Source organism: Limanda limanda, chromosome 1 (assembly GCF_963576545.1).
Source record: "Limanda limanda chromosome 1, fLimLim1.1, whole genome shotgun sequence".
Classification (NCBI taxonomy): Eukaryota; Metazoa; Chordata; class Actinopteri; order Pleuronectiformes; family Pleuronectidae; genus Limanda; species Limanda limanda.
In genome coordinates this window covers 6305391-6377479 of record NC_083636.1, presented here as the reverse complement: position 1 = coordinate 6377479, position 72089 = coordinate 6305391, and the positions used below count along the sequence as shown (strand labels likewise).

Here is a 72089-nt window from a genome sequence, read left to right as displayed (position 1 = left end):
AGCAGATAATTTGAAGACAGAGACGTGAACATGTGGTGAAACGAAGAAGCAAATATAGATGAGGAAGGAAGGCTGAGCGGATGAAAGAGAGTTCACACACTTTCATCCACATGTGTTTTTGCGAGGACCAAAAAATAAAATAAAATGTATGTGTGTGTTCTGGGATTTAATCACTCTCTGGAGAGAAGTTAATTTTAAATCCGCCATTATGGCTTTGACACAAACATCTATTTATCGCGCTGCTGGGAGTAAACAAGTTGCTTTCACACACATTCAAACAACTCAACATTGTTCTGAACAGTAAAACAAAGCAGAAACACAGTCACACATCAACAATAAAATGTTTAAAAAAAACAACACTTATTTTGGTATTTAGAGGATTTAAAAAAACAAAGAAGAGAAGATTTAAGAGCACAAATGGAAATGACAGCAAGAATAAAAGATGACATCTGGTTCGCAGAAGACGAGCTTAAACAAATGTTCAGCTTGTTACTCCACTGCCCAAACTGTGTGTGTGTTTGTCTCCTGCTATACACTGTGTGTGTGTGTGTTAAACAGTGTGTCCTGCAAGTGTCTTCACCACATGTTTGTGAGCTGCTATGTACTTAACATTTCACCCAGGGCACTCACTGTAAAAAAACACTTATACACCCTGCAGGCACAGTTTACTGCAATTAGATGCAATTTGGTGATGAAGCCACTGTACAATCTGACCAGAATAACAGTAAATAACGTCTTCCTGGAGATTTTTGCTGCATTAACGGCTGATATGCTTCTTTCTGCCAAAAATAATGAGGGGACAAAACATACTTCTGCTGCTGTTCAATTAAATATAATTCACGTGATTCAACTTATCACGCTAAAACCTTCTCTAAAGAGATAAATGTATATATATATATATATATATATATATATATATAAATAAATATGTGTTGGGATTGTTTGTTCTAGCAGGACATCAGCTCCTGAATAAAATCACAGTCCACAACTATCATCTGAAGAAACAGAAGGAATCTCACTGTGTGTTTTTGCAGTCGAGGTCTCAGGCTTCGTGTTGAAGGGAACATCATTGTCTGAGGTTTCCTCTGAGTCCTCGGTGGGGTCAGTCGAGGTGGTGTAGGCTGTAGTTCAAACAGACAAGCAAACACACACACAAACACACAAACACACAGACATAGAAACACACACACAAATACACACACAGAGATCTGATTAGACACATATCTTTTTTTTTGATTTCATGATGAATCCTCCTCTCCATCTACAATCCAGCTATCTCTCTTGAATCAACTTAGATTGACTCGATCTGAATAACAATTCTGAAATCAGCGTATTTGTGAATTTTCTTTCTGACCTTCCCAGGGCTGGATGAGAAGCAGCGAACTCCATTCACTCCACTGGCTCTCTGCGTCCAGCTCGTCGCGGGTTCGAATCTGCACCTGGTGCAGGTGACCAGCCAGAGCGTCTAACACCACGACCGGACTCACCTCCGAGTAGATCTGACAGAGGAAAGCAGCGGTTAAAGGAAAGAAAGGCCGAGGTTGTGACAGTGCTACAACATGATTGAGATCTGTATAGTCAGCATTTGTGTTTTTTATTTCCATCACTAAATTAATTTTTTTAAATTATGGTTTACCCCTTTATTGTAAAACAAAAACAGCCATTTTATATGATAATATTAATTAAAAATATGTTAAGCCAATACTGGATTTGTTGAAATTTGAATTCTGATTGACAAGAATTTAACAAAATCCTTTTTCAATCATAAATACGTCATGATGATCACTTCTCCTTTTAATATGAGATTTCCACTTTAATACCCTATTTTGAAGTTAGGTTTATATTTGATACTTTCCCATAATCCATCTCCAGCTTGATGCAACGCTCAGCTTTAACCCAGACTGCCCTCGCTTCAGCACTGAGATGAAACCTTCTGGCTGACTCACCTCGGACCAGTACACGGAGCCCTGCGGCCTGTATCTGATGTGGAACACCAGGGGAAATGCATCCTCCACCGGCCAGGAGGAGGGAACCTTCCAGGAGACGTTCAGCCTCTTTGGATAACCTTCTTGTGCCTTCACCACCACGGCCTCTGGAGGGTCTGGCTTCACTGAGAGGAGAGAGGAATAGAAAGAAAACTCATTTCTACTGGGTTGGCTTGGTATTCAAAAGACGAGGGGAGAACCAGAGGGTAGAAAGTTGCAGACTTCATTCAAAAAGACCTACTCATTAATTAACCATCTCATTAATCTTGTTCCACACACTGTTGTATCTTTATTTATTCATGCATATTCACACAGCTATTTCAATAAGGAAGCAGAGGCGGAGAACAGTGGTGAGAAGGAACACCAGCCTCTGTGGAGACGGTCTCACAGTGAGAGCAATAAGAACGTGTAGACAGAGAGGCAGCAAAACAAGATAATTGAGCTCATTATATTAGAACAGACAGGGCACCGTCGCACAAGCAATCAGGAAGAATTATGTGCAGCATTAGACGCCTGACATGTTATGTGTATGTGTTTTGTATTTGTGTACAGGAGAACCTTTCAGTGGTGTAAAGTGACCAAGTACATGTAAATATGTTATGTACTGAAGTAAAAGATTGGAGGTACTTTTCCTTGAGCAATACATTTTGTGCTAAGTTCTATTTTTATTAAAATTCAGGGAAATAAGATATTTTTACGCTCAGTCAATGTATGATGTAATATTGTAATAGTTATAACTTACAATAAGCGTGACCTTTGCTGCAGAGTCAGATTCTGAATGCAGTTGTATGAGTCAGGAGTATTTCGATATTGCAGAATTGCTATTTTTACATTTCCACTAACTAGTATAAAACTTCAGCACTTTTTGAATTCAAAGAAAACTTGATCAAATACCCGTCCATCTGTTTTTAATAAAACACATGTGTGTATTGCTTTTAGTCTAAAGACAAAGAGGAGACAATGGAGAAGCTATTGAAGTAAAAAAGACGTCCTTCTGAAGTTGAGTTATTTTCACAAGCTATGTCAAATAAGTGTAACATTACAACTGGAAATAAAATAATACCGAGGACGGGGCCAAAAGAATTGAAAGCCAATCTCAATAGTAGGTTTTGAGTTACGCAGCAGCCAGTTCCAGTAGCGCTGAATATGAAGACAAGATAAAACTGTAACATGATCAACCTCTGGCGGAAAATCACCACAGAGACATACATCAGTTCCATCAATGTGACAGGAAGCCATTCACATGTGTGTGTGTGTGCGTGTGTGCGTGTGTTTCACATGATCTTACATAGCTTGTCTAACTTGACGGTGTGAAATGTGGTCATAGACCCCAGGGCGTTGGTCTCCATGACTCGAAGAGTGTGAAGGGTCTGCCAGAAGGCGGGGTGGTCTACATCACAACGCTTTCGGGCGACGTCCACGACACACGGCCTCCAATCATGACCTTTGCCCCTGGACAACAAGACAAAACACGTTGAAGTCTTTCAGTTATTCTGTCGTGTTAAAGTGTGTTATGCTCAGGGGAAGGAAAGCACCTTTAAGACAGGAAACAGAGAAGGTTAGACTCGCACACTCTATGGGACATGTACTATATTTAGCGTCTTCGTATCTGATTTGTGTAAGTGACCTTGGACGTCGGTGTTTCAGTTGCAAGAAGCGGCTCTTACTTGAAGGAGGCGTTGTACTGGGCTGGCAGGAAGGTCCTCACCGAGTCCGCCCAGGAGCAGCGCACGTGGGTGTGATTGGGCACTCGACAGGAAACACTCAGCAGCCCGGGGGAATCTGGGAAATGCAAGTCAGACAGCATTCACTTTCAGGACCATGGTGGGGAGTACATTTTTTAGAGCCCTTTAAGATGTTTCTCTGTGTCCTCTTGTCCCTTTTACATCAAACCAAACTATTTTAGAAGAAGCTTTGCAAGTTCCATGTAAAACAAAACCCTGTCCCCTAAAAGGAAGTCCGCTCAGGAAGCCGCTTCCCGTTTAAAACATTGACAGGATGTGGACGGCTTTGTCCATGTGGGGACATGTGACTTTCTCCTGATTATCACTGCGGCAACAAGATGTCTTCTCATAGCATCAATAAATGAATGAATTTAAATGGGCAAAAGAAAAATGCCAAGACATGAGAACGTAAGAGTTAAAGAAACAGAAACTTATTTTAAACTTTTATGCTGAACTATTAAAAGAAGGGAATTGAACTGTGAGGGACTGGGACTGAAAAGAGAGAATCCACGACACAAGACAGAATGATTGAGTATCACGTCCAATGACAACGCCCTACGTCTTCCTGTTCGGGCTTTAATCCTGCTGATATTGTGAAGTCTGACCCCCGGGCGTTAAAGAGCCACTTTGAGCCCAAACAAGTCACAACAAAACTTACGACCAAGCCGGAGTTTGGCCGAGTGAAGGAGCAGCCCGCGGGTATCGTAGCAGCTGTAGAGGCCCTGTGCCGAGTGGTCGACCTGCAGCAGGACCAAGGTGCCGTTGGATGTCACTTCGTGCCACGGCAGCGCGGAGCTGTGGTTGAGATGCCACACCACAGGCATCCTGGTCGGGAACAACAGAAGACTTCAGTTATTGCGCCTCAAATTAAAAACACCATCAAGGCCAACAGGCAGTAGTTTTCATTCCTTACCTGATTTGCGACTTCCCGCATGCCAGTGTCACATTCGACTCCAGGTGCCCGTACTGCACGCCTGACACTGCAAACACAGACACCACATAAAATATTGAAGCACAAATCGTCTGGCTTACAGTATCTGCACAATGCACAATATGACATGCCGTGTGTGCACCTGTATTCATGTGAATTAGGCACTTGTTATTTACAGCAGGCTCAGCAGCAGGCTCAGCACTATGACAATAACAAGACCATACAAGGTGAGGGAGCCACAGCCGGAGGAGACTTTGGCACCGAGTACAAAGCTGCTCCAGTGTTGGTTCTGTATAAAGTTTATTATTATTACCACTACAATAAAACGACTGTGCATCAGTAAATATCCTTTAGTGGAGCTGATCCCACTGAGGATCGACACACGTATTTGTCAGTTTGTAAAACCTTATTAATGATTTCTCCTCATTGTGTGTTTACAAAGTAAAGTTCACTTACTCCAGGAGATATAAGATAATCTCCAAACCCCGGTCCTAACTTCACCAAACTAAACTAAAGTGCATCCTGTTCACTCTTCATTGTTTAAAATTGACCGTATTAATGCTGAATTAGGACATTTCTCATCTGCATATGAAGTCAACTTAAATATGTGATGCCCTTAATCACTTATAGTGACATCTAGCAATTCAAATAGCTTCAGGTTTATTCAAATAGCTTCAGCTATTCAAATAGCTTCAGGTTTATTTTTTACTCTCTGTTACCCTGAAAACACATTCCAGACGTGTTATCTTCAAACCTAGCCAAATAAAACCAAATCTAACTCCACGGTGAAATGACCAATCGATGTTTGAGCAGAGTGATGACAAATTAAGGAATTAAAAACAAATTAGATGGGTGTTGGTTTAGTGAGTGAAACAGCAATTTGTATTAATAAAGGACGAGATAGAAGTCATGTAACTGAACTGGAAGGCAGTTCAGATTTTGAGGGAACACTAAGTGCAGTGTAAACCTTAAACAAATATTTGTGGTGATTTGCTAAGTTGATACACTATCTGCCATATGGGAATGTATGTGCGTGCATGCTTTGCTTGGCTACCACTTATATGAGAGCTGGCTTTAGCAGTAGATGCGGTGTGGAAAAAAACATCACATGCCCGTTTGCCACGAACACACCTTGATTAATTCTCAGCCTCAATCCCTCAGGCGTGCATACTCCCTGCTGGCCTCCCCTGCCCTGGTAACACACTATCTGTCCCGTGGTTGTGTTGTATCTTGCTTCATGTTTTCCACACACACAGCACCTCTTTATCTTCTCTCCTCGCTCTTTATAAATTCAAAAGGGTCAAAGCGATGACCTCAAACATTTTGCCGGGTCTTAGAAATGTCATCACCTACGACTCAAGAGGCTCAAGAGGCCCCGGTAGGTGGAGAAGAAGCATATTGAGGATGTTTTTTATTTGATTTGCTGTATCGGTATATTTATATTAGTTTTCCCATGCTGCACCACTATAACCTTGTGTGCCCTTCAGGGACCATCTGAGTTAATCCTTAAATCAATTTTACACATACATGACCTGCAGGCCTTTTTCTTGTTTACGCCGACACCTTGAGTTCAGTTTTCTGGCCTTTCTGGCCGTACTACTGCTTTTTTAGTGGCTGCACAGACGTGATCTTGTGTTTATGCACAAAGAGTCTTATGCAGAAAGAGAAGACACTGAAGGGAACTTTTTTTTAAATATAAATAATCTACGTGAAGTGTTTTTAAGACAGCTGCTATTTGTGTCACTATTAACAAAGCAGTTTGACATTAGAAAGACCCAAACGTTTATTTTTACTTCTGCCAAGGAGGATATCTTCTCATCCCTGTCTGTTTGTATGTTGGTTGGTTTGAGTGGAAGCAGGATTCGGCAGAAGCTACGTGACAACTTGCCACGGAACTTGCTGGAGGGACCCATTAGGTGTTTGTGCACATCCAGATAATAGGACAGAATCAGGAATATCTTTCCACCTTCTTGAACAAAGCTTTTTTTCAACATTTTCCTTGATTTCTGAGAGATTAATTTATGGATCTTGATAATTTAATCAGGGTTCTTGGACTGATATCTGTGAGTGAGTGACAGTTGGTGCAGCTTGATTTCATGTAAGGGGACTGTTGGGCCTTTGCAGAGGAATGCGTTCTTCCCTTAGCTATCCACGTTGAAGAGTGAAGCCAAGAGAGCGCACCAGAAACTTCTGTTATAATTTCCCCTCATTAAAGGACTGAAGAATTGTATTTGTATTAAGTCAAGTTGGGGATCCTTTTGTTTCCTGACTTAACTGGCTTTCTGTTCAACAGTGAAACTGATTAATCATAATTGTCTAAATACATTGAAAAGTGATCTTTGATGACAGATAACTCATTAACTGCTGGTGCAATGTTTTCATATAAACAGACCACATGTGAAGACTAACTGTTGACTGAAGCTTCACAAATTGAGAGAATGAGCCAAAAATCTTCAGGGGTCTCAATTTAGAGATTTAAAGGTGAAACACTGAAGAGAGTCAAACTTAAAATGGAAGCCTCTGCTAACAACGAGTTGAGTGAGACTCTCACAGGTACAAATAGACCTGAAGCCATGTTGGTTAAACAGTAATCAAAATTGTAGCTCTTGCGTTTGGAAAATAGAAATTTGGATATCAAACAGATTCATCACTAAGCCCCAAATTGCTTTAGAGAGACAGAAACCCTCAACCAGACACCTACAGTAAATCAAAGCCCCAAGATAAAAGAAATTTCCATATAAATTGAATGAATCATTATTTCATATATTCATCAAAATCAAAAAGTTCATCCTCTGTGTCAATCTTTCACTCTTTTGCAATCGTTTTTATTCATTCTCTCTTTGACCAGATTTTCTTTTTTCCCTTTAACCAAACACACACCGTACACACAGATACTCCCCCCCTCCGCCTGTTTCTGTGTGTTTGTGTGTGTGTGTCAGTGAGTGTGCGTGTGTGTTACTTGGGGCCTTGGTGCAGTGCAAAGACTTGGCTCCTCTGAATGTGTGTATTCATGTTTTATTGGCAGTGAAGTACATTATTCCCCAAACCCGCAGCGTTCCACTCATATCTGATTCTGCCTTTGGCAAGAGGGCCCCCCTGCACACGCACACACACACACACAAAAACCCACACACATATGCATTTAGGTACATATACCCGCAAACACTAATGCACACAGGAAGGCTGCAAGTTTCTCCTGACATTGAAATCAGATGGCAGGCAGCACAGAAATTGCAAGCTGGGTGAAACTCAGTACTTTCCAAACAAAGAAAAAAGAACCATGGAGCTGCTGCAGGGTAGAACTAATGGGAAGGGAAAAGTCTGACAGTCTCAGTCCGAGTGCTGAGGGTGTGTATTTTAACTGCTGGAGTGATTAATTCGTCTAAATTTAGAAAGAAGTAATAGAGAGGGTAAAAGAGACAGAGACGAGAGATAATAGAGTAGAAACAGACAGAGAGAAGATTACTTAATGTCGCACAGATCCCAGAAAGGGGTTAAAACGCAACTTCAACAATAGATGTCTTGTTTGCTGAGAGCAAAATTGCATTTCAACAAGAATTAGGATCTCTGATTGCGCTTTTGCGTGCATCCGCAAGTGCATCAGCATTTTATTCCAGTAAATACTTTGAATCCAGAGAAGTCAATAGCATCAAACATAGTACACAAAGGAATCTGTGCACTGGATTCAGTGTGTGCACACATGTGTGTGTGTGCATGGCTATGCATTTGTGCATTGGAAAAATGTCATTTTTCTTATTTGCATTTATACAGCGTGTATGTGTTTTACCTTCATCAGTCCGAATCTGAGCACAACTAGGATGCAGCGACCAGGACAGAAACCAGATGACTGTCAGACACACAGGACTGGACAAAAGGCCTGGCATCTAGAAAAGGAGAGAGAGATGAACAATAATTAGTTGTTGTTTTTAAGCCTCACTGTTTTTCATCATCATTAGCAGCAGCAGCAGTATCATCTTGACAAATGTGTATAAAACGAAAAATTTAATTTCTTCTGTCATTTTCCTCACTATAGCAATGACAAACCAAAGTAAAGGTTGCTTGGTAACAACAGGTTATCACGTCACAAATGGAGCCAGCTTTTTCGTTAGTACGACAAATAAAGTCCTAAAAATGGAAATTCAACGGTGGAGAAAATTGGTGGCTTCGCTCTCACACTAGTTAAGTTGTTGTGGTGAGTCTCTCAAAATTTAAAATACTCTCCAATGCTATTTTTGTTTCCACTGGCTTTACTTTTCCTAGATTCTCTGGGAAAAGTAAAGTCTTAGTACAACTTGGAAAACTGATCCACCTTCCAGTTTTGTGCCGTAAAACCACTGAACACATTTCCCTATTTAAACGAACCAACAGAAGACGTTGTATAAAAGTGCATTAAACTATAAACTAGTGATGGAACCATGGGGAACAAGACATGGAACATATATGGAGCTAACTTTCCCTCTCTCCCGCTAAAGTTCAATACCATAAAACAAATGAATTACTCTCCCCTGCGGTCATGACATGCGTCAGGAAGTTATGAGAGTGTGATTTGATGCCGCAGATATTTTTATCCCCAGGGAGCATTCATGACAGACAGGCGTATGCATAACTGTATGTGTGTGTGTAGTGTTTGCATCCAAGTGTTTAAACACACACAAACACACTTTGCTCTTATCCAAGTCCATCAATGTGCCCTCAGGCTGATGTAATTTAGAAAATCAAAACATACACAGATAGTGGAAACGTCTGTGTGAGAGAGGCTAAATAAGGGTCTGTGATCAGGATAAAGAGGGAAAGTGGAGGAAAGTGTATGAGAGACTGAACACCTGATGCCAAACACTCTCACGATATCTTATCTCTGGTGTCACTTCTCTTTATGGAGCTGAACGTGTGATGTCCTCAAAATACCGACAACCGGGGTCGCAGAGAGTTTGAGAGCTTTCGCTTTCGATCACATCAGAAAGTTGTCCCCACCCTCACGAAACGTGTTCTCTGAACTCAGTAGTGGAAAAACTACACAATGGTTTCTCACACACATGCAAAAGCTCTAATCTGAACCAAATTAAAACTGCTTGATGTATTTTGATGTTTCTGTAAGCTGAAAAGTGAGCAATGACTTTATACATATGAAAAAACAGACGTAGAAACGAAAATCTGAGAGTCTGCAAAAGATAGGAATAAATATAAAGGAACACACCCTCAAACAGGCAGATGGGAGCAAATGAAAGTGCAGGAAAAAGTCCAAAGTTCGTGTTGAATTAAATACGTCAATAATTTATGACTATTCAATATACATCACCCTACTTTGCATTTGAACAGTTCCATGTCCTGTTTCTACAGAAACAAAGTCAGACCTTCACTGACTAAGATTGTCTGATGGGATTGCCATGAAGCAGAAACAGCTCACTGCTCTTTTTTGTTTTATTTGTAGTTCTCATTCTCTGGATTTCTTTCAATGTCAAACACAGCTTTGCTTCAATAGGAGAAAATAGGTGATGAGTAAGGAGCTGGAGGTGGAGAGTCACTGGCTGTGACGTGGATTCTAAAAGCCAGCTAAACATAAGAACACAATGTACACAGGGAGGAGAGCAGACAAACAAATCAAAGGTTGCATGAATTTACGATATTCAAGCTTCAAATCATTTTATTAGGGACGATATTCTCACTGATTCTGATCATTTAACCTCTAAATACCACTTTCTCTCTCCAGTTCTAGTCCATGAAGGGTTCACACTGACTTCATCTAAATAAAGCAAGATTTGCAGACACATTGAACGTGTACTGACAGGATGTTCGTTCACTGTCAGCTTACTGTTATTTACTTTGTCGTAAGTGCTTTCAATGGAGCGGCAGAGGAAAAACCGAAACAAAGTTTATTTTAAAGACTGACGTGTTGAATCATGCAGCACTGACACCTTCTCCGGAGGTCAGAGACAAATCACAAAGAAAATATGGCCGAGAGTATCATGAGTTTAGACTGAAGCTAAAGAAGGTTTATGTCGTTATTAGTAACAGAGAGCAAGAAACTGAAATAATACGCTTGAGGAAATACTGTTAAAACTCAGACACAAAGACAATACGTCAACCCACGTTCAGACTAGGGAAACATGTGCACCCAAATCTGGGAAACTTTAGCTTTACCTTGTAGCAATCAAATTTGAAGAACTACCGTGGAATAACTACAATTGTGTGGTTCTCGGCCTCTATGTAAGCATGAGGTCACACAGCCAAACAGCTCATTGTGTTTGTTTAAACCACAACAATAACATAATAAACATTTCATACAAACAACGAGGTGCTATGTTTGGCCGCCGACGTCTAAACATTGGTGACAAAGCGTTTGGTAATTGGGAGACAGGGAGTATAACTACTGTAGGTCAACGTTGGTTGTGAGTCATTTAATGAGGATGATAGTGTCACAGTTGTGTGAGTCAAACAGGATAAAGACTTTTGGTTTGATATACATGAGGCTGGCAACCAAAGAAAGAGTGAGAGAGAGAAATATCGACGTACAGTGAAGGGCAACACGCACCTGCGACGTATGACGGGCATTAAGACACCCAGGACTTTTGTTCCCTTTGTAAAACCACACCCGCAACCTCAGGATACACCACCGTGCTTTTAATCAAAGTAAACACAACTCACTGGAAAAGCAGAGAATCCCTTTCTCTCACTGCTCAAACCAACAAACTGAGTCAAGACTGATCAACTAAACCTCTTTCATGGAACTAAGTCAAGTAAAGTCGCCAGGAACCAATGTCCTTTTGGTTTCACCTTAACCCATATTTGTTCTGCCTCATTGCACAGAGAGTTGGACCCCACAGGATAAAACAAACCATAAAAAACTGCACCACTGTGGGAAAAGCACAAAGGCCCACTTATCGTAACATTTCTGGTCAATCTAAATCCCCTTGGCTTGACTTTCAGAACATATTAAAGCAATTTTAGAGCAAACTACACATGCAGCACCAAACAAGATATGAAGAGTGGATTTCATTGTTTCAATTTCCCATAAAGTGCTGAATATGTATCTGCCAAAACAGAACAACAGATGAGGAAAGTAGTCCAGTTGCTATAAAGACACCAACAGCAAGTAAAATCCTCCCAAAATTGTCAAGGACTTCTTCAGATGTATCGAGGGGAAGGGACGGACTATATTTCCACTGCTGTCTTCTGATATAGCACGGCAGTGATACATTCACCACCAGGGCACTGTTCAACTTCACACAGGGAACTCAGCAAATCCAAATCTCGCCCGACTCCCCTCTCCTTCACTTGTTTACGTTCCCCTTTTCTTTGGCCGCCCCTCCCCTGAGGTTTTTCTTCCCCTTCTTTGCATTCACTGCAGTTTGTACCAGCGACCCAGTGTGTTTACAGGACTGGTGAAGACATCATTACACTTTGTGTTTAGACCCCCTGGTGGCCGGCTGCACTTTGAGTCAAATACCTCCTTCATGGCGATTGGTGGAGCGTGTGCCGCGGTGGGACTTTGACACCGCAGCTCCCCACACCACCATCCCTCCTGCACAGTCTTGCAAAAGTAAAACACGTCTGTGTCTGTTTAAGGGCTATTTCTTGAGAAAGCTACAAACTGTTGTTGGCTGCCTCGTAAATCTAATCCTGGTGAGTATTTGACTCTTATTGAGAAATAAAACAAAGGGGTGCTGCGATTTTGCCTAAAATGGCAGAAGTACAGCTATGATATCTGACTTTTATATCTCGATGGGTAGTTATATTTACTGCCAAAAGGAACAAAAGCCTACAGCAATTCCTCAAGTGACTAAGCAGACAACATTTGCCAAATCTCTTAAATAGGTTAAGTGAATATTGATTCAAATGTTTTTTAGCAAACTCTATCCTGATGATAAATCCCATGGACAGTGTCCACCACTTTCAGTCCGTGTCCCTTTCGTTTTCAGAGCTTAACCTTTTTTTTCCCCGGCCATGTTTTCCATCCCGCTAATGCCAGAATGTTCAAGGTTCAGTAAACATATTTGTGTCAGACTGTTCTAATGGATTACTCTCTCCCCTTTCCTGCTTCCCTCCGGAGAAACTAGCAACCAGAAAATGCAGGCTACATCTCCTCGCTCCCCCCCACCCCCCACCCACCCATTCTATCAATTCTCATTTGCGCTCTCTTATCTCCAAAGTCCCCTTCACCATCTTTATGGAGCTATTTTCTCCCTCCATGCCTGATTGTGTTTTCCTGCGCAGGCTCTTTACTTTCGATCTCTAATGCCAGAGAGTGCAAGGTCCAGTAAACATATTTGCACGAACCTATCTAATGATCCTGCCCTAACACTTGGAAACGGTGCTGTTCCCTGAAAGCAAAGAGCTAAGCTGCCCTCGTGCCCCTGAGCAACATGTCCCTGCTCGTACTTGTGTGTCAGATGACCTGTTGCCTCGAGTAGTTTTTTTTTCCTTCTCCTAACCCCGGCTGTGTTAGTGTGACCGTCTGCTTGGGAGGATTTTCTAAATGCAGCAGCATGTCAAGATTTACGAGCTCAGGATTGAACCCAAAAAATGCGGAGCTATTACGGCCGCATCAGCGGACCATCAAACCAGTTTGATCTCAAACCGTATTCCCTCCGCCAAAGAAAATACCAGAACCTGGGGTCTTGAGTTAGATACTGTAAACTGAGGTAAACCTGATGTAAACTTGAGAATGTGGTTTTCATTTCCCCCCCTCGCCCTTTTATGTTTGGCGGGACAATTAGCCAGTTTTGTGTGACTGCAAGTCTCCAAATAGTTTCAGCAGTTTGAAGGAGTGCAAACACTTTGATCTGATATATCGGAGGGAAACAGCTGGAGGCTTCTGAGCTGAACAACAAAACAAGAGTACGCCTGTCTTTCATCCCAGTAGTGGCAGTTTTATCTGATTCCTCGGTAGAAGCTTTTAAAAACTAATGGGCAAGATATAAATAATAAATAATATTAAAAAAGCTCTTCCAAAGGGAAACTGTGGGTTTGATCTAATTTTCCCACTTGAAATATTAATTATTTTAATCAAACAAGGTTAAATCGTTCCTGATGGTTTTTTATCAGTCACAACTTTGACTTCTTCATCGACAGTCCAACAAAAGAAATCCCTGCTCTTAGTTTTCACTATTTCGTAGTATTTTCTGTGAGCAAGCGACCAGATGCCGAGCAGTCAATCTGCTTCTCTCCTCATCTCCTCAGCAGCAGTGTAGAAGTGCTCAGTTTAGAGAAAGCCAAGTTCACAAATGTTTGTTATTTTTTCCTCTGGTGCATGAGACACAAGTCATTGACAGTTCAGTGAAAACAGTAAAAGGCCCAGCTGAGCTCACTGCTCAGTCTATCAGAGGGATAGTGAAACTCCCTGTGGAAGCCACACCGCTACTTGAAGCTCGAGCCTGATAATACCACAAACCACTTTCCCGCAGCTGCTGGAGAAGGATTTCTGAAGCTAAATGTGAAAAACCGCCCGTTCATCCAGTGTAAACACGTCCTTGATGGGCTGTGACACTCACCACCGCACCGAGGTACCTGCACAGCGGTAAGGAGCTCAATTCTTATACGCTCTTAGTTGTAAAAATAAACTACAAAATTAGTAAATCTGTAACAGATGAGAACAAAATAAAGTAAGACATTCTGAAATGATTAAAATAATCTGTAATAATCAGAGCCAGATCAAAAGGAGTAAGAGTCTAGGACTGTGGAGTGGCGAGCCAGTCAGGTTATGACCCAACAGATGTGATATCTAAAGATCCCACTACTTAGAGAACAATGATGCTTTATGCAAAATGACTGCAATGTTATTACGGCAAACAGTAGACGATCAATGTCAAGGACGCAAGCTTCTCCTGTTTCAACCCTTTCATTCCATAGATTGTGTGTGTGTGTGTGTGTACTCACAAACCTATTCTCTGACTCACCCCCACCCGACACCTCTCTACTGTAACTCTTCCAGCAAGAACCATAATAGACAGGGGGAATGTAGCCATGGATATTGTCCCCAGGATGCAGCCATAAGGCAAGTATTCCCAAAGTCTCACATCCCCTGAATACACAGCTTCCTCTTGAAAGCTGCTAAATGCACATCACTGCTGTCACTGTAGACTGAATGAAAAGGATTAATAGCATTAACAGATCCTGCAGAGATTCCTGGGTGAAGACACATTCCTTCCTAGCCAACAGTAATGAGGAGGTCAGGGGGTGGACGCTGAGACATACTGAAAACATTTAAAACAATAACTGTGCCCATCGAAGCACCAGTGAATGGGAAAATCAGACCCAGGACAGGCAGGAGGTGAACTGCCACAAATCCAGAGTAGACGATAAAAAGGCCTTCATAGTAAACTGAGGAGTGTGCTGATGATGAGTAATCCAATGCAATAGGGCTAGTTGTTTTCTTTTTTTAAAGCCAGTCCTCTCTGTGGCGGCACAATCCCACATGGTGAGTCACTCACACTCCGGCATGCCACTGCACATTTAGTCAGCTTTACGAGAGGAAAGGCAAGACAGTGAAAGGGGAGGAAGACAGAGGGAAGACAAGAGGGGGGAGGTGTCAGGGGTTTTAGCAGAAGATAAGGCGCTTAAAAAAACAAGGTAAAGCAAATACAGGAGCAGATATGTGGATATGAGGGGTTAAAAATGTACGAGAGCAAGCTAATATAAAAACACACAAACAAATTTGTTGTCATATTAACATCTATTCTGTCAGATTAGTCTGATAAACAACAGTCACACACTGTCCGGTGACAAAGCAAATTATTACAGGATGTCCTGCTCATGAAGTCACGTCATTACAGGCTATGTCACTAATTAAAGATTAACAAAGACTGATGTTTAATTTAGCGCACTGTGTACCCACACACATCCTTGTGTAGACACGCCAGTGAGATGTGTCTGCCTGCACTCAAGACTCTAAGAAAACAATGACAACTTATACAACGTCTCTCTGTGTGTGTGTGTCTGTGTGTGTGTGTGTGTATGGGGGTCTGTATGCCTGCCTGCACGTGCACATGCACTAAACCCACCAACCAGAGGAGGTCAGGCCAAGACGGCGGAGGTGAACTACAATGGCTCTCGTGTTTACTCAGGTCACTATGGCAACCACCACACACCCATCAGACCTTTCCAGGCGATAACAACACTGCTGACTGACATGTGTGTTTGTGTGTGTGCGTGCGTTCTTGTGTTGTGTCTCCATATGTGAAGCTCCCTCAGTGCAAGTGTGTTTACATACGTGTCTTTCTCCACATGTGTGTGTTACAACATCTCAGCGTGACATAGACACATATGCAGTGTTGAAATGTTTACAATATCATTTGTCTTCTTTGTGTGCTAGTGTGTGTGCTAGTTTGTGTGTGTTTGTGTGTGTGGGGGGGGGGGGGGGGGGCAGTGGAACAAGTGAGGACAGAAGATAAAGCGTATCCCTTTTTTAACTTCCTGTGCTGTGAAGATACTGTAGTGTAGAGTATACACAGACGGGGGTTGCTTGTTTTTTTAAACATATTTTTGTGCAGAAACTGGAATTTAAAATACCCCAAATAACATTGTCACAAACCCCTTTGATCTAAGTCATTACCTTCTGAAAGGCAAATCTTTGGAGATTTGGTTCAGAGGCACAAACATTGTAAATCCTTTTTGTCTCATCAATTTAATTTATTTTTCACATTTTCCTGTTCTATTTCTTTATGCCTGAGCCATTAGCTGTGTTATCACAGAATCTAAAAATGGATTTCACAGATTGAAGTGCAGAGATCTGTGCTAACTTTCAAAGTTTGTTTAGGTTGCGTTGAGCCAGCTGGGATCCCCTGTAAGCTCATAATGACCCCCCCAATATTATAAAATAAATTGATGTCGAAAGTGGAGTGAAAATTTGGAAAAAAAAACCTGGTATAAACTTAAGACAACTTTTAAAATGCTTCTCGTTTATTTTTAAGCTTAATTTGTCTGTGAAAATCTGTAAAAAGCCGAGAAAGCTTTAATCATACACCCTGGGTGGTGTGGATGATATACTGGTTCTTTCCCCCCTATGATACTGAACAACAGGGTTTGCCAGACTACAGTTGCTATTTTTATTGCGCTGCCTCTTTGTTTCTTTGCCTCTTTCTGTCTAGTCAAAATATTTAACGTTGCACAATCAAAGCCTTTGCACCTGCTTGAGACTACAGGCTTATCAACTCATCACAAGGATATTAGCACAGGCGAGACAGGAGATCACACAGCATCTGATTTTATCCAAACACTAATGTTTAATTTGTCGCTTATTTCCAGAAGAGCTCAGAGTCATATGAGGTCAAATTGTTCTGTAAAGATTTATGCTATCAAATATTTATGAATGTCAAGTAAATTCAGAGGTAAGAGTAGATAATCTTTCCTTATTCTCGTTTCCTTCCCCCACTTAACAAAGCTCCCCTGGACGAATTAAACAGGAGGTAAATCTTGTTAGGCTCCAGCGCTGTACCAGTTGTCAGGGAGGTTGACGTGTCCTGTGATGAACCTGTTCTTCTCTGCAGGATAATCTGATCAGCTGTCGAGATGAGAGGAAACACTTTGACCCATGGTTTGGTCTGACTCCAGTGTGTGGCGCTCTGACGATCAATTAAAGCCTCATCAGATTTTAGTTTAGTTGGATTTGGTTGATCAAGGCTAGGTATGTGAATCGCAGGATCCTAGCAACCGCTACTGACGCTTGAAATCAAAGAAAGGAGAAAATGACGGAAGACAGACGGCCGAGAAAAAACAGGGAAAGATAAATGCTATTAGTATCCAGTCATGTTGGGGAAAACAGGAGCAGTCAAAGGTTCGGTCGAGCTTTGAAGTCAATATCATCTAATGTTGATGGGCCTCGAAGTGCACACGAGATAAGGAAACAGATGAAGTTGAAAAATGAAAGGTTGTGATCCTGAGGGAGGATGAGAAAAGACGATAAGCGTGAAGGATATCTGTTACCGAGGAATGGAAACATCTAGCATGTGAGAGAGGAGACCGGAAGGGAGACGTATAGAACATGTTACATCAGTGTGAAAACCTCAAATGACAGAAATCAAACCAAAAATGTATTAACCAGTACTGCGAGCCACCAGGGGGCGAACAAGAGGAATTGGCTTCTCTTTTCTGCGGCCTGTCAAGCTTTCTGTTTTTTATATATAGTCTATGGTTAACGTGAAGCCAGAGAAAGAGACCCTACAATAAAATAAACCCTGCCAATCCTATCTGTCCATCAAGCAGCGAGGCTTACTTCCAACCTATGCCCAAGCCTAAACACACACCGAGTAATGGCTGCCATGTGTGTACAGAGATACTGAGATAGCACCCAGCCAATCCGCAGACCAAGGCCGCGGCGTGTGCGTGTCTGTGTGAGCGAGAAAGAGTGTGAGAGAGAGTGTGGGAATATTAAAAAGTGATTATAGGTTAAGCAATGACAAAATGCAAAACAGCTTGTGGCTCATTAGTGAAGATAGAATTTTCCATCGACTTGTTAGTCCTTTCAAGAGTAAAATATATTACTTAGTGTGTCCGAGCTTGGCACCAGTATCATAAACCTGTACTGTGTGTGTGTGTGTGTGTGTGTGTGTGTGTGTGTGTGTGTGTGTGTGTGTGTGTGTGTGTGTGTGTGTGTGTGTGTGCAGTGGCAGTATCTTGGACTCAGCTCTACAACTTTGGAATTTCCTCCAGCTCTGCCGCCAGCACAAGATGGCTACCATATGCCAGCTATTCACACATGCAACTACACACACACACACACACACACGCACACAGCGAGCATACAAGTCTGTAATACTGAAGCAAAAACCTCATATATAAACAAACGCAAACAGAAATGCATAATGGGGTAAAGGCCGAACTAAAAACACACACACACACACACCCCTTGGGCTGTAAGTTATATCCACACGGTTCTGTACGGTTGCATTTCTGTCTGTGATTATACTTGTGTGTGTTTGACAAGTTAAAGAGAAGAGAAATTTCAGAGACACTACACAGACCTACACAAACAAAAATAAGAGTAAAGCAAATTACTTATACCTTAGCATCCATGATAACTACTGAAAGTACATCAGTGATCAACATAATCACATTGAATACAGGCTTTTTTTCTTTTTTAAATTATTTTCCAGCTCTTCCTTGCTTCACCACTTCTACTCGATGGAATTGGGTCAATAATGAGTTGTGTATGATTCACCACCACATAAATGGCTTCCCTAACTTTTCAGCTAACGCCCACATATAGTGGAAAAAGTCTCTTATGTGTCATGGTATATGCTGTGGCATCGTAAATTGACCTCATCGCCTATGAGGGCATATGGGGGCAAAGAAAGTCAGACGGCTGTTTAACCACTGTAACAAATACACGTTATAAATGCTTTTAATTGTTTTTCATTTTTATTTTAAAACCCCCCAGGGGGTCACAGCCCCTAGTTTGGGAAGCACTGCTTTAGGAATATTAAGGGAAATGAGAATTTCATAAACTAGACAATTGCAGCCTTAAACTACAAATACAAATTCTTCCCTCTGCCGCTATCATCATTAAAAGAGGTCACAACTACCGCTGCTGCCTGAAACAACAGCCAAAGACAAATAACTTGCAAAGAAACAGCAAAGTATGGAAATATGAGTTGTCATTAATAACCAAACACCAACTTGAATTTAGCAGATGTCGAATGCGGTAGTTCCTCTGTATGAAAATGTGTAAACAAATCTGGTGACCTATTAAATTCTGCAGAGTTAAGATCTTTGCCAGATATGTTATGATGGATGGGGACAAGGTGTGAGCAATACTAGATGATAACTGAATATACCGGCCACGGATAGACAACCTTTCTTTGTATTTATATTACACTGCTAGGAAAGGATGGTTGAAGTAAAAAAACATTATACTGGCAGTCTGTGCCACAGTAAACACCACCGTGTTCTGATGCAAACCACAGGCGGGATTTAAATCCTCTGTGTCGTGTGTACAGAGCCATAGTGGGGCTGAGAGAGGAAGATCTGGCACTGGCAAAGTCCCATTACAAACCACAAAGGGTCTGTAGCTAAATCTCCTGAGTAAATAGTAAACTGTTCGCTGGCAGAAGAAGCACGCTGTCAAATAATCCAGCGTTGTTTTGGCCCTACGTGTGTCATGGCGACTAGGAAAAGGCCCTAAGTATAACCACCTCACACACATTTGACTACGTATTCAAATGTGCTCGAGCTGCATCATAATAGTTTGTTCATGTAGTTCTCAGCATCTGCAATAGAGGTTTGGCTCTACCTGAGTAAATAAGCAAAGTAGTGAATGGAAAAGCAAATCGAATGACAAACCAGAATTGTGAATCTTTAGGTCTTTAATACAAAGTAGCAGAGATCATTATTTTATTTTACAGATTAGAGAATAAGTCTTGATCTCCAGGACTGATGTCATTTCTGTGACCTAAAGAGAAGCTACTTATTTTTTCCAGTGAGATATCCAACTTCTCTTTGCTTGGTAACCAGCTTCATAAAGTCTGCATTTAAAACCACTTATATAAGCCACATTTTGTTCCAGCTTACTGGCTCTCACTCCGGCAGGAGAGCCAAAGGGCCGTGAATGAATTGGCCGAGCAGATGTTGTCCAGTGAAACCTCCTCGGTTACCAACATGAGCCATGGCAAAGCGTCTTTAGAGGGCGTTTAACAGTGTGCACAATTCATGGTTCAAAGACTCGTTAAGGGAGTTTTAGAGTCAAGCTTTGGGAACGAGGGACTGATTGAGCACTACTCCTATTGACTTGCACCTTAACCTCCGAGCACACAAAGGCAACATTGTGTAATACCAGGCTTTTGTTCTAAACTCTTGTGGTTATGTGAGGCAGAAAAAAATTATGTTGGGATATAAAATCACGATTGTTTTTATGTTACAATGACTGTATTATGTTCAAAATCATAGGGCTGTGTACATATTATTCGGATATTCAAATTGAAAATTCGAAATTTAAGTTATTACTACAAAAGGTTTACATGCTCTAATTTTTAGAAAACCTCTCTGTCCTCATACCGTCCACAGCTGCAACACATCTTGTAAGCCTCTGTCAGAAACACTTGGTTCTAGCTTCTGTCTCTTTAAGGCCGCCGCACCCCCGATAAAGCCCAGTCTGCTCTGATTTACCAGCTGGTCCACTATGTTGTGATTGGTTAACCTCTTTCCAGACATGTGGGAAATATCAGCCTCGGCTCTGCCTTCACCTAGCTCTGTCAGGGGGTGTGCCAGACTGGCTGCTAGACGTGTATTATGCAAGTGTTTTGTGATGTTACAAGACATCAGTGATGTGAAAGAATGAGCCGGACTTCTGACGAGGAGTTACACAAGTTCAGTAGTTTTCAGGTGCAGTGTTTTCCATGAAGTAGAGGGGCTCCCTCTTTACTCTGCAGACCTGAAACCACAACACCTCCGAAGAGACGATGTAATGATACGTGAGGCTCCGGTTTCTCACCAACTACAGAGGACTCCTGCCTTAGTAGTGGGGCTAATTGCACAACCATAGTCTGGCTGACAGTAAACAACAGCACCTCACACTATTTGAAAAAAGAAACTCGCAATAAGCAGCTTAATCAACTCAGCTGCAGGAAAAGCTCCTGGGACATTTGTTTACTAGCTCTGGTTTTCTAGATTCAAACTAAATGGACAAAGTACAAATAGGTGAAATAGGAACCTTTTCCATAAATAACATCGTTTGTAGATGTGATCTCACCTCGCAACATGTTTAACTATGCTTAAATGTCTGGGCTGTGTTCAAGTGGAGTCAGCTGGCAGTGCCAGAATATTACCGTAAACCACAGCACTTTATAACTACCGTCTGGAAAATTCCATAGCGATAGTGTCCTGGTTAAGACTCCCAGTCATCTGCACACTGACCTACGCATAAGTCAGTAAAAGTACCATTGTGCTGACGGATCCTAAAAGTCTGTGATTGCTTTAACGTGCTCTCGTACGTTGTACAGATCAAAATTTATGCTGTTTGGTTCCGAATCTGATGTGTAGCAGAACCAATTTGAGTCAGCAGTGCTAGTAACCAGAGGAAGACGATGGCCGGACAAACATCTGCTCTGTGTGAGCCAATGACAAGCTCTTTAAACACACACCACCTACCCACCCACATCTGCTCCCTGTTATCCAACAAGGCCGTACACATAGACAGACAAAGCCACAGGTACTTACAGATACACACACAAATCTTTGCTGTGTGATCCATTACCAGGCTCGCGCTGCCAGCCCATCATCAGACGCAGATAGACAAAAGAAATTAACACTGACACAAGCAGCCGGAGACCAAACAATGGAGAGAAAAATATGTTTTTTACGATTTAAATCTAAGATTCTTGACTTTTTGGGGCTAATAAAGTGCAACCATGATTATATAATCCTGTAACAGCTGCATTTACTTTCATTGCTAACCAAATAAATAATTGTATTCTTACCGCAGTGGATAGCTCATGTGGTGACGTGCTGTCAAAACGTAAGTAGAATATGAATCTAATACATGCAAACACACACACTGCTGATGATAGCTGTACCAGACCTGGTCCAAGTCAATAAGCCAGCAGGTTGGCTAACTCGCAGTCCCTGGCCGGTTATGCTTTGCCACACTCCACTAGTCATCTGCTGTATGTAGCCTTAAGTTAGTGTGTTTCTTCGTGTGTGTGTGTGTGCGTGTATGTGTGTGCATGTGCGTGCAAATGCGAGTCCACATTTGACTGGCGCCACGCTGCTGCTGGGAGCAATTATAAAGACATGAAGCAGATAGTTGAAGATTGCTGTTTTATGCAACACTGAGAAACACACATGCGCATGAATACACAAAAAAGTGATGACAAACTGGACTGTTTGTGCTTTAAGGAGAACTGTCACTTGTCCTCATTGACACCAAGTACAAAGCAGACTGGAGGCTTAGCAGCTACAGCTATCAACGATCCAGTGAAGGAAGAAATAATAAAAAACACAACATTTTTACCCTTAAGACCCATTACTCTTTCTCAGTGACATAATATGATATCACAGAAAAGAAAGATTTACTTTAAACGACTAAAAGTCCTCGTAACTCAAGATATGTCCTCATAATCACCATAATAAGTATCACTCTTTAACTCCCTTTTTTACTGCCACCCAAGAATGACGCCAATGAATCAATGAAATGAAAACACGGGGGCAAAAACTAACTCACTAAAAAAGCAATTTTCACGTTTTCCCCCCAAAAAAATTCAACATCCAATCTGTCCTTGAGCATGTGCAGTGTCATAAGAGTGAAGAATAAGTTCAAAGAGATAAATAAGTAACTGATATGTGAAGAAATACGTTTAAAGATGTTTTTTCCCCAAGACACCATATTGGATGGGAGTGTGTTTGTGTGAGTTCACGTGTGTGTTTGACTTTCACCGACTGATGACCCAGCTGGCAAAGAGCTTTCGCCACCATGTGTTCAGCAGGAAGGAAAAACATGGGAAACATATACACCCAAACTACACAAACATGCTAGAACGGACATACACACACACACACACACACACACATAAACACAACATAGAGAACCCACCCCCTACCGCCCACACACACCAACCCACGCACGTGCACACACACGCACATGCACGCACACACACACGACCCCTGTTTGGTAGAACGATGAGTCACTCTGCTGGGAACTCCATGCTTTCCCCATTACACTACTACAGACAGGCAGACTGTCCTGACACGCTGAGAAAGAGTAGGTAACAAGTTTAGTAGGTAACGGAGATTAGAGAAACAGGTAAAAGAAAATAAGTAATAGACACAATAAAGGAGGTAGAGAAGGTCGAGGGTTTGAAACTGTGACAAGAAGAGAGAACTTACAAAGTGGTTTGGCGTCAACTGTGTTTAATGAACTAGTCGTTCAGCTATACACAAGGGCAAAGTAAAACCCTTAGTTTAACTTCCAGTCAGAGCGCACTCCAAACTGGTGGGGGGGAAAACTATGAGAGCAGAAAAGCAGAGATTAGAGAAACAGGTAAAAGAAAATAAGTAATAGACACAATAAAGGAGGTAGAGAAGGTCGAGGGTTTGAAACTGTGACAAGAAGAGAGAACTTACAAAGTGGTTTGGCGTCAACTGTGTTTAATGAACTAGTCGTTCAGCTATACACAAGGGCAAAGTAAAACCCTTAGTTTAACTTCCAGTCAGAGCGCACTCCAAACTGGTGGGGGGGAAACTATGAGAGCAGAAAAATGAGAACGCCATACTTTCTTGATTACTACTGTCTGACTGTCTGCTAAGAAATGTAGCTGGAAACGAGACAAAGCAGGAAAGACATAAAGACACAGGCCGAGATATAGAATAACCCGATGTCTTTTTTAGTATAAGTAAATGCCCGTGCTGTTAGTCACGAACGTATCCAAACCCAACTTGAAGATATATACAAATCAGAAGAAGGATTTACAGCATGTTTGGACTTTCAGGGAGAATATTTAATGGCAAACAGGTGGTCGTACGTTTTACATGTTCTGAGAGACCCTTCTCTAAAGGAAAGTTTCAAAAATTACGATTTAAAAGAAGAAACCACATGATCACGAGATGAGTTTAAAACACATTGAATCCGACCAATACTATGCAGTGTTCTGTACCCAAAGCTTTAGGCATGTTTTGTTCAAAAAAAAGATATTGAGGTTTGCAAAGTAACTCAATTCCCACCACAGATTCATAAAGAAAACACAACCATCACTTACTGGCACATACGCTGCCATAAAACACCACAACACGGAGCTTTCACACCAATAATCAAGACTAAAGATAAACACAAAAACAAACCAAACTAAATGAGCACATTGTGTCAGAGGAAGCTAAATCAAAACCAAATGGCTAAAATGGAAACAAAGAAAGAGAAATCAAATAGAACGTTCACCCCCTTTGGCACGTCCCATTGTGTTATGTTTACAGTTGCAAAAATGAGTTTTAAACATTCAACTTGCATCATTTGACCACAGGGAGTAGTTATATCCAAGTGTTCTGCTTTATCTAAATACAATTCATTGTATTTGATTTAGGAAATTGATTGCAGATTTAAGAATGGAGTGAAATTGAGAGAGAGAGAGGGGAATGAAGGAGGGAGGGAACAAGGATAGTGACAGGAAAGAAGGAGATGTACGATAAATAAATAAACAGAGCAATAAAGAGGAGGCTACAGTGAATGGAAACACCGGTTATCGACAAATCATCATAAAAATAAAAGTCTTATCATTCTTTACAGCACAGACCAAAAAACCTTTGGTAAGATATTTGGAAACCTGCCCACACAATTAAATACGAAGAGAAAAATGGAGAACATTTTTTGAAAGAATGTCTGATTTCTTGTAAATTGGCAGAAACCTAAAAAGACAGACCAAGGACAAACAAACACTGTTTTCTTTAATTGTGTCACAGTCCGGTTTATTCCTACTGCCTTCCACATTTTGTGGCACAAACTCACCAAGCAACACAGATGTTTCCCTAGAAAAAATTATATAGAAGGCAGCACAGATGGGTTACCACATATCATTCTGAACATCCACTATAAACCTTGGAAAAACAAAAAATAAAAGGCAAAAGGCAAAAATACTTTAGGCGGCATAGTTTTCCTGCCAAGCGGAGGCAAAATCTCAGAGACGGGATCAGGCAAGAAGATCACACAGTAAAGCAAAAAGCCCCCATATACTGTATGCTGGGCAAACACACACACACACACAAACACACACACTGGAGCTGCAGTGTACACAGAAGGATCTACAGTAGGACTATTCAGCCAAGGCAGACAGAGGGGCAAACAGATCTTATACATGGCAGGCTAAAGCCAATACTCATAAAGCTCATCTGCACTGTTCACCTGAGATTCTAGAGACTATTCAAACAGAACCAGACCGCAGAGCAAACACACTCTATGTGAACTAAAGCAGCAGGGTAAGTGGGTTAAAGTTTGATCCATGAAAAGGCGGAAAAAATATCAACAACAACCTAATTATTGTCAATTATTTGCTGGAAGCAGAATCAAACTTCAGTCTGAATAAATCCGTTACAATTAAAGAGAAGTGTTTGCTTCCTGGCTCACAAACAACTGTCCGACCAGTTTGCTTGAGATATAACAGGAGATACGGTGTGCCGGCATGACTTGGTTTCAAAGTTTGTTGATTTTGAGTCACTGTGTGTGTTTGTGTGTGTGTCTGGAGTGATCGAGGACATAGACTCAAAAGCCTGTGTAAGATCAAAGGCAGCGCTAGGAGGGAGGAACCTTTTCAGAGTTAAAATCTGTCAAACCAGAATAATAGAAGAATAATATCTGCATGATCTCACTAGTTTTACGGCATCTGACGAACAACCTGAACCAAATTTAATGTTTATAATGTTACAAAATCAGTGACTTGATAAGAAGATTTCCATCTTTTGACAATCAATCAATAACTTTATTGGTCCCAAGTGGGCAAAAATGTATAAAAACACAGACTAGTTACAATGAAATATTTTTCATCCTTTGGTTGGTTATTTACATTTCCAAACAAGGCACGGATAGAGGAAGGAAATTAAAATAAAGACAAACAAATAGAGATGAGTGTATTTCCGACATGCCAAGGCAAACAGAGGAGCTTTTAACCAAAAGAGAGTCTGATATGAAAACTGAAATCTTAAGCACAACCAACCGATTTTACCATCAACCCTTAGAATCATGTCAAACAGGGCGGAGAGAGTCGGCAGATGAGTAAGTTGAGATCTCCAAACAAACTCCAGACTTGGACTTCTGCCCGGCCCGCTGCACATTGTCCTAAAGATGTGTTTTAGCGATAATGGCTCTCGTCTCAATTTACATCTGCAGACACATGGACAAATATACCCTTCGAGAGGTTGGAGTGTGCATCAATATCAGGTTTATGGAATAGTCCCTATCACTATATAGGATTTTGGTCGTATTCCAAAGCCCCAAATAACCCTTTTAAGGTATCACCCAATGGTTTGGTATTGAGGTATCTCAACAATCTTTCCTAGAATAACAATGTCTTCATGATATCCAGAAACTGTCCACGTCCATTTGTTCAATGTCACTAGAGAATTTTGTGTACTCCTCCCACGCCATGCTCTCCAGACCGCCTAACAGTTTCAATGTTGCTTCCTCTGTCCACATTTAAACGTTTTCTGTGGTCACTCTCCTAATCTAGAGGCACGCACAGTATGATGGAACCGAGAAAAACACCACTTCTGAGCCCAGCAAGGGAGTGGAATCGATTGATAGACGTTTCAATTATCTTGTCTTTACTGATTGGACAAAAAATACTGATATAAGCTCTATTAGGAGCATCCGGCGACATGTGGATTTTAAGTACACAAATTCACTTGCAGAATGATCAGATCAAAGTGTGACAATGCATCAACAAGGCAGGACATGGTCTCCGCTACGCTGCTGCAGCCGCCAACTGTAATGTTATCTAACACAATGTTGACTCAGGGAAAACCCTCCTTCTTAACATCATTTCACTAAACGGAGTCTTCTTGGTCATCAAGTATTCTTATCTAAGGTTACAGAGGCCATGTTTCTCCTCACCACTGTTTTGTAATGTGTCATCCGATCCAACATTTTGTCTCATGCACAGTATTTTCATCATTTAGCAGCTGAATCCAGGTCAGCGCAAGAATAGTGCATTGGCCGAAAGCTGCAGTTTGTTTCCAACCGCAAAAAGTTTGGTTCTTCAACCTCGAGAAGATGCCAGGCCGTCAGTTAACTAGAGAGCTGGTTGCTTCTCCTACTCTGCCTCGAAAAAATAGCACAAGAACAGTTCTAGTGGTTGCACATCTTCGTGCATCCATATCTCTTGACTCTCAAATATAAACAACCTGTTCAACACCATGCAATTGGAAAAATAAACCAACGGCTAAGGACAATTTCCCGTATAAATCCATTCAAGAATGAAACAGCAGATCTTCTTGCCAAACATTGTTTTCTAGCACTGGGTGAGCAGTGTTTTTGTAATGCACTGATGTCAACGCTGCCTGCTTGACTCACTGCAACCAACCCTAAACCCAGGCCATAAAACAGTCTTCAAAAGAATATTGGGTTTGGCACAAGAATTTCCACACAGTTGGTAGATGATGCCATATTCAGCCAACTCCCATCAACTGTGTTGGTACAATGTGATCTAGTGAGCATGTGTGCACAGACATGATTCAGATCAATCGTAATCAGCCGTCCTGTTCATAATGATGACAATTTACTTAGAAAAGACAAATAGTTCTTAATTACTTTTTATGCATTGATTGCAATTCCAACGCCCAAGAACATTGGAAGAAGTTCTTGAAATGTAGACACATTTTTGGGGGATCTATCAGCAGACATGGAATAAATAATTCATTATTATGTTTTAATTTGTGTTACACCACCTGAAACTACACGAATCATTCCCTTTTCATAACCCTAGAATGGGCCCTTTATTTCTACATCTACGGAGTCCAACATGTTGCACCACCAGGTTTCTTAAGGGCACCACAGGGGCTATAATTGAATCTATGCATCTACACTACATGAACTGACAGATCTAACTGCACAAAGAAAAGCTATAGTTCCACTCCTCCAGAATTGTATATCCACATTTGAAGTGTCATGACATACGATAGTCTTGACACTAGCCAACTAACAATACTTTATGAGAAATAAACTAAATCAAATCTCATCTTGTCCAAACATCCATTTTGCCACTTCACCTGCATTGTGAAGGGTCCGTACCCTTAGAGACATTGCTCGTATAATCTTGGCTTCATTCTCATTTGTTTGTGCCACCTGGCTGCCAGATCAGATACGATTACTATGCTCGATAACACACATTTGGATTCCTTTTAAGGCTGCTAACGCTCCATGAAGACAACAAACACAGCAGAAGCAGGGGTGAAAGGCAGTCGGGGGGGTAAGATTGACAAAGAGCCAGTAAAACAATAAAGAGGGAGGCAGTGAGGAGAAAGAGGATGGGTTAGGAGTGAGCAAGGGAGCGAGGGAGAAACAAAACTGAAAGGAGAGAAGAGGAGAAAGAGAAGAAAGGAGGCAATGTGTGGTAGAAGTTGGAGCAGGTTCATACTTATTCTCTGTTGACATTCCAACACTGTTATGTCATCACACACACACACACACACACACACACACACACACACACACACACACACACACACACACACTGCTAGCCCATGACAATTTTTGCTCCATCTTAACTGACTCTCACATAATTCAAACAGACAGGTGTATCAATTATGTATGATCAGTCCAGGAAAAAATAGTCGCCGGGTTGCAACGGAAACACTTGAACACAACGTGGTCCAGAGAAACGCTCCTAGCTGCTTCACATGCTTCTCTCACACTCACAGGCCCTAAAATGAAGATTCTACCCAAGTGGTGAGTCGTCACATTTTCAAAACAAAGGGTGGCCTCTAAATCTTTAAGACCACCGAACTTTGCATTTCAGCCCTTTTTTCTGCAACTCTTGTCTTGAGCTACATAAAAGAGTTAATAGGAGGAGTGCCAACCATCGGAATTCTTCGCCTTCTGGATTCTTACTCTAAGGGTCTGCACTCTATCAACACAATTGGATGCATCAGGGTTAAAAAGAAGAACAAGATAAAAAACAAGCTCCATTGTATAGAAACTTACCCAAAATCTAAAGGAGAGGAAGATTTATTTTGACCATCATGTTATATAATGATTAACACTTCTTTAAAGACAAAATTTAAGTAAAAAGGAGAAAGAAATATAGCAATTCAAAATAATTCCTATTTGATTGTTCACAAAAAAGTTATATAAACCTGTTTATAAAATTCAAAAGTACATTATCTATGAATACACCAATATGTACTAATTAATTGGATACAAGCCCGTCATTTTCCACTGACTCATTTGTTCTCGGTGTATTAGTTCTACAAGTTTCAAGTTTCCATATCACCAACACTGTGGACCATGATTGGCCTCCAGAGTGTGATGGAGCATGTTTACTCCTGATGGAAGATTCACTAGATGCCAGATGTCTTACACAGAAATCTTTATTGAAGTTCTAGTCATCAAGGGGAAAAGAGATGAGCAATACACTGGGTAATGCCATTAAATTCTTAAGTATTTTAACCCATACAGAATGTACTAGAGTTCCAAATACGGGTATTCTTCATGGGACTTCTGGACATACCAATACATGTGTTAGGATTCCCCTAGGTAACAATAAATCACGCACCTAAATCCTGCTGTGTAATTCATGCAATACTTTCCCGATGGAAATCCCAGAGTGGAAGGGCCCCTGTGTTATGACTGTTCACAGCCTTGATCCGGAGGCTCGGCATACCATATCTTTATAACCCGGCTGCTAGGGAAACTGTTATTGGGAGCCGGGCCTGACTGACTCTATCAGTGAGGTCAAAGCTATTCCTCAAGCACACAACAAACAATTGCTGTGGAAACATTGACGAATACAACCTGATGACCTAAAGAAGGAAACATTCCTTTACACAAAATAGTTTTGATGTCATAAAATTTAGTTGTTACGTCCAGATGTTAAACTTGGATTTAGGAGAGAATACCTTTCCTTACCTTGTCATAATCAACCGATTCAGCTCAGTTCTATTCTAAAGAAAATATTTTTTTTACAAAGGATACACGCATGCAAATCATGCAAATCTGAAAAGGTCCACCACATTCAAAACGGACTCTTCCCCTTTTACAACACATATGTGAAGTGTGTTATTCAGTACAACCAATTACAAAAATATCTATATTCATGTCAAATATTAACTCTACGCGGAATCAGAACCTGCATCATTCATTATAGAGCCAATAAGTCCATCCAATAAAATCAGAGTAGCTCGTAAAGATCCTACAATTGAATGATCCACAGTTCCAAAGGTATAACCATGCTGTCACCTCTTTGGCTGACTGCCAGCGCTGCAGGAGTCAAAAGCTAGAAAAAGCTGCCTACAAGCCACACTTAAGGGAATACAGATTGATGTCTTTTGTATTGCAGAATACTTATTTTGGCACTAAAGTCCATATACACCCAAAATAAATCCACTACAGGCTTTTTTTGTAATGAGACAGACATAAAACAACTGCAAGTCAAAAAATAAGAGCTCCTTGTCTCTTCTTTACCTTTACTCTGGGATCTCATCGCTGCCTCTGCAAATAAAACCCTACTGAGATGTAACAGTGAGTCTGCATTAATGAACCTCTTCAAATAACAAGATGGTGGATCAATGTGCTTAGCTGACGGGAAAAAACGCTTTACTTCACTTCAGGCATCGGGTTCAAAACGAGAGCATTTGGGGGGATGGCAGTGACGGTAAATATGAACACCTGCAGGGAGGGAGTCAACATAGAGCAGCCAAATGGCTCATGCTTTTTTTTTTTTTGCTACAGCAGCTTGTAAATCAATCCTCAGTATTCTTCACACTGGTTTGGCACCACCTGCGATTTAGAGGCAGAGTTTTGTATAAAAGCAATCAGTGTTTTTATTCCAACACAAACTAAGAGTTTAATCCAGTTAGCTGTATATCCACAGTTTACACTACAGTGAACAGGGTGGTACAGTCGCTAGAAATCAGCACCATCTGCACATTTGTTATGAAAATGGTCATTTCTGAAATAATATGAAGTTACGTTGGTCACAGTCAAACATGACACTCAAAATGAAAACAAATTCTAACTGTGTCTGCGGCCAGTTGATAAAAATGCGGTTGGTTCCTGCAGTGGAGCTCAGTGAGAGGTCCAGAGAATCATAAAGCACATTTACATGGGAAGGAAGTACAGTCTTTAACATTTTTATTTCCTGGAACTTTTGGAGAGTGCATGTGGTTATTAAGTCCACAGTTATTCATCCCGATGAGTGATAAGGATAGAGTGGAGCTGTCAACGTCAGCCAGTCCTCTGCTGCTGTCAACTAGGAGCGTGTAAACCAGCCTTCATCACCACTGACATTTACTAACCCTCCTTTATACTGTATGTAAAGTTTTCCATCTAGTAAACTGATACCGAACCTTGCAGGGTTGTAATAAAAGACCAACTTCTATAAATCAATGGACACAATGAACAACAATGAGTTCAGAAACTGATCCATCACATTAGGTGTAGGTTGAAACTTGGTACTCTCCTTCCTCTCTCACGGCTGCGACGATGACACGACAAGTACACGGGCGGGAAAGAAGATGACAGAAAATACGCCATTACCCCAAATACTGCTGTCTCCGCCTTGGAACTCCAGTAGAAAATATGCCTTGTTTGGTCTTGAAATGCAATGTTTAAAGTAATTTATGTCGCCAGAGTTGGAAAACCGCTGTTAAGAGAGTGATATACATATAGGAGGATTACTGTGAATATAAATCATGCATCCACACAGTTTGTTTCAATGTTAATGTGGCATTTCATATAACATAACTTCATTCTTAAATTTAATTTATCTGGAGTCTTTAAATTATGGTGAACCTCCATGATATGGCTTGCTCTTTAGTGCTCTTATATAGCCATACATTATGCTCTTACATCTGCTAACAGATGAAATGCAGATGATCTCAGATCATTTTGACATATTTCCATCGTAACAAATAGAGTCCGCTGGCAGAAATCAGATTTTCTATCAGAAGCAGATGCAGCAAACTTCAGATGTTTGGCATCGAGCACCGTATATCAAAGAGCGAGGAGGCTTTCTTTGCAGCGCTGCCATATCCAGCCATGATTCAACATGGATTCATACAGGGAGACGTTTATTGTGGAACGGGCAGAGTTAACAGTGACAGTGGCTTTAGCTGCTCGAGGAGCACACCACAAATGTTCTTCCATGGAAAAAAAACATATTGGCCAACAAATATCACACTTTCACTATCGCCACACTATCTCCCAACTGGTCAGCCGCCCTCAGAAGAAGCCACAGCTCCGAACCACAGGGTCAAGCCAAACTTAAGCGGCTTGACCTTGTGGCTTGGAGCTGTTGCTGGGAACTGTAGCAAAAGTGGACAATCGTGGCAGAGGTAGAAATTAAATTGAAGCCAGGTTGCACTCAAATAACTTGCAACTCAGCGACTAGTCGTGAAATAACTCCTCGAGCGCAGGGAATAGTAAAACACACAGGGACAAAGTGCATGAACAGCAGCACAGAGGAGGAGAAAAACCCCAATCTGGGCCCCTCGAATTTGGTTTAATATCAAGAGCTGGCTCCTTCTGTCTCTCTCTCCCTCTCACACACCCACACACACACCAAGAACAGTTATGGCCTCAGACCTGGCAGGCACCACTCAAGTTCTTGGAGCAGCCTTCTCTCTAATTTAAACTTGATTGCCGTGGGCCTTGTGTGTGTGTGACTAGTGAAATATGAGTGTGTGGAGAAGAGACTATGGCGGCTTGGATTGGGTTTAGCTCTATGTGCATGCATATGGGATCGTCTGGGTTTGCGCCTGTGTATGTGCACGCACGACTCTGTGTCAAGGTCTAAGTGGAGACGCTGCATACTTTGTGTGGATGTGTGTGCGCTTGTGGTTGTTGGCCCGAGCGAGTGCAGCGATCGGACTGCCAGGGGGAGCTGTCTGCAGGGAATCAGCTGAATAACAGCACCTCTCTCAGAGTAGATTGAGGTGTTTGGAGGTGACTTGAGCTTAACTGAGCTGCACTACAGAAAGTGAACAAAAGACAGTGAGTCAGCTGTGCAGCGCAATTCTACACCTCAGTTTAGTCAGTTGCTTAAAAATACATTCGGCTTTTTATGAAACAATGGGGCCAGTGTAGTTTTAATTCCTGTCTCTGATTAATAATTATTCCTCTACGCATTCATGTGATTAATCATTTCATTACCTAAAAGCTGGTCCCGACTACTTTCTCTTAATAAATGTGTTATAGGGAAGACTTTTTGAAATATAGCTCCCCAGACTCTGCTTTATATTTCTCAGAACCATAGTGTAAAACCGTCACCTTGTCAACACTGCAGTTTACATGAAGTTTCAATGTGAACACTATTTAGTTTTTTCTGAAGATTTCATGTTTGAAAACTTCTGAGAAAGAACAAAATAAAAAACTCGTATCAGTTTTGCAGAAGCTATGAAACAAGGCGTTTCTGAGCACCTTGGATTTCCCTTTCCTTTTTAGGATACGTGTGTTACCTCATTTGTTCTCTGTATGTTTTACAAATGTGTATTTGTAAATTTTTACAAGCTTTTTGGTCACAATGTTTGTGAATCATAAATACTCTCCAGTCTTCTATTTATATGGAGAGAAAGAGACTCTAATCCATGGGTACGCACGCTACCTCCCCAGTGGTAAACAGCAAGGTATCTGAAGTTTGTCCTTCGCTGTGTACTTTTAGTTTCACTGTCGTAAAGTTGTAAACCCAGTAAAAGAGCTGACAGTGCAAGACTGTGACAGACAAGAGCATAAAACTATATCAGGCCACCCAGAGTCTGAAGTGAAATCCAGGAAAATCTCTTGTAATTGAAAAGAGATGAGGCAGAGAGAGGCCAGAGGTTTGTCTTCTCTCAACACAGAGTCTGCCATGATTTAAAGTACCTGGAACTTTTATTCCCAGGAACTCTTTTAAAGGAAATAAGGTTCCTGCAGACTGTAATTCACCTGCATTTCTCCTGACGCCTATAAACCATGAGAGAAAAGTCAAATTTGCCTGCTGACGTATCAACAACTGAGGCTATAACAGTCCACCAAGTTGTAGTAATGCAGGAGACTATACAACAATTACGGAAAATAAATCAAGCAACACTACAGCAACATGGGTTTTGTTCCTGCTGTGGAAACAAAGCTTCTAATGACTCTGGCTGGGACGGACGGAACAACAAAACGCCAACTCTCTGCATATACTCAATTGATGAGGTTAAATTAGCTAAATAGTGAGTAAAAGCAGGATCACTGGAAATCTGGGATGTATAAATTCTGTAGAACTGGCTGAACAAACTGGTTGATGAGTGAGTGAGTCCTTCTTTCTTTTCAAAATAATTTTAAATGGTCACCACAGCCAACCACCAATCAACCCGATACCTGACCATGACGTCTAAGTGCTGAACAGACCAACAACACTTCAAGCAACTAAATGCAACAGATTGTAATCTGCCATGGAGTCAAATATAGATAAGAACCACAGATCCTTGAAAAATATGCTAAAACTTTTTTAAGTATGATACGCTACAAAAACAAAAATAGGGGAGAAATGCTTTTACGTTGGTGTTGACGTTTCTACATAAACGATTCCAGCTGGATACTTGAAAACACCCACAAACACAGTGCGATCCGGGGATCTCACTAACTCACTTTGGCTTTAACACAGACTCACATACAGCTCTGCAGTAATGAAGACAATCACATCCTCTCTGATCGCAGGCCCGGATTCATATCAGATTTGACATTGTCTGACCATTTGAAAAAAATAAACAATTCAAAAGTAAAGTAGGAGAACAAAACAAATTAAAATCGCCTTCAGTGACCTCAGTGCTCTGCCCAACATTACGTATCTCATCATTACATTATGTTTGTCCTTGTTTTGACGAAATCCCCTTGTGTCTTCTTGACACATGATTCTTGTGTGGGAGTACGTTCAGACCGTGACTCGAATTCCTCGTGTGCGTAAACATACTCAGCCAATAATGCTGATTTCGCCTTTCGCTAGCTCATCTTTTTAAGGCATCACAGGGTGGGCGGTGTGTTTGATAAACACGAGCGTACTTTGACATCAGGTTACCTAACACTAACCCTTATATGCAAGGTGCGACCTTATGATGCAAGTCCCAACAGTATAGTCGTTCCTCTAAATGACCTCTTTGTCTTTCCTGATGGCTTTAAGCTGTAAATTAGTGATGTTACAGCACAAGATTAACCAAAATTTAGATTTTGATGCCTGAGACATTCAAGAAAAAGCAAATATCTGATGTTCTTTTGCACAACAGAGCTTTCTGCTTCGTCCCTCTGCCTCCTTCCACCACCGTCCTCACCTCTCCTACCCCTGAGAGGCTTCATCTTTCTGCTTGGACTGTTTGCATTCCTGTTGAGCTCTATTTAAAGGCGCGATGGCTGCGCTGGCTGGAGGAATGCACATCTGTAGAGAGACCCCGTCCCACTGTCTCTGTCTGGGTATGCGCATACTGTAGTTGTTACTATTTGCAGTACGTTTAACCTTTACTGTTTCCTGAAATTGTGCACAATTATATACAATAGGAAAGAGCAAGATGAAGAGCAGTGTTGTGTATCACATCCACAAGTGCTTATCATGATTCCAGTGATTCATTTATATGCTACAGTGTGTTTTTATGCTTGGGTTCTAGAGAAGAAAAGCGTTCTACTATCTTTACTTTACTTCTTCATTATCCCCATAAACATTATTTAACATAACATTTATGTTGTGGCTGATTGTTGTGTATTGTTTCATACAGCTCAAAAAACAAGTATGCCAGAAAAAACATCAAATCACACATATTAATTGATTATAACAATAATAACAAACTGTTACTCATACCAAGTGTTTTACTAAAAACAATATTTGATTGTTTGCTTGTGTGCTGCTTCTTTCTTCCAACAAATTTCAAAATAAAAGCTCAAACAGCTACAGCAACATGTAGCATCAACAACCATCACAATCATTTGATATTACATCAAATCAAAATCACACATATTGATTGATTACAAGAAATATAACAAACTTTAAATCAAGCTTAATGTCAAAGGTAATAATACTATTTGATTTTGGCTTGTGTGCACCATCTGCTTTCACACAACTTTCAAAATAAAAGCTCTTAAATCAAAATTTTAGCCCAAAACACAGCTGCAAGCAACATGTGACACTAACAGTTTATACTCTGTGTCAAACCAACACATCCCACATATTGGTTGATTAAAACTCTCATAACAAACTTTAAATCCAGCAAAATGTAATATGTGATAATGATATAAGATTGTTTTTGCTTGTTTACAGCTACAACTCCCAAAATAAAAGCTCTAAAATCTAATTTGAACACCAACAATTCAACTTACAACTCTTTTCCATTAAATGCCACAAAAACACATCAATATGACAACATATTGATTTAATAAAACTCAAATTACCAACTTTAAATCAAGCCAAGTTTCTCAAGTCATAACAATTATATTTGAACACCAACAATTTAACTAATTACATATTAAATGCCACAAAAACAAATAAAATCACAGTTATTGATTCTCTTATGACAAACTTTAAATCAAGTAAAAAACATCAAATGATAATGATATTTTATTTTTTGTTTGCTTGTTTGAAGCTGTTATCTTCCAACAATTTTCAAAACTAAATTTGAAAACCAACAATGTATCTAATTACACAATAAATATGCCACAAAAACAAATCAAATCCCACAGATATTGATTGAATAGAACTATCATAACAAACTTCAAATCAAGTAAAAAAATACATCAAATAAATATAATATTTGATTTATTTTTTTTGTACTGCTTCTGTCTTCCAACAACTTCCAGAATAAAAGCTCCAAACTTAAATTCGAGCATGTGACCCATCAAATAACAGTGAACGACGTCACTCACACGTAAACCAGCAGCGGGAGTGAATCCCCCCCACCCCACCACCTCTGCTCCCACTCCTGCCCGGGTGGACAAACTTTTTCTCCCCCCCACCAGGACAACTTCCTGCCCGCTAACGAGCCCTCTCTCCTCCCGGGGCTCGACGCCACTCACTCACCTTGAAAAGCCTCCTCCGCCGAGTCAGACGGGCATTATTATGTTGTCGCCTTCCATGGCTGTTTCCCCGGAGAGACTGGAGCCGGAGCAGCGGGACAGGAGAGGAGCAGACTGGGACTGAGGAGGAGGAGGAGAGGAGGAGGAGGAGGAGGAGGCCAGACGAGTCAACCCGCTGTCTGATTGGAGGAGCCGGCTGTCAGTCACCAGGGGGGCGGGTCGTGTGTGGAGGGATTATGGAGTCTGAGCTGTCAACACTGATCCAGGGTCAGAGGAATGTGACGTGAAACACAGGGATTATCATGCTGTTTACCTTCAAGCCTTTTATATAATGTTGTTTTATATCATATTATTTACTTGTTCTTATTGTTTATTATCTAAAGTCAATGTAGAAAATGACCAAACTGCACAAAAGCCAGTGATCAAACTATTGCTTTTTAAAAACTTTATCAAAAATCGATTAATTTCATATTGAAAATAAAACCAATGTAGTAAACATGTGTAGGACCCCCTCGAAAACAAGATTATACATCCTATGAAAATGTATTTCCTACAAATTAAATTTGATTCAAGATTTCACGTGTTAATTGAAAGATCCACAGTCGCAGAGATTAAGTGGTAAAATCAGAATTAAAAGACATAACAAGAATACCTTTCCCTCGGCATCTATAAAGTTTCCATCCATCTATGTGAGCATAAGAGAAAGTGCCAGATAAAACATGCAGCTTTGTATTGAATGAATTCCATTTATTGTTCATAAGTAGTGTTGACTGACAAAAAACATTCCGCCTCCATGGGAAGGAACAAGAAATGGCATTTGGGGAATTTTGCCACTAAATGGCTGTCTTCCACTAATTGTTAACTTGTGTACAAAAGCACAGAATAAGCGAAATGTTTTTCCTTAACCAGTAAATCATAATCAATCACATCACAAATAACTCTTCATTGTCAAAACCACAATAAACCACCATTCTACACAGTAAAAGCCTCCACATGGGGACAAGGATGGGACTGAAATAAACTCTTCCAGATTTTGCTTCCACGAAACAGATCCCCTGATTTATCTGGTTATTATCTCACCTGTTGTGTTATGAGAACATATGCACATTAATCCCACTAATGGCTCCAGCGCTCCACATTTAGCAGACAATAAACCGGGGTGACAATAACATCTCATTATCGAAGGCAGTGACCTTTCATACCTTAGCCTGAACATTAATGGAGGCAGAGAAGCACATGTGTCACTGTGACACAGAACAATTCAACAATACAGCCACAGATTCACCGCAGGGTGGAATCAACACCTCTTTTATTCAGTTTCAACGGAAACTGGGGGAGGTTTTTAAAGCAGACGTGTGATATTGGATCAAATGCAGATGTCTGATAATCCAGTGGCTCAATCTTTAGTCTCATAATCCTGGAAAATACTTATCTACAGAAGCACATTCTTTTTTATTTAATGTTTCACCTGTACGGACTTGAAGGAGTATAATGTCATGGCCCTAAAGCAAACATAAAATAAATTATCCAACTTTTATGACTCTAAAAATACTCATTAACCTTTACGGAACAAGCCATGCGCTCTATTTCAGGCTGTTTATTTGTGAAGTGACTTTGACCTTTGACCTAGATCTCCTCTGAAGCCCAAACAGCCAATCGTATCCCTTCCTGCTGAGTTTCCGGGATGAACAGGCTCATAGAGGAAGACAATTTGTCAGGGAATGTGTTCCGTCCGCTCATCAGGGAAGGGGATTTCCAATTTGAACAGATCAGGCCTTCCTCTTTCTGACCCCTGACCCGTCAGCTGCAGCCTGGAGGAGCTACAGTACAACAGTCTCATTAGAGGCAGCGGAGCAGAGAATATCAACGACAATACAACAACTTGAATGAAATCTTGGAAGGTTTATTTTTACTTTCGGCTGAGTCATGGCGTTAATTCAGATCTGACCCGCTCGTCCATCTGCACGGTTCTTTACTTTCAGTCTGTCGTCTCGTCCGTCCATCTGCTTCACTGAGGCATGAGCCAGTCTGCTCCCAGCCCCCTATCTTTTGTTATATCTATTTTTACTCCATCCTTTATTATATATTTATTTATATATTATATAATGTTTGACAGCATTTAGTTTTTACTCTTTTTTCATCATAATTCTTCATGTTTGTCTCCTTGTATCTGTGTTTTGAAAGTTGCTTTATAAATCCAGTTTATGATCATAATCATGTATCTATCTATGTTTGCGTTGCTATTATTTTTAATTCATGCACCACTTACCTTTCACTCCTATCACTTCTAACTATTGATTGTAAGTCTCATATCGGCAATTATAGATTTGTTAATATGTGTATTGTAACATTTTCCATAGGAAGACATTCATTTTGCTTGTGGGGATTTATCGAGCCAATATCAATCTATGATGCCAGATTATTTCAGGTGTGTTTAAAATAATGTGCTAAACGTAAAGTTTTAGATTACCCCCCAGAGGGACACAGTGGATTTGGAGTTGATTGAATAGTACAGAACATTGTCTCTAATCATCAGGCCTCAGTGCTCTCACAACTGAAAGTGAAAATGTGCTCCATTGTGTTCATCACAATAAAAATGCTGCAAAGCAATTCTCCGCAGCTTTCTCCCCCACCTGTTGCTCTGTGTGATAATCTGCTGACTCCCCCTGCTGGAAGATTCCCCTCTTTACATGCTGGACTCCAAACTGTTGACAGCAGATTAGGGGTTTGCAGCCTATTGAACAGTTTAAAGTTACAAATGCCTAAAAGTGATTTTGCTATGTACAGAGACTTATATTTGCCAAGATTCAACCTATAAAAGCTCCATAAGGATGTGATACATCAGAGCTGTGTGGAACCACATCTTTTGAACAGCAGGCCCACATCATGAGACAGTTCACTAATGCTCCCTTTGTTCCACTTGCTGACATTTGTGCATTTTATTCACTGCCACACAAACACTATAAACCCTAATTTGCATGATACCAAATAATCTGGATGGGATGTTTATGTCCCTGGAGCCAGTTTGTGATGTGGTTGAGCTGTGTGCTGCAGTTTGACTCACCCGCAGCCAGCAGATGTTACCGGCTGAGTCAGATCCCTACAAGTGCCTTGTTCACTTGTGCAAAGAAAGTAAACCACAAGTGTAAACGTTCAGGGTGTCATCGTATAAACTGTGATTTCAATTCAAACCAAAAATATTTAAAGGACACGATCTGTTTGCATATAAGTTCCCTGTGCCCCACCTGAAAACATCTGAACCTTTGGAAAACCGGTGGCTGACAGTTATGGACATCTTTAAATAACTTATATGTATTGTCTAAATATAGTACCTCAGTTACTATAGACATTGTGTTTCTCTTTATTTATTTATATGTATTATATTATATTCATACTAATATATATCATCACCTCTGTGGGAGTGGGCTGGCAGGTAAACACTTACACACAACAAACAAATGTCAATTTCATTATCATTATTTCTTTTATTGTTATTCTGTACAGTACAACTTTGATTCTGCACTGTGAGTTGAAATATTACATTTACTGATCGAGGTGCTGACATTATATCATCTGCATACTGCACCTGTAAACAGTTTACAAGTAGAAAAATACAAAAACCAGACACCACTCATCAATATGTGTGAAGAGGAGAAAGAGAGAGAGAGAGAGTGAGAGAGAGAGAGAGAGAAACAAACAACTGAACAAATGGGGCTTCACACTGTAAAGCTTTTGAACCTTCTGGTCGAGAGGAAATCTACAGAATTAGAAGTGATTAAAAAAAAACAAGGCAACGAGAAATTAAACTTCAGGGAACCAGGCGGTTGCTGAAGCGTTCTCGGAGATGACAGGAATTGCACATTTTCTAAAACAACAATAATAATACTAGTAAAAGTGAAACGTTCAGCCAGTTGAAGGTCCAGTGTTTCTTTCTCACCGTGTTTAAAAGCTACATTTGTTTACATCGAGTGCACTGAGCACAGTCCACAGGAGAGAGCATCACAGGCTCCTGTAGGGGGCGATGAACGTCCACAGTGTTTAAGGCATGCATTCAGAATAATGTCCAGCCACAACACTATTGTAAAATCAAATTTGTGGAGATTTCACATTAAGAACATGTGGCAACATGATCTTGAGTCAAGAGAGAAAAAAAACACACCAGAGCATATTAACGTGTGATCGTTCTAATGTGTGTTGGAATACGACAAACACACAAACTGACACACAAACATTCAGTCTTAATTGTGCTTAAGATTTTCAGTGTCATTAGTTTCCCACTGGAAAGCAAAGAGTGTGTGTTGGGCCTGATAAAAACAAGGATATTTTCTGTCATGAATATAGGACACATTTAGACAAATGTAGGTCAAATCCAATATAAAACACAAGTAATGAGCTGTTATTTATGTGACCAAATATTATGCATGTGCAAAACAAAAAGTTTTCTTGATGAATTAATTTGGACAATGGTGACACCATAACAATAATAAAATGACATTTTTACTCAGAGAATTAAAGCAACACTATGCAACACTTTTGAACTTTAAACAGCAGCTTCCTTCAATGGAATAGGGAGAATGTTTCCTCTATTGGGAGAAGTTATTAAAACAGAGGTTATCCCAAATATTCAGCAGGAAAATCTTAAATATGAGGAATTCTAAACAGTTTGTTGGATTTGTTACAGTGGCAGCAATTCTGGTTCTCGAAGCCGGGATCAAGCAGAGTCAATCCCTATGTGTGGCTGCAGGGGGCGCTGTGGCATAGTGTTGCTTTAAAACTGAAATCATGCAGGTAAAGAAATACATTACTTTACCAGAAATTAATCTTTTTGAAGACGGTTTAGTTTGAATAAAAAAACACACACACAGTGAAGTGAGTTCACACACTCACAGACACACACATATACAGTAGAAGTTCACATTCACAGAAATCCACACGCAGCGTCGTGCACATGTACGTTTATCATCTGCACTAAAAGAAAGTCAAGGCAACACAGAGAGAAACAATCTGTGGCCTCACAGGACTGAGACAAGGATGCACAACACCTGCATCACTTCTAAAAACTAAATTCTGTATCTGCCAGCTCTGCTCAACAGACAGTTGCAAGAAACAAAAATGTACATTTATACAACCGACGTCAGATGGTGCGTTGAAGATTCAGGTATCTCAATTTGCACGGCTCATCACTGCTTCTAGACCAGGTTGAGAGGAAAGCGTTTACCAGCTGTGGCCACACGGGGGCAGAGGAGGACTGCTGCAGACAAACTGTCCCCAGAATACAAAACTGGTCAAAGCAAAACCTCTCAGTTACCAGTCGTCGACACAGGGTGGCAGCACACTGGTATATAATCACAATAATATTAATCATAATATTAACAATCTGTTTTTAAGTTATTTATTACTTCCTCTCCTGGGTTGAATTTGACATGCTCTCCACATGTACATTTAATAATTTATTCATTCATGCATTCATGTCAATGAAGCAATCCAATAGACAAATGTATTATGAATATTTTTAGTGAGTCCCGTGTTTAAAGTTACACAACTGAGAGGTTTTACCTAAGACCTTATTTCCCTGTGTGCAGGATTTGAAAGATGAAAAGATGAAAGGTCCAACACACGGGAGATCTGATTGGTTTTACACACAGACCAGGAGCTGTGGCTGTGAGCTCTCCTCTTTACATCCAGCATGAAGACACCTCGGCCTCGCTCATGATGAGGACACACACATGGACGAGCAGTGGGCAATAGTTACAAGTGCACAACTAGAACGACAGCACAAACAGAAAAAAGGCCAACGCAGGGTCTTGTCAAAGGCCCCAATCATTTTCAAGGCATCACAGATGCAACGATTCACTGATGACCAGATAAAAAGGAGGAGAAAACGTGTCCAGCCCCTGAATCCTCGAGACGCTGCGCGACAATCCAAAATCTGTCTTTTAGGCACAGTGATGCTCAGTGAAGTCACCTGACTCGACCTGCAGGGACATGAGGGGCAATTCAAATTCTTATATTCAATACAAGATATGATCCCTTTTTTAATTATTAGAGGAAAAAGGATAAAAAAAATCTTTGGGGTGCTGGAGAAGAGGAATGGGGGGGTATACCGTCCATCCTCTTTCACCCAGAGTGTCTGATTGTTCTGATTGGTCGACAGGCGAGTGCAGACAGATGGGGGTGGGTGTGGTCACGAGGCTTCATCGCCTGCTTCTCCTAATGGCGGCTGGTGAAGCTGGAGTTGGCGCTGCTGCAGCTTTCCTCGTAACTGGGTGGAGGCTCTGAAACACAGAGGCGTACACTGGTCAGTAAAACTGGAGTCAAAGTCCAGTGTTTCTTATTGATTACCTAAAGTGAGGACATATCTCAGCACCGTGACTTGACAACTTTATTAGTTTTTAAAGTCGTTAAATTTGTGACCTCTTGATGTAGTCGGCCGTTACACTGATAAACTGTGTATGAGTGTGTGTAAGGTCATGTGGATGACTCACCATGAGGGTAGTCACAGCTGCTGTACTCTGGAGGGAGAATGAGCGAACAGGAAGTGGGCACGGGAGTCACCTCTCCCTCGGTGAAGTAAGGTATGGTGGCGCCGGTGGACACGCAGAACATTTGAGCCGACATGTCGGGTCGCCTGTGGCCGGGAGGCGGCGCTGCACCTGGGGCGTGGCCGAAGGCGCCGGGCGACATGGTGACCGTCTGACCGGTTGAATCCTGCTGAGAGTGACTCTTGGTCGGGATCTCCTCGCTGGCCATGCCCGCGGCACACAACCCCTCATCTGGCTCCGCCGGGGGGGCACTTGGTGTGACCCCTGCTCCCCTGGGTGCGATGGCGGCGCCGCAGCGGTCCGGAGTGGAGGGAACGGTCCTCGATGGAGATAAGTTCACAGCGATGTTGCCGATGTAGATGGGCAGAGTGACGACTGCGTCCGGATGCTTCAGCGACACCTGCAACACACATTTACTTTATGAAGGAAGCATAGGCCTTATTATTAAAGAGTTATATCATTCAGGTAGATCCCGCCTAAATGGATAATAAAAAACACTTTTAATACATCAATGGACACCCTTTCTCTGACCTGTATGAAATAATCGATGTCTATGAGGCTGCAGCCTGCGAGCTCCGACTGAGGAAGAGGAGGGACGATGATCTGCTCCCTCCACTCGGCGTGTTTTCCTGCCTTCACTCCGGCGCCCTCCACCTCGGCGATGGTCCGCAGGTCAAACAAAGGCCGCTTGGTCTTATAGGTCACTTTCTGGTGTGAGAGAAATGCAGACGTGACTATGAATATGTTATGGAATAATGTTGACAGTCTTTTTTCACTTCCGCAAAGAAGGTATTGTTTTAATTTTGGTTGATAATCCGGTGTGTACCTGTATGAGACTGGCCAGTACACATCCCGTGTCCTTCCCAGACTTGTTGTGGATTTCAGTTGCTAACTTGATGACCTGCCCGGGGATGTAGCCCCTCAGGTCGCTGCGTGCCTTCAGCATCAGGGTCCCTGTCTTCACCAGCAGGTAGCTGAACTTCTTCGTGGTCACAGCGTAGCTCAATTGCTGCAGAGACAGAGTCGCAGGATAAATGTTTGTTTGTGCATTGTTTAGCAATTCAGCAGGCTCATTAGCAGGCGTTGTGCTGTTAATCTATTCCAGCAAATCTCCAGAGAATCAGGAAACTGGCAGCCATGACGAGAAGAGCGAGAATGATAAGTGAGCAATGCAGCAGAGTGAAGGGGAAAATGAATCTGGATCCTTCTCTGCCGTGAAGTCGAATAAGACGGACGGCCGATCAAATAAAGAGAAGCATTAAACCAGAACTCACGTCTCGAGATTAGGTTTAAAAAAAAAACACTTTCAATCCAGTCTCAGAAACATTAATGAGGTGATCAAAGTTACAGTTCTGTGCATCGAACACTTACTTCAATGTCCGGCACCTCATTGAGGTTCAGCAGGTTGAGCAGGTAGAAGGGTCTCTGGGCTTTGTAGTCCTTAGCGAAGCGGGGGGTGTCGATGGCGGCCCGCACGCGGTAATTAATCTTCCCAAATGGACCCTCGAAGGAGGTCGGGGCAGCGACTGAAGAGAGGGAGGAGAAGAAGAAACTATTATCTCTGCCAAGGAGGTTACGTTTTCACCCAGGACATTTTGTTTGTCAGCAGGAAAACATATTTCCACAGAAGTATGCTCTTTATTATAGTGCCATTAGTGGGATGAAGAAAGGGCTGGAATAAAAGTGTTGTCCATGAAGGCCTCTCACAGAGCTGTTAAGATGTAGGAAGCCTTTCAGAAAACACACATCTTGTCCTGGAAAGGGACACAATTTTGTTTTGGACTCACTTTGTTTAGGAAAAACACCGGATAGCAGGGAATTTAAGAGGAGCGAGATAAAAACAATCTATTCTGGGAGAAAGCATACAGACAGACAGAGAGAGGGAAGGAGAGATACCATCTGACACTGTGATCGGTACAAACAATCTGCATTTAAATCACCAAACAAATAAAGGGTCGTTAACGTGTTGTCAAACTAAAAGCCCAGCAGCTCCGTGGCACTGCTCCTTTTCCCCTTTCCCCTCCATGATCCTCATTCAGATGTTAATGTGAGTCGGGCCGATGCCAGCTCCGCAAGACACATCTGCTGCTGCCGCTGTCAATAAGAATTAACCAGGAGAGGCGGGATGTTGTTGTTGTTGCTGCAGACATCTTGGCAGCAGACGCCCTGGCCGGGGGGGGGGGGGCAGAGGGAGACACAACAGACTGAGCAGCTCGTGGCTGAGGATGGTGAAGCCCGACGCAGACAAAAACCTTCCTCTGACTTTTTCAGCTTCTGTCACATGTCAAGACGCTGACGTCATTTCAACAGGAAGCTATTCCCTGCTTTTAAGGAACCATTGGAAACACTTGTTGATTTGAAGGTCTAAAGATGTCGGGACACTTACGATAAACTGAGCTGAATTTGTTTTAAAAGTCGCTGTTTCGAGATGATGTTTCTGATTAATTTCAGTGAGCTGTGAAGAGTCACAAGTCAGTCTCCGATGTCAATCAAGACCCTAAGTGTTGTCTTTAAGAACTACTAAAAAAGAAAGTACTTAATGTAAATGAACTCAGCTTGAGCAGAGGAATGCGTTCCCCCTTCTTATTGAATTTCTTTTAAAGGCGAAATTAATAAAGTCAGGTTGACTGTCTGGACGAGTGTGTCTGCTGCACCAGCAGGGGTCAGTAGGAGACACCTCTCTCCTGAGTCAATTATCACAACATGGTAGTCAACACTGCCCCTGTGCTGAAGCTCCCAGGTCTGACAGAGGAGGGGGGACAGGCATGGGTGCATGAAGAGCAATTAAACAGTGACTGCACAACCGGAGAGAGGACTATAAATAACGTGAGCCACCCTGTGCTTCAGCCCACGCCTGAGAGAGCACAAGATAACAGACGCTGCACCGGGTGTGTGTGTGTGCGTGTGTGTGTGTATGTGTGTGTGTGTGTGTGTCTGTGTGCCCTCCCAGGTTGCGAGTGTGTTCAGATCATATGATTTGCACGGTTGTGGTTTCGCAGCGTCAGGAAACCGTCACTTGTGCACATTGAGGACGTGTTTGTGAACAAGTGGCATCAGATATCAAATCTTCGACCTGATTGTTCGAACTGTGTTACAACACAATGACTCGTCACACACTTTCACAGAACTGCGTGTCTGCTTTGTGACGGAGACAAAGGGCGGAGATCAGAACAGGTTATCAGACCTGCATGCTCCTCCTGTTGACGTCTTTGTGGACTGTTGATAAAGCAGGTGGACGAGAAAAACAATTACGGTAAAAGGAGGGCGTGACTTGGACATAGAGGAATGACATCTTGCACTCACCTGGAATAAGAAACTGGAACGGGAAGCTGTGTTCGCCTGCCGCCAGAATCCCTGTAAAAGAGGCAGGTTAATCAGTGACCCAGTGGAATGAGAAGAAAAACATCAATGTAGTGATAAATCAAACAGTTTTGTGTGTTTATTTGACGACACACGTATTGGTAAACAGTAGATGACCCGGCGAGGCACCCAACCTGTAGGGCTGACCCACTTTCCCACTGGGATGGAGTTTCTGAGACGAACAGGCGTTGCCGTTCAAAAGCAGCCGGGACGAGATTTCTTTTGTAGGCGAACAAAACTTTGCAACCGAAACCGGGTCAGCCGGCGTCACGGCGAGGGAGTGATAAAGCGTTGGGTGTGTGAGTGTCAACACACCAAGCTGGAGCTTTTCCCAGCAAAGTTAATCAGTAATTTACAATCAGCGGCGATCGACCCCAAGATTGAGGGAGGGCCTCTGCTCTGTTACAATACAGGTCAATTAACAATTAACAGACACATCTGGTTTTATTCTACATTTTTCACATTGTAAACAAAGACTTAAAACCCCTGTTTAACTTTTCTGTGCCCCAAAGACCAAAGAGAGTAGCTCCACCAATCGTGGGTCACTCTTAAGTTTGTTCTATGTCCCATCGACTACCATGGAGGAGGCGGAGTTTATGACCCATACTGCCACCAGCCACCAGACTTCCCCTTTGTCGTCCATCTATGTTTAGAGTCGATCTTCACGACTTCAAAATGTTATTCCACGCAACACACATTTGCTGCTCCAGTGAAATTTGAAAAAAACGCTTTCATACTTGTTTAATTCTCAAGGTCAATTAAGTGGATAACAGTAACATAAGGAGCCAATCATCGTCTCCGTTTCCCTGAGAGCACCTTGAGAAAACCAGGTTAATATTTCTCCAGTGAGCCGACAGCTCGACTAAATTGTTCCACAAAGCGACACGTCTCCTCTCATTAGGGACGGGCACACAGCATTTTCCGTTAGTCTCAGGTTCCTGAGGGGAAGTGCTCAGACTGTGTGTGTGTGTGTGTGTGTGTGTGTGTGTGTGTGTGTGTGTGTGTGTGTGTGTGTGTGTGTGTGTGAGAGCGTGTGTGTGTGTGTGTGTTTTCATTTGCATCATCTTTACATCTTGTGGAAGGATTCGTGCTCTGAAGCAGTGCAGGTGCGACAGACACTTTATATCATACACTCCTCTGTAGAGGGCTGAGCAGCTGCTAGAGATACACAGAGGAAAAAACCTCTCTCAATGAAGAAGGAACAATAAAAGGAGGGTCAGGTTACACTATAGGTTTTATAGGCCAAGCTGTTGAATGAATAATGTGACATATGAGAACACTTGAAAACTCAAACGGTCTAAATATAAAGCTGTCGGTTGCTAAAACAAGTCTTCATCAGAGCCACAGAAACAGTGCAGCAGTGGGTGATGGTGGTGGTGGTGGTGGTGGTAGTGGGGGTGGTGGTGGTGGGGGTCGGGGGGGGGGGGGGTCATTAACCCACAACAGTGACAGGATGATGAGTGGACTCTGACATCACTGCTCTTCACTCCTCCAACCGTCAAGCATCCGTGTTATAGCTTATTATCAGTCAGCCACAGACAGCGTGGCTCGCTTTGTGTCTGTGTGTGTGTGTGTGTGTGGTGGTCTCCCGTCACCCTTCCTCTCTCTCTCTCTCTCTCTCTCTCTCTCTCTCTCTCTCTCTCTCTCTCTCTCTCTCTCTCTCTCTCTCTCTCTCTCTCTCTCTCTCTCTCTCTCTCTCTCTCTCTCTCTCTCTCTCTCTCTCTCTCTCTCTCTCTCTCTCTCTCTCTCTCTCTCTCTCTCTCTCTCCCTGTGTTGCTCGGCCCTCGGGGGGCAGAGAGAGAGCAAACCCATTTTCGGAAGACAATGGGATATGGAAAAATGTCAGAGATAAATGGGAACCGCAGAGGGAGGGTGTGTAATGAATTATTTACAGGGAGTGGTCCTGGTGTGTTACACTCGGTTCTGTCTGTGTGTTATGAACGTACTGAGGTGTTTAATGAGTTTTACTGTTGCTTCACAAGATTTCAACATTCCATAAACCCTCATATCTATAACTAATAGGTTTTGTAGACCAGGCAGCCCTGGATCGTAGGGTGGCTGTTTTTTATTCATAACACAAGTTTTGAAGACAAGCAGCAGAACAGTGCCTGCGATTCAGTATTAATACTAAACTGTTATTTTGAGATATATAGAACTTTCTTCCTCATTCAACAAACAAATACCAAACTCCATCCAATATCTAATGAACTGTGAATTTAGTTATTTAGAAATACGAATCTGTCTTGTTTTCTTTAGTTTTCTCTTAAGTTTCTTTACCTTACTTACTTTTCTCTGAGTCACTTCTCACTGTCTATTCTCTCTCCTCTCGTCTGTCCACTACAGATTTACAGAAGTAAAACCTCCCAGCAGCGTTTAGGATGTAAACTGAGTTAAATATTGAATTGCTTTGCGATGTTTTAACCAGCGTGGATTTCATGCTCCGAAGACCACCGGCAAGTTCCACAGTGCGATTTGCATTTACAGCAGATTTCATGCACACACAGCACATTTCAACGTCTGGCTGTGGGGCGGTCTCACCCAACACATACAAAAGATGGAAGATCCCACTCACAACAATAGGTTGTGTAAGCTCTGGTTTCCACAGGCGAGCCGAGGCCTCAGAGCAGCAGGGCGGAATGATACCCAGCGTGGAGCACGTCCGACGCCCTCATCGGACGCTGCTGGACACTGATAACCACGTCCAGCTCATGGAGGCGGCGTGCAGACGGGGAGGCTGGAACATCCCGACAGGGGACGGGTACTCTGACCGAATGAGGCTTTTAAATCCTCACTACAGGGCTGCATAAAATCTGCTGCTGCCATTGACAGATTAAGCCTGAATGCTGCAGCTGATTTCCCATAAACCAGATGAGGAGTGAGGCAGGAGCATTCACTCATGTTACACGGCTCCGTGCAGACAGGGCTGTGGAGGTTCTGACATTTCAGTGCTCGCAGATAAGAGAGATAAAACCGTTTCTTTGTTAAAAATGTAAATGAAGATTGTCGGCAAAGAACCTGCAGGGTCACATGCATGTGTGCTGTGCCGTTAAAGGACCATGCTTCTGTTTTTACAGGTCTATAAACTGCATGTTTTCCTTTAGCTTCCAGGCAGCCATTGGTTTCCCTTCTGGATTAATAAAGCTGCTTTTAGAGACTCACTTAACTTGGACATTTTCCTGCTCATGTCTGAGTCAATTGCTCCAAACATTGTGCAGAGTTTTTCCTGTCAGCCCCCTCGGGAAAATGTCAGCACAAATATCTCAGAATGAAAAACCGGAGACGCCGAACAAGAAAACAACTTGAAAAGACGACAAGATTCGAGAGTTTTTGGTTATTCTGGCCAAAAATACATTATGTCCTGCCGCCTGCCTGTTCTAACCAGCTCCCTTATGTGAAGGCTCCGGACAATCTCCTGTTGTGTTGTTCACATGAAAAACACAAACAGGAAAATGTACAGACCCAATATTTCTGACATTTTTGGTAGTTCATACCTGAAAACAATACGCAGAAGACTATTTTAACGTTTCCCCGAATAAAAAGCTGCCTGGAAAGTAGGAAAGGTGAACAAAAACATGAGGAGATTCAGAGAAACACTCAAAATAAATCCATTAGGATTCGGCTGCTGTCACCTTTGTCAGCAACAGACAATGTGCTGCTGAAGTACTGCTCCTCCAGGCTCCAGGAGGGCTCGTTCATTTTGTTGGAGATCCCACATGATCCCTGGCAGTTCACCTTGATGGCTGAAATAAGAGGAGAGAAAGAAAAAAAGATGTCAAGTTCAGGATCAGTAAGAAACACACAGGGCTGCAGGTATAGATTAATCTGCACATTAGTTTCTTCATTTAATCTATTTCTGTTTTTTGATGCATGCTTGCACAAATAACGCAAATCGGGGTATATGACATTTGTGATTTGTCATTTTGCAACAACAGGTGCTTTCAGAATCTCAAGGAGGTATCACTATCACTAATGTGACGGATATGAAACGCTCCATGATGCTGATGACATCACAAAACCTACGGTACCTGTTAGCAGAGCTTCTTAATCGAAAGCAGCTCGGGAAAAACCCAGACTGGCAGCTCCAAACACTCTGATCAGCATGAGAATGAATCACACAGAGCGAAGTCTCACTAAATCATAATGAGCCCCTGTCAACAATCAGAGGTGAGGAGGAGGACGTTTACCAACGGGCTGAAACCCAAGACGTTAAAGACGTGGACGATTCAGGTTTGACTGGTTTGGACGATGATGATTAAACAGGGAAAGATGAAGTCATATCAAGATTCAGCCCAGTGATTTCATGTCTGTGTAAGTCTGACGCAACCTGCCTTATGGTTGTGGCTCTTCACAATAGAAGTCATCTCGCCAGGAGAATGGAGGGAGATCAACAGTCATGAGCAGTGGAAACAGATCTACAGCTGCAGTGTGACCACAGCCTGACTCTCTCTCTCTATTTATCTCTTTATCACACAACCCATATGCTTTCTATCCCTCTGTTTATACCTCTGAGAGGAAATTAAAAACCCTTTGATAATGCACACACACACACACACACACACACACACACACACACACACACACACCCACACACATCATAACGGTGACTGTAAGCAGAGGATTAATCTGTATTATCTCAGTCATCAGACAAGCAGACAGACAGACAAGACAAGACCATATATTGTTTTCAATCTTTATTTATCCGTCCCAGTGTGGAATCAGAATCGAACTTCTCAAATGCACCAGTGACTATTTCTAAATACATCTTTAGGCCTCTTGCCTTCATGTGATCGTTGGTGGAGACAGGGAGCAATAATGTAATTTAGAAGTCTTGCTCATTGATTCATGATATTTTCCTATTACAATGCCAGGAATTCACCTATTGTTATACTTTCCTTGTCTGCGGGGGTCCACTAAGGTTTATCCTCCTCACATGACCGGCGCAAGTTATACATTACAGGTGCACCAACTGTGCACAGGCTCCAAAATGACTCCAAGCCGTCTAGAAAGTGGGTTGATAGGAACTACGTGTCCGTGGATTCCACAGCTGGAAGCCACATAAAAAAATGTCGACCTGTTGTCCTCATATTACCAAAACTCTGCACGGCAGTTTTTCCAGTAATATAGAGCAGGTCATCGATTAACCAGCGCTCCTCCAGTCTGAATGACGACGTGTCCTTGAGCAAAACACTGAACCCTGAAGCCTGAAGCCCTGCATGAGTGTGTGTGAATGTACCAGATTGGTCGATAAGACTAGAAAAGCATTATATAAATACAGACCATTTACTACTCAAAAAACCACGACACACAATCTGATGTTAAAAATATCAGTCACACAGTCTGTGTTTAACCAATCACAGCTCATACCAATGCAGGATCCTGTGACCCTGTGCTGGCATCACACCGTACACACACACGCACACACACACACACACACACACACACACACACACACACACACACACACACACACACACACACACACACACACACACACACACACATTTCCTCAGAGCGGCAGATGGCAGCTCTCTCCACACCAGCAGGACCGTTGGCACAGTTTTTGGGGAAGAGGGAGGGACCTCTTCGGTAAAAACAAAAACGAAAATCTCCGCAGCTCAATGTCCATTTATTCGGCCATTAATTACACCGTGCAATCTGCTCCTCTGGCCATCTGCCTCATTCAGGGGGGGAGAATAAAACCTCCATCCTCCACATCAACACGACCCATGAGCTTTCTGCAGGCATCACAGGGCAGAGAAGAGAGAAACGACTGTGACGTGATATGTGTGTTGTGGTAAAGCGAGGAGCTCGGCCATGAGGTCAGTGCAGGAATAATCTGTTAATATCGAGCAGCAGCAGCAGGAAGAGTGGCAGCGGCAGAGATGAAGAGAGAATAGTTGCGTAAGAGAACGGCTTCTCTGGCAGAGAGAGCGGCTGTGTGTGTCTGAATAACGGCCGAGCCCCTCCACACACGCATGGAGCCAGATGGATCAGGAGTGGTAATGATGTGTTTCATGAGACCCTCATCCACACAAGCAGGAAATGTGTCACCAACAGTCCAAATCTATATTTAACCTTGTTTTTGGTTTGTATAAAAAACCTTTTGATTTTTAATGTTTACATCTTAAAACCTGTGTGAGTCTATCATGTCAGAAATGTTTTAAATTAAGGGTGATTTTTACACTTGAAGGTCCGAATGAATTTTCCAACCAAGCTTCATGTCTTTGATATGTTATAAAGACTACAACCTTCTTCCCTTATTGTTTAATGCTGTCTTACTGATCCACACCAGTAACTGAGATGTGAAGGCGCCCTAAATCTAATAGTAGCTGCCAAGTTTGTCTTTACACAGGCGAGTGGACAAATCTGAAAAGAGCCTGAGCAAAACTAATCAGGCTGTTATATTATCTTTCTGATCTTCAAACAAGAAGAAGGCCGGCTTCACATTTTCGATATTCTTGGGAGATTTAATTAGATCTCAAACAGCAAGTGCAAGAAGCTCTTCACCAAATTCAGAAGTGTACAAACTAGAATCTTAATGCAAACTCAACCCCGCTGAGTTTTGGTTAATTTACTGAAGCTGACAACTTCCAACTTGCCCTCGCACCAGCAGCGATGGATTCACACCTGGGAACTGCCAGCACAGGAATCTACAGCAGGGGCCAGTTTTCCACAGTTTAAACCACAGCCCGAGGCAAACTGACACTCAGACGAGCGAGAGAAGCCGGCAGCGGAGCGTGCTCTGACTCAGCAGCTGTCTGGATTTGTTACCAACACACTGGAGTCGGTCCAGGTCCTCTCCACGGTTCAATGGGAGTGTGGTGTAGGCGGAGAGGAGCCTGGTGCTACAACTCGTTGTGTTTAGCGAGCTAGACGGGGTGGGCCGACGGATCCAGGAGATGTCAGGAGTGATAGCGTTTCGAGAGCCGCCTCAACACGACTACTGTGTTTCGGTTCTCTGATGTGGGTGAGATCAGCGATGGTGGGTCGTGGAGGAAGTGTCTGGCAGTTGAAGGTGTGGTTCTGATCAATCAGGTGATCGCTCACAAGGGTGAACTAGGATAAATCTGTTTCAAACGCACCCTGGTTTTATTGCACTTGGAACAAACAGATTGAGCAGAGGAAACCACAAACCTGTCGTTTCGATCTGTTGATCATGTATTATCATGCTTATACCTGGGTTACAATTGAAACTCTGCGCTATACTGGTGCTTATACAATAACTTGTGTCAGCAGCTACTCTGACCTGGACTTATACTTTACGTTGAGAAATCTGAACATATTTATCTATAAACCTCTTTTTCAAATTTAACCAAGAAATTTGACGATAAGTTTTACTATCGGTTGATCCACCAGTTATTTTTACTACTGACAACCAACAGTCCTAAACACTCTAAATATTCTGCATATTTGCTTCAACAATGACTTAATAATTAACCAATTATTAAACCAGTAGAATAAGAAATAACCTTTAAATAATTTTTCAAATTGTCCCCAATTAAAAAAGTCAGTTTCATTTGTGGCAGGTAGCTTTACTGTGAGCATGTAGCGAACATAGCAGATACTGCAGCTACAGTTATCTACCAAAAACAAATACCTGTGAGTAATATATGAGGGTCAAGCGAAGATTAGAATACAATTGATTTATACCCTTTGGGGAAATTCCAGTAGTGACTCACTAAAACAACATTACACCAACAATTAAATAGAAGTAATTAAATCATACAGGGGTCACACTGATACACAATAACTTTACAAACAACAACAGCAACACAGAAGTGCTGTATTTCCATGTGAAGGTTTATAAAGCTATTCCTCTACTGTGTCCTCATTATGCCTTTAAGAATTTTTTTGGTTATTTTTTTTTGTTCAGTCATTGATGCCAATTTCCTTCTCCACTGTCTCCGTTCCACTTCCTCGAGAAAATGTGCCAGTCACACAAAACCGGTATTTGCTCTTTCCCAAACATGGGCGAGTTTATTTACAGAAAAAGATTTTTACACTCTACGCATGGATCCAAACAAAACGCAGACTAAGAGCAAATGTTTAACCACGAGGTAGAAAATGTGCCTGCGGGGTGAAACCATGAAGTCAGAGTTTACTGCCTGTTGCATCACTTAATGGGAAAAAAGGAACACAGATTTTTTTTCCCCCCACTGATTTCTCCTGAGTCTAACTTCAGGTGATGGTCTGAAGTGAGTTTCAGGTCAAAGAACAAAGCCGAGCGAGACAAATTCTCAGATAGGACAAAAACACATCTTTACAACAATTAGGATTTCACGAGTTTGCTCAGGAAAAGGCCGTTTGAATGACTTGAATGGATCAACATTCCTCACATGCACTGAAAAGGCTCCTCGGACGTCATTTAAACACATTCCTGCATAATGAGGTCTGGAGACGTCCAGAGCAGCGTCAGTGGGAGAAGTCCGGGTGGTTTGACACTGAAGGTTCTGTCGACACAAACCACAAAACCTGACCTAACGAAATCTAACTGACGTGGAAAAACTGATGCCAATGAAGGCACTTAAGATAAGTTAAGTTAGTTTGTCAATGTTTCTTTCCTGTGTGTTATTTAGTTCTCCTAAATACTGAAGCTCCTGAAATAACTCAGTAATTCGTAAGAGATCCATGTAAGCCATGGATCCAGAGCCATGTAAGAGAGACTCCCATTTCATTGTGACGAGAGACTGATACGGAAGCTCATTCGCAGTCACTCAAGCATGATGTGTCTGACATAGAGAAACCATAACAAATCGCAGAGTTTTTGTGACGGTACACATGCCAGATACCCAAATTAACGTGTAGAAGCACTGCAAAAGTGGAATTTCCATAATGTGTCCCCTTTAAGATTTTCCTTTTCGTTCTGTTGTGACAGGTCTGAGCATTAGACAGAAACAAAGTCTTCTGGAGGAGCTATTTTTCATCTTGTAGCGTTTTCAATAACAATAGTGGTGAATGACATGACACAAAAATACACTGGCAACATTTCAAAAACCCTTTGTAAAAATGATTCCTCGTTTCTTCCTCAAACCCCAGAGGTCCGAGCCTTCGGCCCCTTTGCCAAAGGACAGCCGAGTAATCCGAGGCGACGCTTACTACCTTCATTAAATCTTTAAGTGCTGCAAACAATTAGTCCCTCTCACTTTTCCAGCGTGTCCCCTTATCCTCTTTCCACTGCCTCCCTGTGAGACATGTCAAACACGGCCACCTGATCTTTTGATCTATTACTCCTGACTGGAGTGACTGTAAGGGAATCCCCTGCAGGACAGAACAGAGGGCGGGCTGTTCGCTCAGACATGTCCTAGGTAACCTCTCTGTTAGGTCGGTAGCAGACAGAAACAGTGCACTGAGACTATCCTGTTTAGATGGAATTTCGGGTTTAATGAGGCCAGCCTTGAATAAAGCAGGTTATTGATTCTGTCCACAATTCAAATCAACTATATTAAGCGACTCAATTATATGATATTCTACTATGATCAAGTCCTTTTCTTATTTTTCTGTGTTGCTGACCATGTTGCAGACTATAAATAAAAATGGACGATGTGTTTCTACTTCCTTGTGTTGCACAAAGACAAGCCGAAATATCACGGATACAAGCGTTTTTCATGTCATTTGGAGACAGACTCAGAACTCATTCCATCCATGGTTTGACAGACAAAACAAACAGCCAATGATAATGAGAATAGCGCCGCACTGAACCATGCATATGGCTGGAATAGAGTTACAGCCACGTCAGGTTAGGTTGACGCATGCAACACAAAGCGTAGGAGTAGCAGACACACACGTGTTAATGTTTGGGCTCCTGCAGCCGTGCACACTAGTACGTACGGAGTGGGCGAGATAAAAGGGAATGTTATTTGGGCTATTTAAAGTCCAACAAGGAGCAGAATAGCGTGCACTGCAAATTGTGAAAGCACGTTCCAAAAAAGAGGTAATACCACTCATCTTTTTCACCATCTAAAACAGAAATAGTGATTGGATTTATATCATGATATCGACTGATATGACATTTGTCCGTATCGCCCAGCCCTACACACAACTTATTTTCAAGCATTACATCATTAACCGGCTGAAGGACTCTTCCACAAACCCTGTGGTTTCTGTCAAGCTTTGCAAAGCTTTAAGACCATTGATCTCTTGATGCTGTTTAGTGTTTGCATGCATTTTAAGTGCATACACATCTGCATGAACAGCACACACAAATCCTTGCAAACAGTGTGTGTAAGAAGCTTATCCCGGCCGAAGTTACATCATAAAACAATCAGCAGATGTGTGATGTGTAATCCCTCCCTCCTCTGCACGCTGTCTTTCAGGACAACAAAAACGTTACCAGTTGGTAATGCAGCTGCTAAATATAAATAATCATTTGATTCTCCAGATACTTTCTTGTGTTTCATTGTCTTGACACAATAACAATGATTAAACGCTACCTCTTCCCGGGCTGGGATGACTTTCGATGGTATCTATGTCAGCAGTGACCTACATTTTAGCACTGGCATCTTCCTCATAGCAATCAGCAGCGTCCTCGGTTGACCTGATCTCATTTGACTGGTTTGAAACAGAGTGGTTTGGTTTGGAACTCATGTTGAATCGGGTTACATCTTTAAAGAACATCAAAAACAAAAATGTCAGGACCCAAGGAAGCAGGAAATCAGCAGAAAGACGGCACTGTTAGTCATTTTAGCTGAGACAGTTGAGACCAAGTGATCTGACTGTTATGAATCATACACCAAAGTTCTGCAAGACTCAGCAGTTGTTTTTGCCTTTCACATGTAACGAATGCAGAAGTAGATGGTCCAGGGTCAGAACAACAGCACCATCTCCAGAGTGGGTGAGTTGAGGGGTGGTGTCTTGGTGGAGCAAACAGGAGGCAGGAAACAACGTGGACTGCTGAAATCATGTTTTTACAGAATAGCAAATCAACACCGACATCTGCCCTCGTCAAAAGCTCTCGAATCTTGTTCCTGTCATTGGGCCCTGAAGTGCATAAAAGCAAACTGCATGCTCTCAACACCCCCCCCCCCCCCCCACCCACTCCTGCTCCCAAAACAAATTCAATACAACGCTTTGGGAAACACTGTTTGCGTTGTACCTCCGGCACAGTTCTATTTACACTGCTCCAAACATGTTTGATCAGTCATTTAGAATCAGCTGACGCCCGACTGAGACACTCTGGCCTCCGTCACCAGCCTGAGTGAAACTGTCGCAGTTTAATCCCAGCGGACTGAACAATGCTGGAGTGTCTGAGCGGCTACAATGCTCTTCTTGCTGTTTCTGCAGCTGCAACAGCGGCACATGACGACCCACGGTATCTGACTCATTAGTACCATCCACTGACTTGGGCTGCCGGTGTAATTAGTGACTGTTTGGAACACATGGTCCATTATTAGGAGCTAAACTTAGTAGATAAGCAACTCCCTGTCAGTGCAGTTGTTTTGGACATGGAGCGGTGTTAAAACTGTTAGAAAGGACCTTTACTTTTTAGGTGAAGTGATTGAAAGTGTTACAGCCACACTCTAATTCATATCTAAGTCAAAATATACAAGTGCAGCCATAAAGCACCATCTTCTCTCCCAGGCTATCTTGAGTTTCCTTCTTTTCAGGCCCAGCTGACAACTTTCTCACAAGAACAACATCCTGTCTGCAAACTGCTTCTGCTCTTTTTCTCATTTCACCGCACAGGAAGTGAGACAGCGCTTTAAAGCGGGTGGTGTTGGGGTGTGTGCCCATAAGGAGGAGTGAGACGGACTTCAAAAGACAAGGGGGGGGTTGGATGGATAAGTTCAAGGGGAGCCGCAGCAGCTGGTGCCAAGATTTCCATTTGATTCACCGTTTCTATGGGCACAGTGGAGACTGGTGACGTACACACGTGGATCGATGCCACCATCCACCACCACAATGAAACAGCAGCAGAGAGAATGAAGTCACTTTGAGTCAGACTGAGTAGTCATGCGTCACGTTCCTCATGGCAGGACAAAAGACACCAAAAGTCAGAGGGAATAAAGAGAAACCTTCCTCTTCCTTTTCCAGATAATTTATTCATTCGCTCAAGTCGTCTTTTTTAACCTGCATGTCTCAGTAAAATCTAATTAAACAGACAAAGAAGAAGAAGAATGCTGAAAGGCAACGGTGGATTTGTACCCTGTCACATTAGAGCCAGATGTGAGTGGGCGTTTCATTGTCGTTTAAGGAGCTTATCAGAAACACTAGTAGCTGAAGTTCCATGTTAAACAATAGACGTTTGTCATATTCCTCAGTCTACAGCATGTACTATAAATCACTTTAGAGGCTGGTGTGTGAAAGTATGTTCTAATAGTCAGAATGCAGCTCCTGTGAATTCCTGTCACTAACCCTCGAGGCAGTGAAGTGAAGATTTACTCCTGCCCTCGGAGTCTAGACACTCGCAGTGAAACCTCAGCCTGCAGGGACGTCTTCGTGAGCCAGAGAGAGCTGACACTCATACACTGCATTCATTGATCTCTTCTGTATCTATTTCAACCCCAGCTTTCTCTGTGTAAACACAGCGTTTGAGGATCAGCTGAATCCAAAACAGTGATGAATATGCTGCTAATCTGGGCTACAAGCGTCCTCCTGAAACCAAACCATCATCTCTAATGGTCCTGTCTTTCAGCCTCGGCTTCACTACAGTCCCTGTGATTCAAATACCTGTGCACTATTCAGTATATCTGTACATGCACAGTCCCTGCTCCTACCTGGACTGCCTATCCAAGGTCAAACTGGTTGATAACACAGAATTCATTTCTCTCGTGAGACGACCCTGAGTCATTCATCACCGAGCCCACATAGTTTCAAACACTGGGTTTCTGTTATAACTTCCCCGTGAGTAAAAGAGTGAATGTGGTGACGCTGCGGTGCAAACACTTTCCACAAGGTGCAAAACTTCTGACAATACTAGTGTAAGTGACTTCACCAGACATTTTACCTCTGCTGAGGATGTTATGTTTGTTTGGTTGTTGGCTGGATTTTGCAAAAACTATTCAACAGATATCCATGAAGTTTTGTGGAGGGGTCGGTAATGACCAGAGGTAAAACCCATTAAATTTAGGTGTGGGTCTAGGATTCTATTTTGAAAATATATGTTGATTTCTCTGATAATAAAGTCCCTGAATTATGGCTTCATCCACACTTCTATGTTGTACAGTCGTCCAAACTGGACAAACTAAACCTTTTGAGATTTGACGACAACTGAAGGCTACCACAGGTTCTGTTTCATGTTGGAAGAGGAAGGTGAGGTGAGGGGTATTCAGCTGAAACATGCAACTTCACCACTAGATTCTACAAACTGACCACACGATTTCAGAGTTTCCAAGCTGCTAAAACAGAGAAGTTAGGACACGCTGCTGACTCCATTTAAGTTTTACAACTCCGGATTAAAACGACAATGTTTGCAGGCAGCCACACTCACTTCCTGATTGATTCTTATCGTCGACTTCCAGTGCTGGATTATAGATGTTGCAAACTCTGTCAGTAACTGTCTCTATGAAGTGAACAACCCTAACCCTACAGGACAAATACTCTTCACTAAAGACATACAGTATATTTTACTCTGTACCTAAATCTAATATTAAGGTTTAGCTAAGATAACCATTACAATCTCAGCAGTCACATTTCTTCCAGATGAGGGGACCCACACCTTCTTAACATTAAAAAGGTAAGAGGTTAATGGCTTTCATAGCACAGATAACCCACCGGTGACTGAATACACTCCCAGTCGCCTGTCTTATCTTGAGTTACACTTAATAAATTCTTTGCTGAACAGAGAGCAGCTCTGTGGATAAGTCAGGACTTGTCCGGGAAAGAACAACAGCCATGGAGGGCCGCACTAGGGGAACCAGAATGGGTTAGTATTATATTTACTGCCTACAAAATCAGCAATTCACAAATCTCCGGTTAAAAACTAATAACACAGTTCAAAGGTACAAAGTGTGTGTCAGTGTGTGTGAGTGCATACACACACTTGTGGCCAGCTTTACGTAGAGCTGAGGGACGACTACTCTTGTTTACATAAAGCTGTTGGTTTGTATTACCACAGATTATGATTGGGTTACAGTGAACGTTTGTGCGTCTGCTGTTTTAAAAGATAAGCTGAGATCCACTGCTGTAATCGAAGATACAAAAGAACAACACGACGACACGTCTTCGTTTACACTGTTGACAACCTAGATATGTTGTTTTATACAGGAGGAATGAGTCTATAAAGCGTCAGGGAGTCACGTCAAGTGGACTCTCACCTGAGGCGACTAATTTCCTGTTTCAACTGCTGCTCCAAACCTCCAGGCTTGTTCAGTAAGACAAGCTGCTTTCAGAGATGAACTCAAGTCTATAATGTCCTGAAATCTTCCAAAGGGACTGTATGTGAGAACGCAAATGTCCGATTCACTTTTCCATCACTGCAAAGTCCAGAAAACGTCCAAACTCAATTTTCTGGACAGTCTGAAAGCAGCTCTACGATCATAGAGCTTCACATGTTGGAGCCTGGAGTAAACTGTCAATACAGACATACAGAGGACATTCCTAATGGTGTCAGACGTTTTGACCCCACTGTATGTCCCACATGAGATGAAATGACCCTACAAGCTGACAGACGGGGTCAATGCAGCAACACCTCCTGTATCAAGTAACCATACATCATGCAAAGAGGCAGGAGGCCGACGGAGAAACAAGAGGAGGCTGAACAGAACAGACAGGTTGGCTACGCCCTCTATAACTTCGAATATATAACTCATCACCTTTAACACAGAGGGTAAGCCCTGCTTAGTAGGTGTGTTTTTAAATGGAGCCATAGCTGGAGGCACTATGTTTTCAGGTTGTCTGTCCGACTCTCCAGAAAGAGACACCTCGGGTGCTTAGTGAGGGAACAGTTCATGTTTGACCCAAAGAGTCAAACACGAACTGACTAGAGGTCAAAAGTCAAAAGGGCAAGATCACCATGACTTAGGTTTTGCCTATTTCAGTAAACATTTACAGATTCTTAAAAAATCTGATTACACACACATGGATTAAGATACAGTTACACAACTCTCTACATTAACACACTCAACTATTATTTCAGCAATATTGGCTCCATAATTCTGGCTGTTGCTGCTGCAAACTCTGCACGATCATCAAATATGAACGTTATGTCTGGATACAGGTAAGTGGCTGCATGTTCAACATTACTTGTAAGTAATGTGTGCAAGTGAGGTACTCGTTTCCTTTCATTCATGCGTTCATGGCTCTGCCCAAAGCTAATCAATACAGATGCTGTCTAATGGTCTAAATCATAAATAATACAGTGAGGCTGAGGATTCAGAAAGACTGGATCTGTTTATTAAAATCTGTCTGTGTTTATTTCACCTTCCTACCTGGTAACTGTGAACACATCCAACTCCCTAAGCAATGCAAATAAAGAAGAATTCGTAGAGATCATTAAGAGCCACAACACAAACACACACTCACTCCAAAGACCTAAAACTGACTGTGCACTTTGATAAAGTGCAGACAGACCCTAAATATCCAATAATCAGCTTCCTGGACGGGAACATCCGCTGTCAGGACGAGGAGTGGGAACCGTAACTGAACCGGGGAGAAATGTTGATGATTAACTTTCTGTCTATCAGCTAATTTAAGCTCCAGCGTGGCCCCACAGGTGTCAAATGTGTCCTGCTATGCTCAACTCCACAATCAGGATGGAAACAGTCACACGTGAACCTCATCAACTGCCTTCAGGAGGCGTCCTTTATTAAATAAAAGCAGAAAATTGATTACACGAGGAACCATTCACGGAAATAAAAGTCAGGCCTACTCCTCACAAGTCACAAAAACAGGAAATCCTGCCACTTGAACAAAGTCGACCTGCGCTCACTTCCCCGCTGCAGCGTGATTCAAGCCGTCTGATTGATGCAGTCATCGGCAGCCATGGTTAAGAGGGGTGTGTCACCGGGCACATAATGCAGCATCAGCGTTTACAGCACATTAACGGAAGCTCTGAAAGCCCGAGATGGACCACAGGGCTCTTCGACTGCAGTAGAGGAGGAGCCAGTGGAGGAAAAACTAAAAACTGATAAAACAACCACCTCACATACAACTTCTGTTTTAACCTTTAGTTTCATTCAGGGGATGAAACGTACGTGAGGATATTCTGTGATACAGAAACTGTCACTCCAGATGATGAATGAGAGAACGCCTCGATGCCACACACACACACACACACACTGTGGTCTGCACTCAACAGTGTGCCAGTAAATTCACATTCATCATGGCTGAATAAGCTAAACTCTCTTGTTGAGAGGAATCCCTTTCTGGAAGTTTGACAAACTGTCGGTGCAGACAAAAATGTACATAAATATTTATCAACGGATAAGACTCAAGGTCGTTGTGTTTTCATCGTTGTTTGTGTGTCTTTGAGCAAGATTACGCAAAAACTACTCAACTGATTTCCATGTCAATTTGTGGTGGGGCAGGTGGTGACAGAAGAAAGAACCAAGTGGTAACAAACCATGAGGTCGCCATCTATTGGATTGCAAACTGCCATTTTGAAGCCTAGTGTTTGCCATTTTCACCAGCGCCATTTTGGTTCTTTGAAACCAGAAGTAACCATATTTAGAGGAGGAGCTGGGGAGGACACTCAACCCCCACCTACACCTGCTACCTGCCCCCGTTGGACGGTTATAGCTTTCAATATCCATGTATCCATGTGAGAGTTAGAGCCATTTCCTTATAAACCTCTATAGAAACAGACTCTTTTGACAACCAGTGGAGTCGTCCTTTGGTCTCACAGGTTTCCGGCACTTCCACATTGGCTTAACTTTATGGATCAAGAGTCTACGCCCATTTTTATAAACAGTCTACAGGAAGAAGATTTTGATTTTCGAGCAGATCTGGAAAAACCGGCAGATCCAGGAGGTATTTTTCACTTTCTTTACTGCGGTTTAGGTATTTTCTCTACGATAGCCACTCTCCTACTATGATGTTTTGAAAACAGTAAATTGGGTTTACTTTAAAGGTAAAACCATCCCTGAGGCAGTGTAGGGTGAAGGGCAAGGCGTCTAGCCGAAACAGAATCTTAGAACTGAGAACACAGCGATCTTTCACACTTCGTTGCAGGTGTGAAGTCAGATTCTCGTCACACATTACGATGAAACGAAAGTGAACGCACAGATTCTGTCCCCCTCTATCACCTCATCGTCCTTCCACAACTGTCAGCATCACTGCTTTAATTCTTCCGACTTGAAGAAGCTCCCCCCGGCTGTCTGGATGTTCTTCAAGCCCCCATGCGCCACAGCAGCCAGCGCCACAGGGCTTGAATTTAGGAATAATGCCCGGTATCAAGTACAGCTGGGCGACAGTCGTGTGACCTCACAGTGTAAAAGAGCTCAGCAGGAGCTCTGACCGCTGCAGCCACGCCATCTGCTCCAGGTCAGCCAGTGCATTATGACAAATTAATCCCTCTGTGACACGACCACGTGGAACTGGGAATCCAAAACATTTCAATTTGGCTATGACAATATTCTTCTTCTGCTGTTTCGCTCATATAAAATGCACCGAAATGAGAAGCAGTCCCATGATTGGGTCTGTGTTGTGCATTCCCTTCCTTTTCTTTTGAATTTTGAGCACTTCCCTCTGACGCACTGATGACGAGACATGAACTTTTTAAAGCCTTCTCCTTCAAACAGAAATCTCCCAAACATCAGTGCACTTTACAGCGGCGCTCTTTATTTACGGACCCAGTCAATTAACATACCTCCGAGCCAGACTCTCCTGGAAAAAGTGCTTTGGCTCAAGTTGACAGCAGACCCCCATTATGAGGGGAGAATCCCCACAAGGATCACTTTACACACAATGGATTCTTTGTGAGCATCCGTGGTAACTCGGAGAGCCGCTCTCCACGACCTGCTTCTCCCAACGTTACCAGCTAGTTCCAGGAGTTCCTCTGAGATGTTAGAGCAGGGCTGGACGACACGGTCCCAAAAAATATATCAAGATACATGTCGTGAGTTGATATCGATAATTATCGCGATAAATAATAAACATTATTATTCCTTTAAAGTTTTAAAAACGGCAGCAAATGGCGAAAGATTTGATAAATCTGAGGTCGATAAATTACTGTATGTGTCCTTCCTCCTCACAGTGCTCACACTAAGCAATATTCACCTTTTCATTACATTGTACTAATGTTGTTCTTTTATCATTTTAATGTTGATTTATCTCTTTTGTCTGGATTTCTTATGATTTGGTAACTTTGCGAATATATTTTATTTTGCGAAGCACTTTGTAACTGTGTTATTATGACACATATAGTGTTGAATTCATCCCTTGAACCAGTATTCTATTCTATTCTATCTAAACTATGTTGTCATCATTATTGATATGATTTTACTGCCCAGCCCTGAGTTACAGTAAAAGCTTGAGATTCCCTTCCACACACACAAAATACACCAGAAGATCGTTATTTAAAAAACGGGAAATAAAGTCTCCAAACTCCTGTTGTTCTGCTTTTTCAGACCAAACAACAACCCACGAACATGTTCTCGGCTTCTCAGAACAAAACAATACATGGAAGCACCATGCAGTCTGCGGCAGGACGTGCTGCAGGATGTGGGTTTCTCATGGTTTCTCCCCTCAGCGGCTGAAATGGCACAAGAGCCGCGGAGCGCACAGCATTGGGATCCGAACGCCCACCCACGACCACCCACCGCCCCCCCTCACCTTTATACTGTAGCTGGTTGCTGGTCCGGATCTTCACGGTGCCTCCGATGGACTCCCCGGGGCCGTACACCACCTTGTTGCCGCTGAACGTGATGTCGAACTCCTGGAGCTTCCCCATGACGCCGCCGCTCCGCCGCTGCGCCGCTGCGTCTCCGGCACAGAGGACGCGGCGCCGCGCACTCACCTGCTGAAGCGCGCTCCCGGGCACGCCACTGACGTCACTGTGGCTGTCGACTCGCAGGGGGGAGGGATCAGATCTAAGTGTTTTATTTTTTAAATCATTTAACTCTTTGTTGCATATGATATTTGACTGGTTAATTTGATGATTACAATAGTTGTGGAAGAATATTTCCACAAACTTCCTCCAGATATCTGTACCATTATTATTGTAATTAATATTATAGCTATTAATAGTGGTATTTATCTATTGATTTATCTATTTCAGTTCAGATCTCGGTTCTCTTGTACAGTAGTTCCTCGATGTTAGGAGGCACAAAATGCATATTTTATACTACAAAGGAAAGGACCTAGTATTAAAGATAATACTATTAAAGATAATACTACATAGGTGAGGACCTATGTAGTATTAAAGATGCATTTTGGCACTAGAGGTTTGTCCCCATGCGGCACCAAAGAGCAAGAAGTTAAAGTCTACACCATTTCCTGCAGATCTGCATTATGAAGCCAACGTTTTCATTCACAACACAATCTGAAGGGGACTAATTTGAGTAAGCATTTTTTTCGGCTGAGATCAAAGTCACACCACAACACTACAGTTTGAGCATCAAAATGTCTCACAGTAAGTCACACGCCCTCAACCACTTCCCATCTCTCTGGTCACTTCCTGTGACCAACAGCACTTCCTGTCAATTTCTGTACTTGTAGGCATCGTCAATGGCTGAAGCAGATGTGAACGTTTTGGCTTTAGTGCATTAAAACCTCCCAGAGAAAATATATTTAATTATATTTCCTTCACTCGTAGTTTTCACGGTGGAGCTTTAAAATGTTGCATTTACCAGAAAAGACCGATACTGATCTTTTCCTCTCTTTTGGTCATCCTCTCACCAGGCTGCTAAAAAAGCTCTGAGACGTATGTTTCCATGACGACAGACAACACCACGGTTGCCAAGCTACTGCCCGTATCCATGGGGTTCTGGACTGCTGTGGCATCTGAGCCAGTCTATATAATCATGTTTTTGTTTTGTTTGGTCATCTTGAAAAGCCTCCTGTCAAACAGTTTGGATGACACTGCCAGGCTGAATGCGAGGGATGATCATATGTCGGAAGTAAGAGGATAAGGACTCGGACGCCATATGTCAAGTAGGCCGAGCATCAGGCTGCGGTGAACCCGTGCCAGTGATGAGAGTGTGATGATGTCACGGCCTCATTCATGTCTTTTCTGCTCCATCTTATTTGTTCCCCTGACCTCCTGTCAGGTCTGGCTGAGGAACTGAACATTTTTGACTGATGTAGTGAGATGAGAACTGAATGTGTGGCTCCACCTGATGGACAACAAACAGATGTCAGTCACATCCGTAACGAGAGTGTCCCAACACTCTCAATTAAACCCAAGAAGGAGTTAAGTTGTGTTTTCATCTGGACATGTTTGTGTGTTAGATTGCAGAATTAGAAAATAACTGCAGGAAGGATTCACACAAAACCTGGTGGACGGACGGGACATTATTCAAGGAAGAGCACATTTAATTTGGTTCCGATTGATATCAAGGAATAGACATGGAGAGATCTTGGTGAAAAGATCGAACATAATTAAGAATCATAAACGATAATAATCATCTTATAGATGCGATGGACAAATAGATGTATTATAACGATGATAACTTTCTCAACATGAATATGTTCTGTATATATTCTGTAACTTTTATCCGGGGGTCACTTTGTAATGTGACAATAAAGGATACGAAACGAAAAATATAAATGATAAGATAAAAAAAACTCTCAGAAAACACCTTCACACACTTGAAAACGTGACCAAATACAGCTAGAAGGCAATAATGACAACATTTAGCTTATATTTATTTATTGGTTAATTTATATTTTGACGTTTGTTCACATTTTACCGATTACTAAGAAAGCCAGAAAGAGCAGAGACAGGTACAGATTAACCACAACACATCCATCGATAAAGCTGCAGTGCACATCATCCATTTCCTCTATTCTGAGTACAGGGACAGCACTGGAGAAGTTCACATTCACGTCTATACTTCAATAAATACACTGACCACTAAGTGTGCATGTCTTCATTTACTTTCTCACACACTTTTCAAGACTCCATCTCAGGTGAACTCACATTTATCTCCACCTCACTCCCACTGCCCTGCTGGTCTGAAGCCAGCAGGCAGGTGAACGTGATGGCCTCTGTCACCACGTACGGGTCGCAGTTGGATGCAGGGCGGCGGTCCTCGAAGTAGCCTTTCTTCTCTGCGCCCACCTGGCGAGGGATGCGGATGCTGGCGCCGCGGTTGGCCACCCCGGCAGAGAAGTGTTCGATGCTGGAGGTTTCGCAGTGACCTGTGAGACGTCTGATGTTGTCCTTGCCTCCACGAGGATCGTACACGGCGATGTGCTCCTTGTGCCTCTTTTCTAGTTTAGCGATGGCCTTCTCGATGTATCTGTCAGCACAGAAACAGAAAGGATGAATGTGTGGACAAATAGTTTGTGTGTTCGCAGGATTATGCAAGAACTACTCAACATATTTTCTTGAAACTTCGTGGCACGGAGGAACTGGAACCCATGAAGAACCGATTCAATTTTGGTGCCAATAAAATATATAAACCTGCAGTTATGTGGTGGCTGCATCCTGCCACATTTGTCCTGTGAATGAAAACCTGACAATCTCAGCACTTGGGGGCAGCAGAGACAGCTTTTGGAAACAATGTTGAAACTTGAACACGTCCCATCTCTCCTATTTACACATCCAGCAGAACCCAAGTAACATAAGATCACATTTGGAGTCATTTTAGTCTTGCTCCGTAATGAATGTGAACTCCTGAGGGATATTGTCTCACTCTTCAGCAACTACATACTCTCGATGTTCACCATTAATCCTCTAACGGCCTCTGTCTGTTGTCTGGTGCCGAGAATGTAGTGCACAGATCCTCTGACAAAGAATAAAAAAACGAGTTGTGTAATATAAATATAGTGTAATTTTTAGATTAAACTAGAGTACAGATACAGTCAAAATAAGGACACAACAAGTAAAGTAAAGAAGTAGAGAATGTTTCAGCAACTATAAGTGACACTATTTAACACAACATTAATACAAATAATCTTGAATAACTAAAAATTACATTTCTGGAAGTAGAAATACTCAAAATTGCTAAAGTACTGATTGAGTTACTGTCAGAGCAAGTTTTAGATTTTACTCACTCCAGTCCCCCTTCTTCCCTCATCTCCTTGGTGCTGACGTTCGTGTGGCAGCCAGCGCCGTTCCAGGGTCCCGTCATTGGTTTGGGGTCCAGGGTGGCGACAACCCCAAAGTCTTCACACACGCGGTGCAGCAGATAGCGTGCGACCCACAGGTGGTCGCCCATCGCAATGCCCTCACAGGGGCCCACCTGGAACTCCCACTGAAGTCAGAAGATGGAACATGGTCAATAAGGGAATATTGGAGAGGAAGTGTAAACCTTTGGTGGATAATCACGCCAATATGACCACTCTCCTGTGTATTAGCATAACGCTGACACTTACCTGAGATGGCATCACTTCAGCATTGGTGCCGTAGATGTTGACCCCTGCGTAGAGGCAGGCCTTGTAGTGACACTCCACGATGTCTCGTCCGTACGCGTTGTTTGCCCCCACGCCACAGTAGTAAGGGCCTTAACGTGGGGAACAAGATTAAAAGTGAAATATAAAGCAAAAATGACAGAATAAATGAATAAATACGTTACAATTGTCATACGAGCTTTCCACACTAATATTAGATCAAGTCTGTAGTTATAAAAGTGGCAAAATCATATTGTTCTGGAGGCACTTCAGCTGATTAGCTTGATCAAGGACCAGAGATTTTTACAGTTTATAATACTCATGTTCCAAAGAGGAGGTCACTCACCCTGGGGTAGTGGGAATCCCTGTGCGGGCCAACTGAAGGGATGTCCATCTATTCCCAACAGCGTGTACTCCTGCTCCATTCCAAACCAGATGACCTGCTTCTCGACCTTCTGCATCACTTTTTCGCAGCTATACCGATGGTTGCTTTCTAAAAAAGCAAAGGCAAAAAACATGAGAGCCTGTATGTCCTGAGCGAACTGAGCAAGAACCAGTAAATCGTGCTGAAAAAGGAAAGTACCTGCGGGTAAGCGGTTGTATTTGAAGACTTCACAGAGCACCAGTTTGTTGGGGTCCAGGGTGAAAGGGTCCCGGAACATGCAGACGGGCTTGAGGTACATGTCGCTGTTGGAGCCTTCGGATTGGTACGAGCTCGAGCCATCGAAGTTCCATTCAGGGATTCCTGAGAAGACGATATACAGAATATTAGGACAAAAAGCATCTCATGTAAATTCAGACCTGGTTTTTCAACATTCTGTAGCTCATCAGACGCTAGGTTCAGCAACCTTGTGCACCTTCCAATACAAACACAATGGTATTTTGACATCGCGCCCTTAAAATAACAGTGAACTGACTTCATACAAAGTTTCCGTCGGTCAATTTTTTCTTTTCACGTCCTGATCATATCCGTGCACTGACAACAATGTGTCCGACCACACCTCAATTTGGGAATGTCATCTTCTCATACCTGCTCACGGAGCAGTCTCACGCTCTCTCCTGTCCGGCCTGCCCAGCAGCAACCACCCTCCTCCGCTGGGTTTGTTGCACCCGCCAACTCACCTCACATTTATTTTCTATCCACCCTTTGACTTTTGTCAGTGTGTTGACGAGTTTGAGTGACAGAATGATTTTTAAAACGTTATATTAGCTACTGGCGAGTCCCTCTGTGTTTGAACAAATGAATTACAGCTGTAGCAAATGTTTGTTCTCCAGCTTAACCTGTTGTTTCAACCGGATATATTCATGTGTGACGTGTACAATGAAGGCGTGCTGTGGTACTCCCTGTCCCTAAGAGTCATATCTGAGGCCACTTAATAATTCCTTACAAACTAAAAGGAAGGGCAGACTAAGCGATCCAATACAAAGGTTTTACCTTTTTAATTATTCCATGTCAGGTTAATTATCTTTCATTGAATTAAAAAATGTGGGCCTGTTGATTAAATCACAAAGTAAGTAGGCCACTTACCCTCAAGGCCTTTGGGCTCAGTGTCCAGGGTTCGGGTCTTGGCACGAACATCTTCTCCTCTGCCGTCGATCCAGATGTAGGTGACCTGGCACTTCCCGTCCTGCGGCAAGCTCAGATACTGCTGACGCAGGCTCTTGTTGAGTCGAGAGCTGAGTGACAACGAAGCCATGTTCTGCTTCAGAAAGAGAAAACAATACAGACGTCAAGTGTCTGTTGTTTATGTTTTGATTTGTCCGTTAAAGTTCAGTGGATCAACATTTTTCATCCCTTCTGTTCTTGGGCCTTTCATTTTTGTTCTTTACTTCCTCTTCCTCCTCACACAACCTGCTTCCGTCCAAATACCAAGCGTGGACGTGTAATGTTCACAAGAATATGAAAATAATTCTTCTCTCCTTCACACAATGTCCCCAGCTTATTAAGGTTGATTCTGAATTTCACTTATTTTACATATTAAGTTAATCTCAGCTGGATTTATGAGAGAAAACACACAGAGAAAATTCACGAGAAGCAAACTGAATGAATGTGAGAAACTGTTCATGTTGTTCTCTTTCACTACTGATACACATCTGTAGCATTATTCCTACAATGACTGTAATCAGAATTGATTTCTGGCTTATGAATGCTGAATAAAATGTAATGGATTTAAATGATAGATATAAATATATACACACAAAATACAAGGCTTTGCTGAGAGTTTATTTCTCCTTTTTTACGGCAGCATATAAACGTCTTCTAATTAAGTAAATAATTTACAGTGTGACCTTAAACCTGAGATATTAAGACTGCACAGTTTTGTTAAACAAATAAATCACAAAATAGTATATATATATATAATATATTCATAACAAAATATAGTCTGACTTACTGCGTCGCAGGTGACTTCGAGTGATGAGTATCTACCAGGCAGCTTTGTGTGTGTTGTGCCTGAACCAGTTTGTGGTATTTAACTG

General features: G+C 42.2%; 3 protein-coding genes across 4 annotated transcripts in view; all 3 read right to left on the bottom strand.

The window, feature by feature from the left end:
- The window catches only part of il11ra (interleukin 11 receptor subunit alpha), a 42463-nt gene extending 5073 nt beyond the window's left edge, over positions 1-37390 (bottom strand). For both annotated transcript variants that reach the window (XM_061069758.1, XM_061069764.1), the window contains exons 1-9: positions 37283-37390; positions 8428-8524; positions 4623-4689; positions 4368-4534; positions 3653-3767; positions 3274-3437; positions 1947-2110; positions 1355-1499; positions 1020-1121 (exon numbers count right to left, since the gene is read on the bottom strand). In XM_061069758.1, the coding sequence (XP_060925741.1) occupies positions 1020-1121; positions 1355-1499; positions 1947-2110; positions 3274-3437; positions 3653-3767; positions 4368-4534; positions 4623-4689; positions 8428-8524 (1021 nt within the window). In that variant the 5' untranslated portion in view covers positions 37283-37390. The remainder of the gene's footprint in view (positions 1-1019; positions 1122-1354; positions 1500-1946; positions 2111-3273; positions 3438-3652; positions 3768-4367; positions 4535-4622; positions 4690-8427; positions 8525-37282) is intronic.
- A 3349-nt stretch (positions 37391-40739) lies between these two features.
- arrdc1b (arrestin domain containing 1b) lies at positions 40740-66026 on the bottom strand. The gene is made up of 8 exons (XM_061072805.1): positions 65889-66026; positions 50810-50920; positions 47124-47174; positions 45192-45346; positions 44647-44829; positions 44352-44528; positions 43764-44220; positions 40740-43553 (listed from the first exon to the last, which is right to left on the bottom strand). The coding sequence occupies exons 1-8, from the start codon at positions 66004-66006 to the stop codon at positions 43489-43491; spliced, it is 1317 nt and encodes a 438-aa protein (XP_060928788.1). The 5' UTR covers positions 66007-66026; the 3' UTR covers positions 40740-43488.
- A 1271-nt stretch (positions 66027-67297) lies between these two features.
- On the bottom strand, positions 67298-71308 carry LOC133011992 (glutamine synthetase-like). Its single transcript, XM_061079946.1, has 7 exons — positions 71140-71308; positions 70195-70356; positions 69958-70104; positions 69597-69724; positions 69276-69475; positions 68197-68518; positions 67298-67390 (listed from the first exon to the last, which is right to left on the bottom strand). Exons 1-7 carry the CDS (start codon positions 71306-71308, stop codon positions 67298-67300), a joined length of 1221 nt encoding a protein of 406 aa, XP_060935929.1.
- Positions 71309-72089: the final 781 nt, after the last annotated feature.

Bases quoted from the DNA above. Each gene is read 5' to 3' on its own strand.
- arrdc1b (XM_061072805.1), bottom strand. From the start codon at position 66,006: ATGGGGAAGCTCCAGGAGTTCGACATCACGTTCAGCGGCAACAAGGTG. The intron at 44,830-45,191 runs GTAAGTGTTCGA...CTGTCTCTGCAG, and splicing joins ATGAGGTGCCGGACATTGAA to CAATTGAGCTACGCTGTGAC. The intron at 44,529-44,646 runs GTACACACCGGA...CTCTCACACCAG, and splicing joins TACTGGCCAGTCTCATACAG to AAAGTGACCTATAAGACCAA.
- LOC133011992 (XM_061079946.1), bottom strand. From the start codon at position 71,308: ATGGCTTCGTTGTCACTCAGCTCTCGACTCAACAAGAGCCTGCGTCAG. The intron at 69,725-69,957 runs GTGAGTGACCTC...CCCCACGTTAAG, and splicing joins GGGATTCCCACTACCCCAGG to GCCCTTACTACTGTGGCGTG. The intron at 67,391-68,196 runs GTGAGTTCACCT...GTTGTCCATCAG, and splicing joins GGAGTGAGGTGGAGATAAAT to GTGGAGCCACACATTCAGTT.